Raw genomic sequence first — 60,948 nt, 5'->3', positions numbered from 1 at the left:
GGTGCCCGGCACGACGCCAGCCTGCAGCCCATCAGGGGAAGGTTTCTCCCTGAGCTTCATCCTGAGTGATCCTAGGCTGATAGGGGGTGGACACATGGTGCTGGGGCAGCAGGCAGGCTTTAGGGACCCGAGCATCCGCCCTGCTCCATCAGGGAGCAGGCAACAGTGCAAACACGCTGGTGGGTGGTGGAAACCCCAAGGAGATGGCAAGGAAATGAGGAGGACACAGAGGATCCTTGGATGTCCAGAAAATCTAGGTGTCTCTTCTTCTGGATGTTGTCAAGCTCCTTGTCACTGGAGAGCAATAATTTTCTTTTACTACTTTATCTGAATAGAAGAATGAGCAATACATTAGGTGCATCCTACCCTCTGGAGAGAGTACGTACCATACTGGGTCAGTGGTTTAGACCCTGTGTAACGCCTAATCCTCTGGTCAGTGCCTTCCTAAGGCCCACTCCGAGCTCCAGCTGCAAGAGGATGAGAAGTTTAGCTGGGAGAGAAAGGTGGAGAAATACCTGTGTGTGCATAGGCCAGCTTGCAGGCATCCTGAAACCTGCAGCCTTGGCGAGTCCAGACATAGAAGGCATCTCTGTAAGGTATGGCCTGTATTCTCTTGCTGACGAGGCAGCTCAGTTCATGAACAGCTCTGATATAATAGTCTGAGTTGCTGTGAGAGACCAAGGTTAACGCTGGTGTTGGCAGTTGAGTGGGGTAAACAGGAGTGCTTGTTTTCCCAGAACTTGGAGGTTCGTGCACTGACCTCTGGGTCTGGCAGGCGGTGCTAGAGCTGAAGGCGCACTTCATGATGTTGTCTAGCGTCATCAAGCTGATGTCTTGAAACACCTCCACTGACGTCCTCTGCATGCTGGCCTTTTCCCATTTATCCGAGTGGTGGAGAAAGCACGTGACAGGATGGACTTCTACTGCGGACTCAGCCACAGTACAATCAGGTCATATTTCCCTATCCCTGCCTCTTCCCAGATCCACGCTGCCAAGCTAATTCCTCTATTTTCTCCAACAAAGAGCCTAGTTCAATGCATATTCTGTGAATTTAACCAAGCTGTTCTGTGCATTTATTTTTCCAAGTTTACTATAGCAGTTGATTTTACTGGAAAGCAGATGAAAGATGAAAGTGCAACAGCCAGAGGAAGGTGGAGGGAGAAATTTCAGAACTTCAAAAATCCCCTCAAAATTCAATGAAATTCTAGGAGCAATCTAAGTCCAGTCTCTTTCTTTCCCTCATTCCCACACCTGGCTGTTTTCACTGGTGCACAGTTACAAGCTTAAAGTGTCAGGAATGATGATCCTCACCAGCAGCACGTTGACAGAGTCGGACATCAGGGCCATGTAAGATTTTAGCACGTTGTAATGAAATGTAGGAGCGAGCAGCTTCCGATGCTGAGACCACTTGGTCCCATTCAGGGTCAAGATCCCATGCCCTGGAGACACCAAAAGTAGCAGTCAGCTTCTCCAAACTTTGATCGTGGCTCTGACAGCCTTTTGGTTGAGCAGCAGGTTAACGTGCAGGGTCTGGAAGGAGAAGGATTTGGTGGTGGAGCCTTTTCTCCAGCCTCCCTGAGGCTACCACAGTCATGCTCTTTGGATGGAGGAGAAGCATGTCAGCGTGTCCTGCACTGCCAGCCATGCACACCCAATTTGCTCTGAAACTGGCTCTCCACCAAATCTGTGGTAGTAAAGGCACGGGGCTTGCTCTTGGGTTTTCTGCCCTAAATTTTGCAGCACACACTGCCTTGAGCAGGCTTTCTTTTAGCTTTTAGTCTAAATTAGTCCACAGCCAATTGAAGGCAGTGTTTTTACTGCAAAAACCTCCTGTTTATCTGGTGTTCATTGTCCAGATGTGTCCTTTTTTATAGTGGCAGAGACCTGGAGATCATTGGCTGAAATGAATCTGCACAGCCCCAGTGAAAACATTTAAACTTTTTAGACACAAAGTTTATATGGAAATACCTTACCAGACCCATGAATTACCTGACTCCATGACAGTGACTGAAGGTTAGTGAACTGAGAAACTTTTCCCTCAGCTGGCCTGTGGCATATTTGTTAATTAATGATTGCAAAGACAGAACCCTGGGTACAGGCTTTAATATTACAGTCCTGGGCAGATTTGAAGTGTCCGGCAGCTGTGAACCCACGCGAGGGCTGGTGGGTACGTTGCTGGGCTGTTGCACATGAAAGCAGGCTGAAGTTCACCATGTGCTGGTTTGGGTGTAGGATGGGAAAGTGCCCAGCCATGAAAGTTGGACTCATTCTGCGTGATGACCCTTTTTTTTTTTTTTTTTTTTTCTTTTCATGGATGGGTAAACTACTGCACAGAGCAGGAAGACTCAGCCTGACTCCTTGCTGGTCTTTGCAGAAAAAGTGATTGTGTGAGTTCCTCAGCTGGGATAGGATGACCAAGCCAATATTGCAGCTCTCCACATGGCACTGAGCTTTTGTTAGCATGACAGGAAGATGTGCTGCAAAGAGACAATGATAACAGCTGATAATCTTTTATATCTCCCCAGACTTGGGTGTTTCTGCTGCTTGAGCCCCGTCCTACCACCTTGCTTCAGCTTCCCGCTGTGACCACCCCCCTGAACTGGACCCCCATAACCCTTACTAAGATGGTACCTATGGCTGTTCAGGCTAGGAGGAAGATGGGGATATATCCCCTGCTGGCTTTTGTCACCCTGACTTCTTCCCCACACCATTGCTAACGTGCTGCATCGTTTGGCCCAGAGCCTGGTAAATCATTAGAACCACATCAGCCAACAATTTTGAAATTTAAAGAAGACACAGGGACTCCTTGTAAGGCAAAGCTGTGGATTAAGCTATTGTCTTGGAGAACTCCCCTGGCAGGCACAGAGCAGAGTTAATTTTTCACACACTTGGCCAGCTTCCTGATGCTGAGTGCATCTTGTTATGCCAAGCTGGCTGAATCCATGCAAAAGTTCAGAGGAGAATGAAAAGTAGTTCAGGAGGCATGAGATTGGAGTACATCAGACCAAGCATTAGGGAAGGATTCCTTAGGGAAGGATTTGTCTGCAGCCCAAGCAAGAGAGACCCAGTTTGCCTTGACAACTTCACACCCCTGAGTACGAGTTCCTAACTCCAGGGACCTCATGGCTATGGAAGATGTAGGAGACACATCTCCTTCCCTTTTCTGCACAGCACCCCTAGCTCTTCCTACAATCATCCTCCACTGTCTGCAGCATTGTGATTAACAGGCAATTAGGAGAGGAGGCAGCATGGGCTGGCTGTCCAGCTGACTGGGAGGAGGGAGGGTTGCAGTTCATCAGGGCTCCTGCTGATGCTTCTTGACTACTCGAGGAGGTGGAGAAGGGCAGTGGCTTCTGTGGGTCATTTGTGCTGAAGACCTCAACACACTCATAGATCGCTCATAAAAGTTGAGTGCCTTACCAGGGCCACGTAAAGGACAGAGGGAGAGATGGGGATGAGCCTTTGGCTAGCACCAGTGGAGCTGTTTTTGGGGTGCCTTACCCTATTACCAGACTGAGAGATCTGAACCTACCTGGCCGCTTTCAGCAATCACCCACAAAATGGAGCAGAAATCCCTTGAGACCCACAGGTGGAGGAGCCTGGCTGGAGAGTCTCCAGACCTGTATAACTACACAGACATTCTCATAGCTGACAAAGTCCCCGGACAATAGGTTTCATTATTGCCAGGCAGGGTGGATTTTTACCCATCTGGCTCCCCGGTAGTTATTTAATAACCAGTATCAACTTCTGGGCATAGAGTCAAGGATATATGGGTTGGTCAAGGGAGATGTAGTGCCTTGAGCTTACGGGGAAAGAAGAAAGGGCCTGGGAGAAGAGTGGCTGGAGCCTCATTTTTGGGGATTAGGAAGAAGAATCTGATCCTGGGCGACAGCAAACCCAGGTTCCTATGAAGGGGTCTGGCCTAATCCAGCCTCCATCCTCTGCATTTTCTGTTTCACCGGTGGGGGGGGTGTAAAACACTTTTATCACAGACATCGGAGGTTTGGGGCCTGCTTTGAATGTTTGGTCTGATACTCTTCAGCACAGCCTGGGGAAGATAGCACAGGGAGTTTCTGCAGGGAAAGAAATTGTGGAAGTTCAAAAGGGAAAGTGAAGCAGCCAAGGAGCCACAGGCAGAGACACAGGGGACAGTGCAGGCCTGGTCATTACAAGGGACTGAGGCAAGGCCTACAGCCCTGCTGCTCCCACACATCCCAGCTGAAGTGAGGGGCCTCAGAAGGAAAATCTCAGCTGGAAAAGCAGCTGCAGGAGCCTCCTGATAGCCCGAGAGATCCGTGTGGGTTGGCACAGTGAACAGGGGCTTGGCTTCACCTTCTGGGCATCTGAAGCTAACAGAGCTACAGGTGGCAGCTAAAGGATGCTTGGGAGGTTGTCAAGCATTTGCAAAGAACCTGTCTGCTTTTCACTTGTGTATGCCTGCTTAATGGCAGTGTATACCAAGACACATCATGCCATAAATTAAAAAAAAAAAAAAAAGTTACACTAAGGATCTACCATCCTGTACCACAGCCTTCCACACATCAGAAAGTTGTTTTCAGGGTCTTGGGAGTCTCCACACTTAATTTAGACACCTAAAGAGAAGAAAGGAAGGTTCTTTCTCAATGGCTGGACACATACTGTTAGCAGTTTGCCAAGCAGATGAAATTTAGGTGGCAAATTGGTACTTTGCCCCAGAGCTCGACCTTGCAGCAGCTGCTTTCCTGGGTGTGCCTGTGTTTATTTGGATAGGAAGAAGAGCCCAAACCATCTGTCCCTGTGTGTTCCTGCAGCGCTTAGTGCTGAGAGATGAAATGTGGTTGTAATGCCAAGAAAAATAATGTTCCAGGCTTCCTAACACATGATATATGAGGAAATCATGGCAAGAGCCCAGCAAGTGTCGCAGAGTAATGTGAGCTGCCTGGATCCCATCTGACCACACACATCTCCAGAGTGAATTTATATCTGGAAGCATTCAATGCAGCTGTCTTACCAGTATGTTGCAATACTTATTTAATTTACAGGTTGCTCCCACTGCAATATCCCAGTGGGGTTTAGATGAGGACTGCTGGTAGCACCTGATAATGGGTTTGCCCAGAGAGCAGCACGTGTCCTGCGCAGGGATTGTGTTCCCCAGGGATGGGAGCAAGCCACTGTCACTGCTGGATCTGCCAGCCCTGGTGTGCTTGGCAGGGAGCGAGAAGGTGACAGCACCAGGCTGATGTGAGTTATTGAAAGGCCAGGGCTGCTGCTGTTTAGCTGTAGCAATGAAAGAAATCCAAGATCTTTTTAACCAAAATGAATCCTTACCCTGCTGCACCCAGCAGAGCCCCTTAATGAACTCTTGATAAATTAGTTATCTGAAGGTCTGAATCAGGCAGCGCAAGGTCAGCTTATCATCTTTGCAATTACCCTTTTGGCAGGAAGTAGAGAAGGATTAAAAAATGAAGTAACCTCTCTGCATCTAGTATCTAACTGTCTTTATCGGTCTGGGTTGCACATCCCATGTGACCAGATCTTTTCTTTACTCTCAAGTGTCTTAATATCTAGCAGAGGAAAGGTAACTGGCAGGAGAGACACCCTCAGAAATGGCATTTGGGAACGATCTGGCACCAGGACTGAGTTGTCCCAGCAGCCTCAGCCTGAGTGTCCAGTTCCAAAGCAGAGCAGCCACTGAAGATGTGGGATGCAGGTTATGGGATGAGGGATGTGGGATGTAGGATGGTGTGGGAAGCTGTAAAGGCCTTGGATCTGTGCAAGCACTGCTCTGCTAAAACATGATTGTTTTATCAGCATTATTCTCATCCTAAATCCAACACACAGCGCCATAGCAGCTACTAGGAGGAAAATTAACTCTAGCCCAGCTGAAACCAGGACACCATGCCAAGAAGCAATGGGCACAAGGCAGGGAGAAGGGTAGCAATGCTGCAGAATAACTTTCCTATTGCTCTTCAGATATGGAGAAGCAGATTTTTAGTGAGTCCTAAAAGTCCCGAGTGACTGAACAGGGCGAAGGCAGGAGCAGCCCAGCCACGAACATGTATGTCAGCTGGGAATGCAGCAGAGCAGCCTTTCCTCTACCCCCAGCCCATGCCCAAAAGACAGGCAGACCAGAGCTGTCCTGCTGCGGCCCTACATCACAGCACATCCATTGCTCTCTTTGGCCATCTGGGTTCTGCTGCAAAAATGGTGACCTGCTCTTAAAAGCTCTGAAAATGGGGATTTCCAAGCAACCTACATCAGTGCTCAAGAAACTTCACAGATTGCTTTGTGATATGTAATCTGTGTGTACACAAGTGCAGTTTAGCAGAGGACATTTATTTATGTGAGGACCATTGTGACAAGGTCCTGTGATCTGATCCCCATTTACCTACTCCCATTCAGCGGGTGCACTCTGAGTTCAGCCTCGTGCTCTTGCTAATCTGATGTTCTTGCTTTCATTTTTCACTTTTGCATGCCAAGGTTCACCCACATGATGGTATTTTTTTTAAATCTTATCATGAAATAAAACTGAATCCAATAAAGAGATGTATGTTGTTTGCTTCTGGTGACCAGCTATTTTGATTAAAAAAATCTCATATTACACGTGAGAATATGAAGGCAAGGTATATCTTGGAGTAAATGTAGTTGCCTTCATGCTTGAATATGGTTGAAGGGCAATGTCTTTTTTCATCTAGTAAACGGAGATGGAAGGGAAAATTTTAGAGAAATATTATATAAGTATCCAAGTTTGGTGTCTGTGTTGATTACAACAGCTGGATATTATTGATTCATGTTACCTTTATAGTCCTCCATGTCTTCAAAATACCTTTTTGGAGAGGCTGCAGCCCCATCAGTCGTTTCCCTTCATAATTTTGTGCAGTACCTATGCCCGCTCTTCTGCTTTGTGTGTCCTTACAGAGCCACATCCTGATCATTTGATCAGTTTTTCCAACTTATCAAGGTGATTCTGAATCCTAATACCACATCTGTTTTCTGAACTACTGGGAGAAATCTTGTTTTAGTCACTTTGGCAGTTTTTGCAATGGAGGTGGTTTATTCTGTGGGGCCCATGGGAGGAGACTGTGGGGCGGCTGGTGTGACCGAGCTGGTGAGCATCAGCAATACAAACCAAAGCAGTGGCTGGTAGAGGAATTACTGGTTTATTAATGCAAAAATTACAGCATATTCTGCAGTTTGAGCAGAACTTTGTGGCCCAAACTATAGTCAGTGCATTGAGTGTAATCAGGCATTGAGCAGGAAAAGAGAGGCGAGGTCTGCCCCAAGCTGACCTGCAGGCACTGGGGAGGTGCGGGCACCGAGGTGACCATGGGGACACATTCAGCTGCTGGCAGCAGCGCAGGAACGAGGAATCCTCATCCCCAAAGCCTGCTGTGCACCTTTTGTCCCAAGGAAGCATTGTTTCCTTCTCCACTCGGTCCCTCCTGCTGCCTCTCGGGCCATTTCCCAGCATCAGTGGATTTTCTTTAAGTGCAGGTGAATGCCGTTCTTGGAGCGAAGGATGATCTGAGGTATCTTCAAGGGGGGATTGGTTGGGTCGGGGGACAGCTCGAAGCGGAGCAGGGTCAGGGCCAGGGCCACTTTCAACTCGTTCATGGCAAACTGCTGTCCGATGCAGTTCCTGGGATAAAGCAGCTCAGCTCAGCCTCCAGGCACAGCAAGCACCCAGGGGATGTGAGCAGGGGGGACCAGGGAGAGGGTCCCCTGGCACAGGCTCCATTGGGCTGAGCCGTCCCCAGGGATACACGTTTCCTCTCCCCACTTCTCTTCCAAAGTCCAGTACTTTACCTGATTCCAGCAGCAAAAGGCAGAAAGGCATGAGAGTGCCTGCCAGACGTGTTCTCTGGAGAAAACCGCAAAGGGTCGAACACCTGGATATGGAGTTGAGACAGCAAGAAAAGAAGCGGTTATTTAAGGAGGAAAGGTACTGACTGGTATCCTCAGAAATGCTACACCCCATAATTTCTGAACAACCCCTTTGGAGAGGGGATGCATTTCAAGGTGGACTGACACTCATCCACCAGACCCCGCTGGCTTCCATGGAGCCGTGTAATGGTGTTGCCAAGACAAATCAAACACAGCAACGATTACAGCCGAATTCACCACCTAGAAGCTGAGCAAAACCATCTTTTTGTCTGTTAATGCGAGAAGCTTTGTCTTGCTGGTGGTGCAACACCCTGTGAAGAGGTGCTAACGCTGCTGTGGGATGACCACCAGAGCCTGAAACACCCGAAACACCACCGGAAACACGGCAGCTGCTTCTCAGCATCCCAAAGATGCTGAGAAAAGATGTGCTGCAGCAAGAGGGCCCTGCTGTCCTAACACACAGAGCAGGAGTTCAAAGAGGTGCAGCATAGGGTGGAAAAGTTATTAGAAAGGCACTCCAAGACTTACCAAAGGATCTTTCCATACCATGGGGTTTCGGTGAATGGCATAAATGCTAATCGCGACAACGCAGCCTGTAAAGCAGTCCAGGAGAAGAAAAAGGGCTCAGAGGAAAAAACCAAATGATTTTGCTGCTGTGATGTCAAGCGGACAAGGGACACACAAACCTTCTGGCAGGGTGCGTCCGTCGTGGAAGGTGATGGGTTTGTTGAGCTGCCGGGACACACCGGGGACTGGCGGGTAAAGGCGAAGGCTCTCCTTGATGCACATGGTGCTGTAAGTCATCTTCCCCAGGTCCTCCCTGCAGAGACAGGGAAATTAGAGCCACTCACTCCCTCCCACTGCCCCCTTGAAATGGACGGGGTGCACAGAGGGAGCCACAGCATCCAGCCATGGGCTGCTGCAAGCTGGGGACTCCATCACCTCTGAACAACTTTATCCTTTCAGCAAGGTTAAGCACAACGTGACAGTAGGACACAAAAAGCCACGACTACAACGTCAGCAACATGAAAAATTGGTCCCTTAGCATTCCAGCTTTCAGGACGTGAAGACAATGCTTGCTTAGGAATGACCATAATGGGGAAAAAGTCACCAGAGGGGGAAATGGTCAGCCTTACCACTGAAGTGTCTCCCGGTCGCCCAGGATGCCCTGGATCTCCTCCCTGCAGCGCGCCTGGTGCTCGGGGTGCAGTGCCAGGCAGTACAAGAGCCAGGAGATCCCGCTGGCCGTCGTGTCGTGCCCCTCGAACATGAACGTGTCCACCTCAGCACGCAGGTCCTCATCAGACAGGCTAGCTCCATTCTCGTCCTAGCAGCCCAGAGAGAGCTTCAGTGGCCCCAGCTAACCCAGGAGGGGACACTGCAATCTTTATCAGGGCCCTTATCAGACTGTATCAGGGCCCCTTTTCATTTGTAAATCCCTTTGTCCCCTTTATATTAAGACTGTGAAATCCCTCTCGGGGTTGAGCTCCCCAGCAGGCCCTACCAACATCTCAGTGGCTGAGCGCTGGGTCACCTCAGTCCCTCCTCAGCTGGGCAGGACCAGGTATGATGTTTTTGACTGATCTAATGGCTCATGTGGCCCTGAGTACCTCTGGGGGTTTGTGGCACCCCCACAGGGGCTGGATTTTGCACTTCATGGCCTTGCCTGCTGCTGAGTGTCCTCCTTGGCCAAGATGAGCCATGCACCCATCAGCACCCACCTTGGCACAGAGCAGAATGTCCAGGAAGTCCAAATGCCTCTTCTTCTGGATCTTCTCAAATTCCTGTTCATCTTTAAGGGACTCCTTCCGCTCGTGGATCACCTTGTCTGGGTAAGGAAGAGTGGAAGGTTCAGCAGGGGCAGGAGATGCTGAGCCTGGAAATCACCTTCTGAATGTAAAGCTCGCTTGAGGGGATGTCTCCTACCAGTTCATGATGCATTTGGCACATGTATTTCTGCATCCCTGACAGTTTTGGTTTTTTTAGGAGCATGACAACAAATGACATACGCATTGCCATCAACCACAGTAGCAGATCATTTTCTGCACAATTTGTTGCCCATGACAGACCCCCTGGTCTGTCCTACCCACCCCTCCCACACTGAAATCATGCCTGGCCTGGAGAAGAAAATCATTCCTGCCAGCAGTGTTGCCCGCAGTGCTCATCTCGCCAGTCATATAACAGGAGTGTTCCCAGAGGAGAACCCCTCTGAGCCCTCTGTTAGCCCAGTTTAATAACCCAGGAGCTGTCAGACCCCTTGCTTCATGCCCAACATGAGCCATTGCTGCAAGCTGCTGCTCTCTGTGGATGCTCGCAGGATTGGTACATGGGCAAGGAGGTAACTCACCCAGGCTCTCATAGGAGTACCTAATTCTCAGCTCTGGATGGGTTTCTTTGGGCCAGAGGCTGCAGCAGTGCCAGATGATGTGACAGATGCAGAGCCTGGACCATGCCTGCTCCCTGGAAAGCTCTTCCAGCCACCACGAAAGCTTTGGGAGCTGATAAAGACAGGGCATACCTGTGTGGTCGTGAGCGAGCTGGCAGACCTTCCTGAACCGGAACCCGTGGGGGCTGAGCCAGTAAATGAAGTCGTTGTGGTAGGGGAAGATGCGGAGCCGCTGGTGCACCATCTGGCACAGGTCGTAGACAGCCTGGATGTAGGTGTTTTTCCTGGGGAGAGGGGAAGAGAATTACAGCACTGCATGAGCTGGGACAGGCAATAATACCAGCCTGAAGCCCTTGCCAACCACAGCCTCCCTGGGGTTCCTGAGCAGTGACTAACCAAGTATTTAAGGCATAATGGCACGAGAAAGACTTCTTTAAACCCTTTAGAAGGCTGCTGCACTTCTACTTAGCAAGTGCTTGCCCAAGTGACTTGAGTCTGAGTGGTCAAAGTGGATCTGGGAGCATCACAACAAGCAATTTGCCTGCTTCCATTCTGAGCTGCTTTCCACCAGGCCTTGTGGCAGCCAGCACTGACCTGTTGGTCTGGCAGTTGCTGTTATAGCTGAAGGCACATTTCATGATGCTGTCAAGAGTCATCAAGCTGACATGCTCAAAGAGCTCCACTGGTTTCCCATCAGTGGCCAGCTTTTCCCATTTATCCTAGGGGGTGAAGGAGACAAGAATGAGAAGACAAGGGGCAGTCCTGCAAGGTCTGCACTCAGCCTCCCATTAGGCGAGTGCTTGGTCTTGGGTATGTCCCAGAGGAACGGAAAAGAGAAAAACTGCTGTCAGAATCCCAGCAAGGGAAAGCCAGCACCTGGCCTGATTTGTCTCAAGCCACTACCCACGAAACTGGTGGACCCAAAAGCTGAGAAAAGGAGGAGAGAGGAGCACCCGAGCATTCAGCATGAAACCAGGCTGGGAAATAGGGCTTGCATATACAGCTTTATGTCTTTGGTAAAGATTGCCACCTTGTGGCATGGCCTGACACGGCACTTTGCACCGTCTGGAAGTGCGAAAACTGCACAAACTGCACCAATGTGCATTGCAAAAGCCTTCGTGGCTCTGCAGCCCCTGAGCCCTGGCTGCTCCCTGGGCTGGCAGGAGGGAGGACAGCAGGGAGCTGCACAGAGCTGCTGGGGGAGAGCTGGGCAAAGCCCTTGAGCTGCTCTAGGGAGACTGGGTAGAGGGGGATGAGAAGGAGCACCCAGAGCTGCACCAGATCCTGCCCGTCCAGGGGCAGCTGTGCACAAAGCTTCCAAGCCCTCACCTCTAACCCACCCTGGTTTCCATCATGCCCAGCACTGAGGGGTGAAAGGACACTGCATCTCCGTGCATTGGGCAAGCCAGGGGCTGCAGTCCGGCCGAGGGTAGGATGACAAATGACAGCCTTTAACCTCAGGTCACGGTGTAGCTATGCCCCAACCATTATATTTTAGGGATTTGTTGTGAAATTTTATTTACTTTGGTTTTTCATTTACAAAAGTGCCTTCGGCATCATCCCTACCAGCATCACGTTGGTAGACTCTGCCATCAGGGCTACGTAAGGCTTCAGCACGTCGTAATGAAACCCCGGCGTCAGGAGCTTTCGATGTTGGTGCCATTTTGGCCCGTGTAAGATCAGCAACCCTTTCCCTGGGGAAACACAGGCAGCGCATGTTTCCATAGGCACAAGCAGAACGATTTCACCTGTCTATGAACACAGCCCAGCTAAAGGTGCTAGAAAATAATAATTTCAGAAAGCTTTTTGCCATAACTGCATCAAGGAACAAGTGCAATGCTGCTTATTTATAATGTGTTCTTGGCTAACTTTAGGGTCATTCCTGGAAGGCAAAGTCCTGGGAATACTTACCAATCCACGGGGTGAGGTGTTTATAGCTGATGTTATCCTTGGGATCTGTGAAAAAAAAAAAAGAAAAAAAAGAGAGAGAAAAAAGAAAGAAAGAGAAAAGAAAATGGTAAACATTTCACCAGCATCAATCTACCAGTTCACACCTGAAGGCTGGCCCTGCAGTATTACTTCGGGTTTGGTGTGAGACAGAAGTGGTGGCAGCCTTGCAGCACTGGTCGCTATTCCATGCCAAAATAACACTGTTGGGCCCAGTTGTGAAAAAATGTATAAAAGCAGATGCTCGGAGTGGAATAAACAAGAATATTGGTCGTCCAAAGTCGAATGGATATGCTGTAGGATAAATGATTAACCCTCCCAGACAGCGCTGTCTAGCACCTCTCTGGATGCACCAAACCAACAGCTCCGCACGGTGACTGTGGGTCTGAGCCAACATCAAAGCTCCAAGTTGTCTTCTTGCTGTGATCAGGCACCAAGAAGATGACTTTTCAAGGAGCACTTGAGGAAGTTAGATATGTTGGCATGTTTCAGGTAGTTTTGAGGGCCCCTGGTCCCTTGCAGCCCTCGGTGGGCCATGCGGCTCTGTGCCTGGAGCATGCAGGACAGGGCACACAGGAGCCAAATATCTCCATGCCTTTGGATGATTTCTGCAAGGCAAGTTATTTGTGAAACCCTGCCTTGCTGTGAATTGTCATCCTGGCAGGGGACAGCTGCAGTCCGTGACTGCTCCCCACAGGGGGATGCATGGTCTCTTACCTCCTCTGGCAAACAGGGCCTTGGCATAGTCGGGGTCGGTGACAACCAGGAATGCCGAGAAGCTCCCAAACCAGAGAGGGTGAGCATACAGGTACTTCTGTGACCACACCTCTACTTTGTCCAGCGCCTCTTCCTCTTTGAGAAACTGCAGTTGTGGAAAAGTGAAAAGAGAAAGAATGCTCAGATTCAGTTAAAAAAAATAAAATCTCCTAAGCCACTGTCTTAAAAAGCTCATGGTTTTCCTGCACCACAAAACCATCACCAGCAAGGGGTGGTTCTCCCTCCAGGCTTCCCTAGCATGAGAAGCAGTCATGCTTGTTACTTTTGAACATCATATAAAGTAATTCTTCCTTATCAATTAATTCTAGGCAGGTGTGTGCTGCCTATCTGCACATGCGTGTTCGGTGCTCTTTTTTCACAGCCACTCCAAAGAACTCACATTTACCCCAGAAAAGACTCTGAGGAGCAACACGTGAACACCATCACCAATAGCAGTGACACTGGATGGTTCATTCTTTCAAAGTGATCATTATTTTATTGCTTTTACAGCCGACCATGTTGTATATTAAACAGGCAATAACCAATGAACTGGTTAGATGGCTTGGTGGAAATATGCGGAGTCGCAGGCAGGGAAGAAAAGGTCACAGAAGCAAAAACATGCACAAGTTTCTTTAACAAAAGCTGCTCTGACAATCTTGCCACTCCACCCACACACCTAGTCCAGCTGTGACACTGCACAGAGGGAAGGGATTTGGTGAGCTAGGGCTGAACCAGCAGCTGCTGCATTGACCAAGCTGAAAGTTTAATTACACTTGCCGTGCAATGAATTTGATATGGTGTAGCAATTAGCCACAATGTCACGTTATTTACTGAGTCGAGGGAATGTTTGCTCGATTACTTTAGTGCTGACTTATCGTGGCTTTTCGTGCGTCGAGCGTTTCTCAGGCCGTGGTGGTTGGTGCTCGGTTAGCCACCCACCCGGCCTCGCCCTGGGGAGACACAGCGGGTGTCTGCTCCATGGGGCCAGCCCCAGCTCAGGATTTAGGACTTACTAAAGAGAATCACACATTTCTCCAAGTTCAGGGGGCCAGTTTTCCTCCTAAAGGCAGCAGTCCTCCCCAGCACCCACCTGCCAGCCTATACCTTAGGAAACGTCAGCAGAAAGGGGACTTGGCACGGTGCCTTCAGACACCTGAGCAAGTGACAGTCCCTCGGACACAGCTGCTTGGGTTTCCTCCTGTCGTGCAATCAGAGAAAGCATAAACATGCTGGCAGTAACTGGGACAGCAGTTAGCCTCGCTGTGCTCAGCTTTCCAGGGGTGGCAGAAGTCCTAACGCCACAAGTCTTTGCACCTAGCCTTTTGTCTGGAGCATCAGCACCCAGTTTGATCCATGCTACTGAGACAAATCCTTGCGCTGGCAGAGAGCAGAGCGAGTTCTGTGAAAGGAGAGATTGCCCCCAAGGTGAACCACCTCTGCCTGTCGTGCAGAGGGGGTTAAAGTCCTGCATGTTGCAGAGGAACATCAACCATCAGCTCCTGCTTCCTAACCAGGGCTCCAGATATGAGGAATGCATTTAGTGTGTGTTTTTTTTTGTTTGTTTTAAAAAAAACAAACACACAACAACACTTCTATTTCTTCCTCCCTTGGGTGCTTTAAAAGACAAGTATAACCCCTGCTTGGTTCTGAGGAAGAAAGGTAATAGCCCGATCTCACGCCGAAATGCAAGACTTGGAATGGATCCAACCTTAAAAGCATCTGGGAAGAGGCGCCTAAAGGCATTTTTAATGATCACACACTGATAGCGAATGGAGCACAGGAAACGCAGGAGCTGAAATCTGACCACTGCGCTGCACTAACACAGCTTAGTCAAAAATAGGCTTGCTCTCCTCCATCGGGTGCTAAAACAGGCGAGATGCACACAGAAAGCTGCCGAGGGACTGACATTCTTCCTGGACCGTGGTCAGCTCCCCCGAGGTTCCCAAAAATTGTGACTGGAAGTGCAGCCAGGGCCTGGCACTCTGGGTTTTCACCAGGTCATGCCACTTCAGCGAGACAGAAGGGCTCTGTGCCACCTCTCCTGACACTAATTTCCACCGAGTGACTTGGATAAGCAGAGGCTAACACCTGAGAACGCTTTAAAACAAAGAGTGATGCATTCCCAGGAGAACTATCTGAGGCACCACAAATATATCTGAGATACTGACCTGAACCAAAGCTGGCACTTCATTACTTTAAATCGATGGAATAGGAAGTCTCGGTGTTCTCCCTGAATGCAGCTGCCAGACATCCCGTTAGCTCCTCCTCTAGGTGCACATGGATTTTGTACTCAGCATATGCCTAGGGCATTTACAGCTTCCTCGCTGGCTCAGCGAACTGTTGTTTTTTCGTGAATTTAGCAGCACTTAACCAGTAAAACTACCAGTAATTCTTCCTCAACAAAGCAGAAGCTTGTCAAAGGTAAGAGGTTACTTTAGTCAAAGGTAAAGTTGACCTGTGAACAACCTAGCAATGACGGGAGAGAGTGATCGGCACCAGGGAGTCAAGTCCCATCTCCGTATAAATTGACACAGCCGAGAAACTGGTGAACACACTTCATTAACTGCAGTTTTAAAGTCTAATTGGCAGCACAACAAAACCCCGAACTGGCCTGTCCTCACATTCACGTTGCCAAAAGCCGAACTGTCCTGTCCAGCACAGCAAAACTGGGGCTCTGCGGCGCGGACGTCGTCTCTTGGAGGTCCTGCCTCCAGCAGAACTTCTCCACCCCTATTTTTGGGGTGTCGGTTATTTTTGGGGTGCCATAGGTTTGGTCAGGGTGGGGAATCAGCAGAGGCCAGGAGAGGTCAGGGTGATTTTCAAAATGCAGAATCGCAGAACAGGCTGGGGTGGAGGGGACCTTAAAGACCACCAGCTTCCAGCCCCCTGCCACGGGCAGGGATGCCACCCACCAGATCCATTTCCCCAAATCCCCATCCAGCCTGGCCCTGAAGACTTCCAGCGGGCATTAAAAAGCTCTTCCACCTCCTCGTGAATTAAAAACCTTTCCACACGGGGCAGCCCCCCTGCACCGCACAGAGCTGCCGGGGAGCCCAACACGCTCGCACGCTGATCCGTGCCAGCAAGCACGCATTTTGGGATTAGTCACGCAAGCCACAGGCGCTTATAACGGGACTTTTTGTGCCCACGGGCGTGTTCAGCCGTGGCTTTAATTCTTCCTTAGGAAGACACATCGCATTAATGCCTCCTTCCCCCCCAGCCAGCCGCCTCCTGCATCCCCCCGCGTTTTGCAGGCATCGCAGCGTGCGGCTCTCCCCAGCACCTCTCCCCACGCGTGTCCCCTCGTCCCCACGCGGGGTCACCTCCCTGCTGCCCCCCTTCCTCCCCTGTCACCCCTAATCCCCCCGGGGGACCGTCTCCCACCCGCATTTTCCCCCCCCACACACACACACCTCGTGGACGTGGCCGAGCAGCCAGTGCGTGGGGTGCCCGGGGAAGGCGGCCAGAGCCCGGAGCAGCTCCCTCCGCCGGTGGTAGAGCTGGATGGCCTTCAGCAGCACGCAGCTCAAGCAGAAAACCCCGGCCAAGTGCAGCAGCCGGGCCACATCCACGCCCAGCCAGGTCGCCTTCATCACCCTCCGCCCCGAAAGCCGAGCTAAGCCGCGGCTCCGGGCGGCTACCGGCGTCCTTGTCCCCACCGGCAGCCAATGCAGGGCGGGGAGGCAGGGCCGGGAGACCGAGTGGAGGCCAAATCACGGCACAGCTTGTTGGAAACGGAGCTGCCAGCCCCGGGAGATGCCGCCCGCCCTGAGTCTTTCCCCCCCACCCCCCCCCGGTACCGGCGGCGAGCCCCGCGCTGGGCTAGGGGGCAGCGGGGCTGCGGGGGGCCCGCGGGTGCGGGGGGGCTGCGGAGGCATAAAATAAAGGGATGCGGGGCTAAATGTCCAAGAGTAATCGGTTTTGTGCCAGGGGAATGCAGGGTGTGTGTCTGGGAAAAATTGGGGTTGGGGGGATTCAGGGTTTCGCTCCGCAGAGATGCTCTTAAGTGCTGTGTGAGCAGAGCACTTCGCACTGTGAAGGTACAGCTTAAAGCTGGCTGGGACAAAATCTGAAGATGTGGCCACCACGGTGAGCTAGGAGTCTGGCCACGGGACTGGTACTGGGCATAAAACAGCCCCCAAAAGCCCCAAGCTGAGGGATGTGTGAGGCTGGGTGGCCGGGTATTACCCACAACAAGGGGCTCGGGGACTGGTGTAGCCAGGTTGTGGGGACAGAAAGTGTGTCCCTTCATGGGGACAACCCCATGGCACTGGGTGCTGGCTGGAGGATGCACAGGAGGTGTTTGGGGAGCCCCAGGCTCTCCTGTGCCATACACCACACAGTGTTGGGCATGGTGAAGACCACGGAGCTGCTCCTGAGGGCTTGTAGGGGCAGGCTCGAGGAAGCCAGCACACACTGAGGGGACATGAGGTCTTTCCTTGCCCCAGGGCCCTCAGACATCTCCCTGCCTCCCTGCTGTGCGTGGATGAGGCTTAGGTTGGAAATGAGGAGACATTTCTCCTCACAAAGAGCAGTCAGGCACTGGGACGGGTTGCCCATAGAAATGGTGGAGTCACCATCCCTGGGGGTGTTCAAGGCAAGGTTGGACGTGGTGCTTGGGGACATGGTTAGTGGGTGACACTGGTGGTAGGGGATGGCTGGGCCAGGTGATCTTGGAGGGCTTTTCCAACCCTAATGGTTCTGTGGCAGGTGTCACTGTCGGACTGGGGCTGCAGATGGGTTTAGTGCTTTGAAACTGGGCCTGAGGCCAGGTGCGAGCTGCAGAAGGAGCCATGGCGATGCCACATGGTTTGTGCCCTTCGATTAAACCTTTTTTAATCACCTCCTCAACCGTGCCCGTGTCCTAAACCACTTTTATCCATCTCAGTTGCTTCTCAGACCCGCTCCTGCAGAGGGCAGAGGTTTTGCTTTCAACAGGCTGAACACTTCAGAGGGACCACAAGCCTCACTTACAGGGGAGATTACAGACGTAGGGGAGGCTACACATACAGAGGAATCCCTCACTTATAGGAACACCCCACTTATAGGGTAAAGAAGAGACCCCCCCCTATCTCAGCACCGCCATCCCGTCAGAGGCGGGTCTCGAACCCGCGTCCCCGCGTCCCTCAGCGGACTCCCCTGCGAGCGGCGGGCGGGGCGGCGCAGCGCCGCCCAATGGGAGCGCGTCTTGCTGGGGGGTGGGGGGCGCGGCGGGGCGGCAGAGCGAGCAGCCATGGCGCGGGCGGGGCGGGCGGCGGCGGCGCGGCGGGGCAGCCCCGGCGCCACCAGTACCACCAGTATCACCAGTAACATCGCCACCAGCCGCCCCCAGCAGCTCCTGTAGCCGTCGGCGGAGCTGGCGAGCCGGGGCTCGGCGGCGGCAGGCGGCGGCGGCGGCGGGGGGGCTCAGCAGGCGGTGTCCGCCCCGCCGCCCAAGAGGATGAAGAAGCGCAAGGAGCTGAACGCGCTGCTGGGGCTGGCCGCCGACGGGCGCCGCAAGAAGGCCGCCAAGAAGGGCTCCGGGCACCGGCTGCTGCGCACAGAGCCCCCCGCCTCCGACTCGGAGTCGAGCTCCCCCGAGGAGGAGGAGGAGGAGCTGGGGGGGGCGCGGGGCCGCTTCGCCAAGTGAGGGTTTGGGGTGTTGGGGGGTGTGGGGGCTCCCCCCGAGTGGGGTCGGGGTGTGTGGTGTGAGGGGTGGCAGCGGGGAGGGCGTTTTGGTTAGGGAAAGTGTCTGAAGTTGAATGTGAAGTTGGGGGTGCTGCCTGTCTGCCGCTGCACCCTCACTTAGAAAACCTTCCCCTGAACTCCCGTCAAGCAAAGCCTGCATGCTCTTCCCTTCCTCTAACAGAGCATTTAAAGTAAAACTTTTCCATGTACTTTTGAATGCTCACCGTCTGCTTCCTTTCTCTTACCCAGGGGAGACTATCTGCGATGCTGCAAGCTCTGTTACCCGTTATGTGCTTTTGTCATTCTTGCTGCCTGCGTGGTGGCTTGTGTTGGCTTGGTCTGGATGCAGGTAGCTCTCAAGGAGGATCTGGATGTGATAAAGGAGAAATTTCGAACTAGTAAGTATACCTTCCTATGCTATTTCATATTTGCTTTGGGCACTGGGAAGAGCTTTAGTCACCTACCTGCTTATTCAGAGTGGGAAGGCACTAGGACAAACCCTCTGTGACTTTGAAGAGTCCTCTGAACCAAAAATAACGAGGCTGAGCGAATCTAAGGCAGGCATTATGTATTCCTGCCTGTTCGCTACCTCCTGAGGAGCAGGAATGCTGGATTCAGTGGGACTTTGCTTGTACGTACGCTTACGAAATTCCTGACTTTGGGTTTTGGAGAGCTCCCTTCCAAAGCCACTGTTGAAAAAGAAATACAAAGTTCTGAAAAGCCCTGTGAAAGTAGTCTGGGGTATTTTGATACTTCTCTCCAAATAAAATTAATGGAAAGTGATGTTCTTGTCCTGAGCTTGTTTAAAAGCCTCTAATATTGGCGGTTGTGCTACTGCAATTGAAATGTTTTTTAGGTGTTATGTTTTTTCTTGTGTATCTTTGGAATGTTTATCCAGCTTTCATTTGCTGAGTTTTGTTCAACTTTTTTGTCTTGCTGCCTGTGGTGTGGGGTTGTATCTTGTTGAATGCTTTGAAATACAGAGTTAACGTGAAGCATTTTGCTGGGGGGTCTCAGGTTTCCTCTGTCCACGTAAGACTTTAGTCCTAAAACTGCTTCTGTAGTGCAGAGATACAACAAATGATAGGACTCATGTGTAACATGCACTTGGGTCTCTATACCTTACCTCTGGATACAAGGTACATCTTGGTGCCTTATTTTAGTGGAGTTTAATATACTATATATTGAAAAAGGCAAGGATAAGCTGAGGAGCTGTGTGATGATAGTGAAGCCTGAACTTCCCTGTGGTCTGTGGATGCTTCAGGAGGGTTAAGTAGGTACGGTTTGCCTGAAGAGCATCATTATTGACTGCAGATTTTGTCCTGAGGCTTAATTTTGTATGTGTGTGTGTGTATATATATATATATTTTTTTTTTTTTGCTTAGGACATGAAAAAGACATTAAAAACAAGGCCAGAGAGTTCTTGAAATTGACTTGAAAAGTAGGAGGGTTCTAGGGCAGGAGATAAGCAGAGGGCTTGATCAGCTAATGGAGGAAGGAGATGCCGAGGACGTGTTTGCTGTTCTTTGAGGAGCTCTCTGCTGTTGGTGTCCTGGGCTTCCTGTTAGGGTGTGTAAGGTTGCTGCCAGGTGGGGAGTAGCTGCTAACCAGCTGTCTGCCAAGGTGAAATCTTCTGGCAGGCTAAAAGAAAGGCACTGCTTGTCAGGTGAACTTTTTATATTAACTGACACCGAACCCCTAAAACTAGGCTGAACTGGAGGACCCAGTTACAGGCACTGCAGTGCCTGTTTTTGTCATGTTCAGGGCAAGCCAACGGCTGTTCTTCATGGACTGATCTAATTTAAGCAATAGAATCTGCTGGCACTGAAAAGCTGTGTGTGATGACACTTGTTGGCTTTGGTGCAGTTAAGTTTCATCATTCCTGTCCTGCAGACTTCTTTGTTAAGAGGTGTTTGCTTTGAGCGCGCTGTCTGACGACCACAGATGTATCTGTTGTCTCCTTACTAGCTGTGAGAGAAAACCAGTGCGTCTGGTCCTCTGCACGGTGATAAAATAGCCCCTTACTTCCTTGTTACTGCAATAGCAGGCCTAGGAGCTGGATGAGAGTCACGTTATGAGACACAGCTTTAAAAACAGTATCGACAACAACCAAAAATAGACAGCAAGAGTAACCTGGTCCCAAAAGGTAAATTCCGCTTTGGTGAAACAGGTGGGTGAACGGAGGAACAAATGTACACGAATCAGTCCTTTGGCTGCTCTGGAAAAAGTCTTCCTCCTCTGAAGGTTCATTGTTTGTCTTTTTTTCCCTGTAAGAGCAGATTCCCATGGCAGCAATTGTTCTGCCGTCCTTTGATCGCACCAAGTATTGTATGAGAGCATTTTCAAAATAAGACTTGTTTGCATCTCTAGTGCATTTGGGGTGGGGAGAAGTCATTGTAGTGTTGTTAGTAAAGGTGCTAAGAATGCATACAGTATTTAACCCTCTAGCACTGTAGAAAACTCTTAAGTGGAGTCTTGCTGCACACTGTGAGAGTGGCAAAACAGGGAGTAATCTGGCTGCAAGAGCCTCTGAAACCTGAGGAGGAGACAGCAGGTTGAGTGCAAGCATGAAGGTATGCAAATGCATGATCAGCTCTGAGCCTGTTTTGGCTGAGATGTGCCTTTTAGGATCTTATTCAACCAGAAGTGTTACTTGGGTCATGAGTGATCGGTACAGATTACGGCATACCTATAAGTGACTTTCAAACTTGTTTTAAGTGAAGTGGCTTTTAGAAAACACGTGGGTTTCCAGTTCTGTCTGTTTAGTCAACTCCTGCATGGGCCAAAAGCACTTCTGAAGGGCAGCTCCTCTGGCCCTGTATGACCCACAGGGGAATTTATTGTCGGAGCTGCCAGATGCACACCGTGTAGGTAGTGCTGCTCTCAGTAGTTATTCTGGGGTCTTGAGAGATGGCAGCTTGTTGGGGAGCGCTGTGTTGCAGAGTGGAGGTGCAGGCTTTGGAGAGCCCTGTCATCTCCATCTCAAAACCTTTGCTCACTTGTTTCTCATACCTAGGGATTTAGGATTGCTTAATAGTACTTGCAGCTAAACAGCTTAGTCACTGCAGACCTGGAAGAGCTGCATTTCTCAGGCTCACAAGAACTGGTGAGAGCCACGTTTTCCCCCTTCTGTAGTACCAAGTGCAGTAGGAACTAATATTATTTCCAAGGCACTTGTTTATTGAGTTGTTTACCAACAGATGTTAGCATGCAAGCTTACACATTTTTTTAAGTTGTCTTTCTGTCATATGGAAGAGCTGTAATTGTGTTAATCTCTTTGGAATTCACTTCGTCGTCAGCAGCCCCTTTGTAGGCTTGAAAAGGGCATCGAAGTTTGTTTCACATGCCTGCTCTGCCCCAGTACTTCTGGCAGTTCTTATTTACGTTTCTGTTACTATCTCGTGTCCCCCCTGTGAAAGTAACGCAAAGTAACTGCACTAAAAAAAAGACCTGCTGAGGCATGCTAGAGTGACACTGCTGTTGCAAAGTGTTAAATTTAGTGCAGTCTTTCTGGATTCTGTCTGCAGACGTTTGCACTCCTAAAACAAAAATGAGCTGTTCCAACCAAATGCTTAAATCCGAAGTGGCAGTAAGCTCCTGCAGAAACTGTTACTGCTGCCTTTGACTGTTGCAGACGTTGCTTGCAATTTGTTTCTAGCTTATTCAACGTTGTTTACCTGGACTTCTGTTGATTAAATTTATTTTTTCTTTGTTTAGTGGAATCTAATCAAAAGACGTCATTCCAAGAAATTCCTAAACTCAATGAAGATTTGGTGCAGAAGCAAAAGCAACTAGAACAAATTGAGACTGGAGAGCTGGGGCTAAGTAAAATTTGGATAAATATCACGGAGATCAATAAACAGGTGAGAAGAATCACTTTATCTCTAAACCTGCTAGCAGAAAAAAAGCTTGGGTGTTTATGTAACTAAGAGCAGTGGTGAGCTGTTCTCCAAGGACTTCTGTGACCAGATGCCAAACTTTTATTTTTCAAGTTGAAATAACGTATTCTTCTTAAACAAAAGAAGGTAGAACATCCAGTTGGACTGGAGACTTGTTGCAAAAAGGAAGAATTATGCAACTGGTGGGAAGGCTTGAGGAGGAATTTCAGGAAACCTAAAAACTGTGCAGTTCTTATTTTCTTGCCAAATAACCGTGATGTTTACGAAGAGAGATTTGACACTTCAAATTTAAGGAGAGTATCTGCAAACATTTCATGTGCGTAGAGTGAAGTTAGCCTGAATCAGTGCAAGTTCCGTGCTGCTACAAAGGAAGTACTGATGTCTCGTGAATGTAAAATCTGCTAATACATACTTGGAACCTGAGCTGGTGTAAATCTTAGCCCTGTTTACTGTGATAGAACTAAGCCACTTAACGGAAAGCTGTTTCCTCAGCTGATGTATTAGCTCATGCTTCAAACAAAGCATCCAGCAAGGCTCTTACTGAAATTGTTGCCTTGGAGGGTAAAAGTTTGTAGCTGCTCGCAGTTAGTGGTATCCAGAGGTGCGTGTGGGGTGGCCCTCTCTGACGCTGGGGCTTTGGGTTAAGTTTTAAAGACACTTGAGGTGCCTGCTTGGATTCGTTTATTTGCAGTCCCATGCAGTGATCGAGTGCTTATGGGGGGCATTTAAATACATTTGAAAACTTGACTCGCTTTCTTTAGCATCTGACAATATATGTTATCCACAGATGTTTGGGTGCCTCGTTGGACTTTTGAAAGGCAATTATTATCTGCACCTGGATGTTAAAGCCACTTGAGACATGGTTCCTGCTGGCCCTCAAGTTTCTTCAGGGTCTGGTTCCAGTCTCAGCCAGAACTCAGTTATTGTTTTTTCCGTGAATTGTTGGGATACACTGTTGGGAATTATTTCAGCCAACATTCACAGCTGTGGAGCTAGAGACTCTCTAGGCCAGCTGGTCAAGGTTGGCCTATTATAAAACTAGGGTCTTGCCCCTTTTCTCATCTTGCAAGACAACTTTAATTTTTAACTAGAAGAAAGTGTGTTTTATTTGTTCTTTCTCACTGTCAAGTATGAGAAAAATGATTCTTTATTTGTTTCAACTACTTTTGGCTACAAACTGATGTTGAAGTGCTATTTGTAACTAATGACCAGCTTGTAGGTGTTTGTAATTTGACAGCATTTTGTGTGGGATGAAAAATTAACTTGAAGACTTGTAAAATCAGTTGTAATCTGGGCAAGAGAATTGACAGAAACTACTTCTGCAGCAGAAGGTTTGAGTGATACGTGCAAATTCTTTGCACAGCGCTCATTTAGAGAAGTTGCATGGCTTTACTGGGTTTTGCTGGGCAGGGTTGTGATTGCTAAATGCAGAAGTAGGTGTCTGCTTCCTCTACGTGAAGGTTTCTTGTGCAAGATAAAAAAAACTTTCTTGGGCAACAACCTGTCCCTAAAGGGTTGAGTATAAAATGGGCAGGCGGTACCGTATGTTTTTCATTCAGTTCAAAAAATTTTGCTTCTGTTGCAAGAGGCAGGAGACTTTCCATACAGCCTAAGCAGGACCTCTATCCTAGAGACCAGGGTGTTCTGTTATGTGTATGCGTACGTATCTTTTTCTTATGTCTTATGTTTTGGTGTTAATAAATTAAGCCATTAGTATTGGGAAAGGTCAGAATCAGGATTATGTTGGCTGATTGCAAATATTCCTCTTTGTTTTTAGATTTCCCTATTGACCTCAACAGTAAATCATCTCAAAACCAACATAAAGTCCGCTTCTGATCTGATTTATCTTCCAGTCACGGTAGAGAAACTTCAGAAGGCAAGTACTGTACATGTGGCTATCGCTGAATGCGTTGTGTACTGCTGTGCTGCAGCAGGGCTGCTGGGGACAGCAGTAACAATGGGAGCTACATGAATTGCTTGTGTGAAATAGTGGCTTCTCTGTTGTTTTTAAGTTGTAGTTCATATAGTTGATAGACTATGGTCCTAAGGTGATGTATAGCAGATTTTTTTTTATTTTTTAAATAAGGATTTGGCTCTCCCTTTTTGGAGATGTGTGTTTCTGGCTGTATTATGTGCTCACTTCTTTACCTTGGAGGTTGCTTTCCTTCAGGTTGCTAATCTTCCTAATCTTGTTTAAGATGCTTGCAAAAAGTCTGTCTGCATCTTTATGATGGTGGTTGCAAATAGGAAGTGAGTTTGACTTTTTTTTTTTTTTAATAAGAAATAGAAATTCATTGCTTTCTAGAAACAATCCTGATAATGAGCAATACAGTGCTACATCTGTCTCTGGGTTTGGTCTTGAGGCAGGCAGAAGGGAGCAGTGTGCCTGGAACAGTGGCGTGGGAGCTTTCTTGGTGTTCAGCAGTTCAGTACTTGCACAGTAAAACATACATTGTAGTGAGATTTTTTTTTTTTGACAATTCCTTGAAAGACGTGCCCAAATGGGTGACACAGGCTTACTTATGAAGTGACCTCTGTTAAAACAATGTTTTACTGTGTGCCTTAGCTGAGCCCTCTTTTCCAAAGAACTGGCTTGTTCGTTTTGGTAAAAAGAAAGGTTTGTTGAAACTTTCCCAAGTCTTCTGTGGCAGTTCTGTTATTTAGAAATAAATATTTATATCGGGCTAACAGCTAATGTCAGTCCAGTTCTCGTTGTAGCTTTTATGGGTTTCCGCTTCTCCTTATGTCCTATCCCTACAAAGTTCATGCATAATCAGCAAGCTGGTCATATGCAAAATAATTAGTGTGGTTTGGCTGCTCAGTTCTGCTAGGAGTTCTTTTTCCGGGGGAATATAAAGCTGTTTCTAATCTGCTGGTAGGAGCACGCTGGATTTTCACGGCGTTATGTCAGAAGTCGTAAAGAAGTGCTTAGAGTGTAGAACCCACACCTAATTATGTAATAACCTTGGTGTGATCTTGCTGCCTTCACTGCAGTACTGTCAGGACAAACTGTTAGGGCCAGCAGGTCTCGGCTTGCAGCGAGCTGCTGAACAGCAGAGCTTCTTGTTGAAATAAGCCCGTGTTTGGTCACACTCCGTGGAAAATCAAAGACCTTGCATACAGTGCTGGGAACTGTCAGGGTTCATTTCAGTCTCTGCTGCTGAGTTGAAGTAAGGTGCTAGATGTGGCATCTGTTTTCTCTTCTCTCTTGGTGCCATCTTGCTTGCGTGTACATTTCAGAAGGTTAATGTTATAAAAACCAAGCTGGAATCCTTCTAGAAAGTATGTTTTGAGCAAAGAAAACTATTCTGCAGTTTAAATACAACAGTTTTAATGTTTTTTCCAGTGTCATGTTAATGAAGAGCAATAGTTTTCAAAATTCAGGCTTCTTTTAGACCTCTGTCTGTGTGCATGCTGTAGCACCTTCTGTCAGATAGGAGAACTTCAGTGGGTGTAGGTGGGTGGTCTGGCTTTTGATAGGTCTAGAGAAAATGTCTTGCTCAACTGCCTGTTGCAATCCACTGTATTTGGAATCACCTGCCTTTTTTTCTTTTTTGAAGAAAGGGCTGCTATTGGAATTAAATTTATTTTTTTAAGCCCTCTTTCATCAAATCATCCTGCAAACAGGGAGCTGCCTGCTGATATTAGTCCTGAAGGGTTGCTGAGGGAGTTGCTCTTGTGCAGGGGCTTGTGTTCAGACTGATGAAAGGTGCTAAGAGTATTCTGAGGTCCTCCAGGGCAGGGAGATTGTTCAGACTTGAAAAAGAAAGAGGTGGAGGGAGGTTTGTGTGGGTACCATTTGGATACACTCTGGGTAGCCACAGGGTCACACATGTGCCATAAGAACTTGTGAATGAAATGGGCTCAAAGGGAGAGGGGATTTTAGATGGGTTTTATTTGTTTTGATCATTGAAGAAAGTATTCAAAATGGAACGAGAAGCACATGGGAGAGCTCTGTCCTATTAAATCTGTGTTTGTGTCTTACCTGACACTTTGATTCCTGTAGCAGCTATGCCACCAGCTAGTAAAACACCAGTGCAGCTTTCCAGAATAGTTTCTGAAGTAAGAGCTGGATGCAGGGGGAGTACAAATAGGTGACAGAAGGAATGAAAGTGCAGTAGTCAGAAGCAGAGGTGGCTGTCACAGCGCTCTGGCTGTACCTGTTGAATTCATGGGGGCTTTCCTGATGCTTCAGAGCTGTTCTTTCATTTTAAAAAAGCAATATTTGGAAATGTAGTTAACAGCTTTTGGCAGACCAGTTTTGCAGCGCATGACATGTCTGACAGGTATGCCTGAAAGTCAATTAAGGCAGGGTAAATAGATGATGTCAACATCCTTGTGTTTAATACAAATACTCCATGCAGAGAGGAAGACAGATTTCTTCATCTCAGGACTTTTTAAATGCCAGAACCTCTGCATTGCTCTGGGAGTAATAAGCCTGTAATTTTGGCCATCTAGCTTAAGCTGTCGTGGTATAGGGTGTGTGTGCATCTTACCTGCCCTGAGATGCCCTGGGTATGGTTTGCTGTTTTGCCTGCAAAGGAAGTTCTGCATCCTCCAAACTCAACTGCCTGTTTTTGTGGCAGCCTGCCTGCTGTTTCATTAACAAATATTGTGTTTAGCAAATGGAAACGCTGGAACAATGCAGCTGAGGAAGGCTGAGATTTTTGTCTGCTCCTTTCTTCCAGACTGTGGCCAACATAGGTAGCACTCTTACCAGCGTTTCTCATGATGTTGAAAACATACAGACAGCTATTGAAGAGTACAAGAAATCCATAGAAATACTCCAGAATGATGTGGTAAGAAAATGCACTGATTTAACTCTGCGTAAAGATTACCTGCTTAATACAAAACACGCCTAAGAATTCCAAGTTCTTATTCTACATCTTTGAAACGCTTTCTAGGTCTTGGTAGGTGCAGGTTGATACGTTCATATACTGATCTTATTATCCTGCGTAGCATCTCCTATATGGTCCCAAGTGTGTATTTTTCTAGAGCCAGAATAGTTGCTTCCTACCTGTATTTTCTGTCCTGCAGATTTTTACTTGCTGCTACACACATGTGGAGCCTTGGGAATCTTTCCTGCTGTGTGATACAGAGTACTGCTCATGGTGTAACTCTCTGCACCATGTCTTAAGAATGGTATGGTGAAAGTGTTGAGACAGTTTGCTGGTTGACTTAAGGATGTGTGTGGGAATGAAATTACTGACCATCTTCACCAGAAACTGTTTGCTGTATTTATACTGACCTCTCTTGCTTGGGGTTAATCTAGTGGAAAGAGTCAACAAATATTTTTCCAGTTAGAATACAATACAGCATTGCTTTGAATAAAGTTTTTTCCTCTGAATATTCTCATTAGACACCTTTTGAAACTTAATCTAACTAGTGGGTACTACAGAAACTTTATAGGTGTAGCCTGTGTAGAAGTGGTGAAACATATATCATAACACTATGTTAAAGGAGAATACGTAATTTGTTTAATAACAAACAAAAACAACCCCAAACCCATACTTGGATCCTCAGTATTTAAAAGAGAAAACTGTATTAGTCTGGTTAAGATACTGCTTGCACGAGTGACAATAATTATAAAAAAAAAAATCATTACCTACATTCTGCCAGTTATTAAAAGCTTTGTGTTTTCTGTGAGCTTGTGGTAACATAATTTTCTGCTTCTTTCCTTAGAAGGAATTGAAACAGATAACTTCATTTCCTTCCACTGCTCTGCCAAGGACTGAGAGAAATCAGACAGAAAATTGCAAACAGGTATTTTTCTCCCTTGTGTTTTGAATATTGGTACAGGTGGTACTTTTTTGTGTGTTTTACAATATTTTAGTGAAAGAAAGTATGGTTTTATGAAGGCAAAATACAGATGGCATAATTCAAAATCAAGTATAAGATAACTTTACTGTAGTTTGTTCTGTGCATGTGCAAACAGGAAAAGTGTTCTAGCCTGAGAGTACCTTTTTTCTTTTGGTGTGTTTTAACTGGGTGAGGAGTAGAATGTCTGAAACGGAATATCAAACAAGTTACCGTGTACTTTGCTCATGTAAATTTAAATGATTTAAAGGCTTTTTATTGAAAGGATTTTATGGCAGGTACTTGCCAATCTGAGCAAATCTGGGAGTGGCGTGTGTTGAGTCACCCTCAATGTAATGGAGTGTGGAAAGTGGGGATTAAAAAAAGAAAAAGGTGATTAGCTAAAATGGCCTGTAATGGAATTACTGCGTTTATTTGTATTTAATATAATTATTATATTCCTCAAAACTGAATCTTATGTATAAATACCTGCTTCCTAGAGTGACCCTCTGGCTACCCAGAGTATATCGAAAAATAATTGGTGTAGTTACCAGGCTTGCTCTGGAAAACTGGATGAATAGGCTTTGTGTGTTTGCTGGCACAGCTGAATTGATTACATTAGCAACAAAGAGGTTAGCCCTGAGGAAAATCTCAGCTTCAAACTTTGAAAGCTGGAACAACTTTCTGGAAGCTTCCAGTTGAATGTTTTCAGCCTTTCTGTGGAGAGCCAGCCTGAAGTCTTCCTGGTTAAACTGGGTCATTCATCGTGTTGTTAATAGCAGGAGTGCTGCAGAAGCGAAGTAAACTGACATGTTCTGGCTTTTTTATATTGCAGGAAAGCCAATCACTCCATGCAGCTTTGGAGGAGCTAAATAATTCTGTAGTGGCGTACCAGAAGTTGAATGACATCAAGCTTCTAAATGTGGATTCAGCCATTGGTAACCTCAGCCAGAGGGTTACGCTGTTGGAAAACTCTCCCTTTGCTGTGAACAAACTGGACAAAAGAGACAACTTGTCTACCAGTGCGGTAAGTGCAACCATGGGTGTCTGTTAATTTCAGTTCTTTCTACACATTTACACAGTGCATTTATAGCTTTTTAAGGCATAACTGAAGAAGTGAGAGTTAAACTTGAGAGGCTTAGGATTTCATTAAAAAAAAGATGAAATTTGATTATTTGATCAGACATACGTAACTTAATGACCACTTCAAAGAAAATCCTATCTTCTTCCCTTCAGAATCTGCAGGAGAATGTCCTAAACATTCTGATGTTTAAGACTTAGTTACTTAATGGGATGGGATTCTCAAACCTCTTTAACTATGTTAGGGCAAGCCTCTCCAATGCATAGAGCATCTGTCAAGACCACTGGGTAGTTAGGTGGGCTTCTGGATTATTCAGCAGTACTTAAATGTGCTCAAAAAAGCATTTAAATATGTTCACAAATCTTTCCAGTCCTTTCTGAAGGCTGTTCCGAATCCAGACTCTAAGAAAATGTTTTGTATGCTTAACAGCAAGAAACATGCTGACGTTGCTGTGGTAAATTATATAATTCACTGTCTCGATATTTATTCTAGCTTGTACTTGTCCTGTTTTCATCCTGCTTTGTGCCTGGCATATTTGAAGGAAAGAAACTTTATTATAGAAAATTAATATAAATTAAAAAGAAGTACGTGCATATACTCAGCTCTCCTTCATTTTCACTCTAGGGGAATGATACAACTACCTCTCTAAAAGTGGAAAATGAAGATCAGCTAGATAATGAAACACATTCAAATAAAGAACTGAAGGTAAAGTAAGGAAACGCAAACTATACTGGGTTAGTAGACCCTGTCATTGTTTTAAAATCATGTTTTAAATGAGACTTGAGAAAAGATCTGCAAGTAGGCTTATCTGATCCAGTTTCCTTTAAAAGTACAGCGTGGAAGGACAGTTTACACACCCCATTTTGGGGACAGGAAGTGAATTAGGATGGAACAAAAGTTGTGATAGTTTAAAGTTTTGTTGTTCTGAGTATGGGATAACACAGCAGAACTGCTGTAATATCCTTTCATGCAGCTGAAGTCTCTGGAAGTTCAGACCATGGTCCTGTGCAGTGAGGGACTTTGGCAGCTGGCTCAGTTTGAGTTCCCATGGTCATGCCCTCAGGAAAGTTGTCCCAGCTATTCTGGGTTCACACTCTAAATGGTGTTATGACATTTTTCCATGTGTAAAAACTTTCTTGGGCTATGTTTATCCTCAATAAACATAGTGCATCGTAGGGGAAATCATGAAAAGGTGAGAGGAGGGAATTCGAGAAGATAGTGCAGAGCTGCGCAGGCCTGCACAGTCCCTGTTTGTCTTCTAATTTCAGAGCTGCAATCTCAGGAGCTAACAGGCAGAATTTGACTTAGAGGAACTTTGTACTAGTGAAGTTCACATATTGATGAAAGTCTTCTCTCAATAATGATCAAATAACTAACTGTGAGCAAGTTTTAACAGACTTAACTGAATGGCCAAGTTGTGGGTTAGGGATGATGGGTAGTGTTAAAGTTACTTTCCACGTTCTGGCAAGAAGGCAGATGAGTGAACTGACTACGCTGTCACATCAGGCTTGGATTGCTGTGAACTCAACCTGTAATCAGGAATTTCATCATAAGAGATCCAGACTAAAAAACGTGATGGATGACAGTGATATAGTAATTCCTACCTGAAAGTAGTCAATGCTGCAAACAAACATGTGAAACAATGATGTAATTCAATTAATGTATAAATATTCATTCCAAGTACGTTTGTTGACTTCCCATATTATCATTTGTGAGTATCTTACTCATTTGTATAAGAAATATAAAAATGTCACGTTCTTTCGAAATTGGCAAGTATTCTGCAGACATCTATGTTTTGGGTTGAGGTCCTGATTCTATTTCTTTTTATAGAACATGTGAATTTACTCCTTAAATCTTTCCATAGCTTTTTTTTGAAAACGATAGTGCTTTCCAGGCTGATCAAGTTTTTAAATGATTAAGTCATTCAAAAGTACTTGGATATTTTAAGTGAATTCTTGTTCTGATCTCCTGTCTATTGAAGGGGGTGCTTTTTAAGAAAATTATTTTCAACACGTGCAGGAACCAGGAACCAGAGATTCTCAGGTATTAAAACTAAGAGAGAAGCTTCAGATGATCAATGCTCTCACAAGCAAACCAGAAAATGACCGTCCCAATGAGGCATCAAAAAATGGTAAGAATGTTGTACAAGAGTAATCCATAAAGATTAAGGTTCCCTGTGTAATTAAAATAATAAGTAATGAAGGTGAATAAGTTACACAGCTTTCTAAAGATTTTTGGTGAAGATGAGTTCAATCGGGCAGAAAATAGCTCTAAGACGTAGAAAATGACACATGAATAGAAAAGTTTCCTTAGCAACTTTCCAACAATTGCTATTAGGGAAGTAGACAATGATACATCCCCAGAGAGGGGAGGAGATAGTAAAAGCAGCTCAGGTGGGCTGGTGCAGATTGAATTACTGAAGTTTCTTCATCACTTTCAGAATAGGAAGTAGAAAGCATTTGCCAACCAGTCATTCTGTGTTTGAGGTTTACAAATACATATCCACAAGTACAGCGTGAAAGGTTAAGGCTGTATAACTGTTTAAAAATAAGCCTTCATTCCTTCTGTTCTTCTACTTTTGGTAAAAGTGGATAACGCTACTATATCCTGAAATAATTTTGCACTATTCTTAGCCCATATTCTTAGCATCTGTGATGTAAAAAAATCTTTGAATTGGTTCTGCTGGATTTTTCCTGTTTTGTTTCTGCTGACTAAATCTGTGGAATTAGTAAGACTAACAGAAATTGTTTTGGAACAGTTGAAAGTAGTTTGAGTACTACGGCAAAGCCCACAGACCTTTCAAGGCTGGCTTCAAGGTCAGCTGATGACAACACAGAGAAGAACGGACAGCTGAGACATCTGTCCTTGCCAGGAATTTCCAGCATGGAAGGTGTGTCCTCTCTAGGCTGACCTTTTCTTTTTGTAAATATTTCATGTGAATGTTCAGGAGACGTTAGGTGTAGCTGGAATTATGTTAGTGTCTGGACAATCTGTGAGAAATTTGGTCAAGTTGAAAAGCTTGAAAACCACAAAGAGAAGAGAATAGCATATAAAAAAAAAAAAAAAAACGGGGATTTAAGCAGGAGTGTGCATTAAGGTCAGTGATGTGTTCTGAGTGCCAAAGTACTGTGCCAAGTGCCCAACAGATTGGGAGAGCAGTCAAGGGCAGAGCTAGGGTGCTGAAGGAAAACGAAGTAGGTGTGAATGTGTATGTTGTTTTCTTTTCTTTTTCCTCTTCGATTCTTTTTTTTTTTTTTCCCCTTTAAGAGAATGCTGCCTGGTGGAATGAATGGCTTCTGGATCTCGCTGTTCAATCTCTTCAGCTACTGAAAGGGCATTGCTTTGCTTCAGGAAATGAATAGACACTTTTCCCTTTATATGATCTGTGCTGTTGGTATAGCAACAGTCATTCAGAGCTTGCTTTTGTGGAAGATAACTGCATCTCTGTGCAGTGGGTAATGGTAGAATGGGCTATTAGCTGAGGCTAGAAATAGGGATTTTTTAAAAAAAGACTTAATGTAATTTAATTCAGAAATGTTGATGTTCATGCTTTTTACTTCTGTATTGTCATAAGCTGTCAGTAACAGTTCAGAAGGCAAGCTGTGTATTTGGGGATGCTTTACTTAATTACTAGGTAGTAACACATAATGCAGTAAAACTGGAAGAGTAACTTACACAGTATTTCCGTGTACTTCAAAGAATTACTTCTAAATCATTGTTCTCTTTGCAGATCTTCAGAAATTGTTTGAAAAAGCACCTGAAGATGCTGACGGGAAACTGTCATTTGAAGATCTTCAAAAGCTGCTTGGCTCTACAGACCAAGAGTCAGAGATCTTTAAGAAATTTGACACAGATGGAGATGAGAAATACTCATTACAAGAACTGAGATTAGCTTTAGGTATATAGGAGAGAGATATATATATATTTAGAAATGTGATATTGAAGGACGCTACTGTAGCTAAAGGAAACTACGGGATATGAAAAAAACTGTCTGCACTTTCCCAGTGTTTTACTGATCTTTGGAGCGAAATTACTGTACACATTGCCACCTTTTTTTTTTTTTTTGCTTTCATTGAAAACAAATTACAAGTTTAGATGTTGACAGGACATAATATTGGGACTGTTAAAATCCAGAAAATTCCCACACTTGTTTAGAAGCATTTGTTGGTCATTCTTTCCGAGGGAGTTCTTGATTTTTAATTTAAAATACAAAAATAAAACTATGGTTTTATATTTCACTGAAATTTGCCTTAAATTAGAGAGTTGCACTTTATGTAAAGCAGAAAGAAATCTGTCTTGTAAAGATGGGCTTTCTCTGCTTGTAAATATTTGGAATAGAGTAAATTATGCATATTTAAGGGGAGGTTTGTGTCAGGGGCTGCGTTGGTAGTAAACTTTATAATGAGAGATTTGACTAAAAGCGGTGGTTGAGAACTTCAACTAAAATTCTAGTTTTTACTAAGTGTATCCATGAATGAGTTTGGACTCACGCAGAGGAAGGAAGGAGTGGTAAACTATGCCCATCTATAGCAGGACTTATTTTTAGAGGGAAGAGTTGAATGTGTTTTTATATCATGAGCCTACAGGAGCAATTGCGTACCAAGTGCTTGGGTTTTCACTTCAGCATTCTTTTAGCTTTGCTGTATTGCGTCCAGATTACACTTTGTGAGATGAGCCTATCTTTTTGTTTTGTTTTGTTTTTTTAAAAAAGCTACTGAATAACAGATACCTAAGAGGTAAAATCTACAATGCAGCCTGCTGAGTAGCACCTGAACAGTTCATACTCCTGCACCCTGTGCAGGGTGCAGTCACAGGAGTGTCAAGTCTCGATGAGTGGTCACCAGAGATCTTGTGGATGAGGTTGCCTGTGCTGTGGCTTCTTCCACCTGCTGTTGGTGGGGTCACTGATGAAGAGCCCTGAGTAAGGCTCCTTGTCAGTAGGATTGTGAGTAGGTGGGAGTGGCCTGGAGTAGAACTTGTGGGTTGTTTTCTCTCTAACGTGCATGTGATTGCTTCTTGGTACCTAACTTTTGTCTCTGTCAAAAAAGGATGTATGAGGCAGGAAAGGATTGTGTAATCACATCAATGCTCTCTACTGATGAGTGCTTTTTAAATGAGGTTTCACTAGATTAGAGGAATTTAAGGGTGTGTTTATACTAGTGGATCTAAACACTAAGTGTGTTTAAAACCTTCCTGAATGTAAAAAAAAAAAAAAAAATAATAAAATAAATGCAGAAGGGATTCTTTTGCAGGCCAGGTCAGGGCCAAATCAGGTGATTTTGCTGACAGTATCACTGATCTTGTTGGGAGTGTTTTTGCATGATTAGTGAATTGAAATTACCCACCTCACAGAAACATCAGTTTACGTGGAAGTCAGTTGATAACTGTTGAATTTTGTGCAACTTTGGATTGGATGTTTATAGTTTTATTAATAATTGTATTCTGGAAGTATGTATCAGTGAAGGAATGCGCAAAATGAAACCCTTTCATTCATTGCTTCGGCTTCTTTCACTGTTGCTCTTCTGTCCTATTTGGGTAATGCAGATGTGACCCGCTAAGGAGATGCTTTTGATGTGACATTTTAAAACACAGTATTTAAAAACAGATTAAAACCAACCAACCTTGGCTTTAAGAGGACAAGAAGCTACTATCTGCTTCTTGCAGCTTCCCATACTCTTTTATACACTTACATATAATTCCTTAACCAAATAATAAAAGGAGCAATAAAATGTAACCATTCTGGTATTTTATTTGTACATAGTGTATCATAGCCATATGCCAGAGTTTGCAAAATATTTTTGGAAGTTTGATTTGTATGAAAATTACCTTAAAATATAAGGGATTATTGCACTGCCATGTGGATCTACCAGTGTTTTGTTTTGATACAGTCTGCTTTACTTTTGGAAGGCTTTTCAGCAGCAATAGTGAAATTTGTCAGCTGAGCTTGCCTTGAGAATAGCGTGTGCTGCTCCAGACACTGGTGTCTTGTGTCCGTGGCCAGGGAACTGAGTCGCAATTGATGAGCAATTGGTGTTCAGGCACAGCTGTTCAGTGATGCTGCTTAACTTGCATGTCAACAGCATGGTCAGTTGCTAATTGCTGTAGTCACTGCAGTGTGGGATGGACTTGTGCTTTGAGTTTAATGAACCATCATCATCTGGGAGTGCAGCAGTGGCTTTTGCTCAACCTAGCCTAGTCGGCAGCTCTTCGTTACAGCCTCAGAGTGTGGTGCTGTGATCCCTTCAGGTTTTCTGCCATGCCTCCGGTCTCCATCCCGCATGCTTCTCGCTGCAGGGTTCTCTGCTCTCGTGTGTTTGTGCTGCAGAGGGCACAGAAGTCAGGGACAAAGAATATACCTGCCTGGATCTGTGCTGGCAGCGAGGAGCTGGTGGGATGTTTGTGGCTTTGTGTTGTGGTCCTGGGAGCCCCAAAATTTTTGCCCTGCCCTTGGGCAGAAAGTGCTGGAGGGACAAGGGGTGAAATCATGAGGTGATGTGATGGCAGTGGGCACAGTAGGGATAATTTAGGACTCGGGGGGGTGAGCAGGAGATGTGACCCTGTGTTGGATGGTCCGATGGGCTTGGGGTGCTGTGACAAGCGTGTCCCCATCCTGGCACAGGGCATGGTGTGGGATGAGGCTGGCGGTGCTGGGGGGCAGGCTGCTCCCAGGTGAGACGCTCTGTGACACTCGTTCTCATTTCCAGCTTGTATTCCTTCTATATTTTCGGCGACTCCTGTGTCGGGACCACTTTGTACCTTCCCTTTGCCCAGTTTCCCTGCTGTCCTGTACCCCTGTCGGAACCACGTAGCGGCTTCACCGCTCCGCGCGCGAGCTGACTGGAACCCCACACCCGTGCCCGTGTGCCGCGGCTTTCTGATTTACCTCAATAAAAGCTCATCTTTTTTGTTTGTATTTTTTTGTTTTAACCTGCGTATCTCCTCTCCCGGCTTCGGCGGCGCTGCCCCTCAGCGGAACGCAGCGGCGCGGCATGGCGGGGCGGGCGGAGCCGTGTGGCGGGCGGGCACGGGCGGCCATGGCGGGGCCGCTGCTGCAGGCCTGGGGGCTGGGAATGGGGCTGGGCAGGGGGGCGACCCTGAGAAGCCGAGCTGCCCTCCGGCCCCTCGGGCTGCTGGCTCCCCCGAGCCGGGCTGTGGTGGGGACGGGGCCCCGGGATGGCCCCGGGGAGGCGGCGTTGGAGGAGAACCCCTTCTACGGGAAGTATCGCCACAAGATCCAGGAGCTGCGCAGGTGGCTGGGTTGGGGGAGAAATGGGGGAAAAACGGGGGCTTGGAGGGTTTGGGGAAGGTGGGGGGGGGTCTGGTGGCTGTGGTCTGTGAGGGGGGAGACACGAGGGAGGTCGAAGGGTGCAGGGGGACCCTGTCCTGAAGGGGCTCGACGCCCTAAAAGCCGGGTGAAGTTAGAGCCTGCCATCCCCTTGCCATCTGTTTTGTGGGGCCGCACCATCCCTACATGTCTGGAGGCTGCTGTCTGTCTGCCTTGGGGCACATTCGTGCCCGTAGGGCTAGGCTGAAAGTCCTTTAGTTTACCCTTGTGCCCCTCTAACCAAACAAAACGTCAGGCCAAACGCTGCCTTGAGATTCCCTTGCGTCGTTGCCTCCAAATAAATGAGAGGGTCCTACCCCAACGTGATCAATTTGCTGTAAGATAATTTCACTAACACAGCAGCAGAAGAAACTAAAACAGGTTAAGTGTATGGTCAGCACCACAGGAAACGCTTTAACGCCATTTGGCCTTTTAATCACTTGGCACCGTTAATAGTCTCTTCTGTGATTCAGAGCCAGCCCAGATGTGTTTGAATCCCGTATGGAAAAAAGAAATGAAGTGAAAAAGCAGCCAGTGGGACACTCCAAACAAGCCGAGTTTGTCAGATGTATGGAAGAAAAGGCAAGGCCAATTTTTCTTTGTAATTTGCATGCAGTGAAGCTGTAATTCTGTCATTTACGTAATATCAGCATAGAGCTACAACCGTACAGCATTCTTGCTGCTAAGGAGCCCCAGAATTTTACTCTCTAGTGGCTAAGAACATAATTCTGTATTCCAACATGTTATTTAGCTATTTTCCTAGGCAGTAGGCTCTGAGCTTGAGGGCTTAGTTAAATACTTAATTCATTCCAGATTAGCTTGGCCAGATGGAGTGACATCAGCTTGCATTTATCATTCTGTAGTGAATTTAAAAAACAAAAGTTCAACAATACCAGATCCTAATTAAATAATATTTTCCTTTAACTAATCCTTTCTGACTTTGTAATTCATAATTTGCATGAAGTTACTGCTTACCTTTCTTTATCAATAACTTACTACAGTGCATTTTATTATAGTAATGTTTAAGTATCTTAAATTTGAGCTTATACTTGGAAGATTTTGTCAGCAGGCATGATATGCATGCCAGGAAAGGCAAATAAATGTTACTAAAGCGTCAGCAATGAAAATTAAAGAAGGATGTTTTCTTCTAGGCAGAAGGCTTGGGCACGAAGATGTCAAAGGGAGGATTCACACGGGATAAGGTGAGGGAAATGAACCAAAGCGTTAGAGGATGTGCCAGCAAATAAAGGATGGATGTTAATTTGTAGTGTTACCATCAGTACTTTGCCCAAGAGCTTTTTGAGGTACAAGTAATGTTTCTTATTCTGCACTTCATAATAAGATTTTCATTTACTGTTGGGATTATGTTCAAGTCTTAAACCTCTTTGCTCTCTGGGTTTTTATTATCAAGTCCTTTCTCTCAGATATCCTGGAAGTTCCTGCTAGTTAGAGAATCTGAAAGCTTGCAGTAATACATCAAAACGGTTAAGCTGTCTCTGCAATGTTTAAATATATTTCCAGCATTCAGCCAGTAGAGGGACAAGAGGATGGTTTTATTCTCTTCAATGTATCTGTATTTTAGCTATCTTTGTAAAGCTGCCAACAGAACGTGTGTCTGGAGCAAAGTGTGTTCTGTGTCCTGACAGCATCTTTTATATTCTGCTTCAATGTATGAATCCACTTTTCATTGTGTCACTAATTAACTATTTACTAGTTTCTATGGCAATTAAGAGAACTAAGATGCATTGTAAATTGAATTAAGTTCCTCTAGCTTGATTTTGTTCTATGTAGTTGCATCCATCCATTCATTCTGGATTCTCACTTGAATCAGAGAACTGTTAACCACGCCAGATTCCTTATGCTCTCTCTTACAGACACTTGATTCGATTCTTAACGTGGAGATGGTGAAAGACAAATCAGCAGAGGAAATAAAACAGGTGATGGATTTAAATAGACTGAACTTTGTTCTACATTTGTGCTTAATAGTAATTTACGTGGGAGAATGGGAATTTTACTTGAAAATAAGACTGAAAAGTAAAACGTGGCTGTACGTTTATATAAAAAAAAAAGTACATTCACATGTATATCAATAGTAAAAGGTATTTTTCTATGTATAGGGAAGTCCACCTAGAATGTACCCCCATGATAATAGTTTACATTTGGACTTGATCACTCAAAAGCTCTCTGCTGTATCTTACAACTGCCATTTAATGTGTAGCTGTTTAATTGGCATCAGCAAGATCCTGTCAGGTTTGAAGACAGGTAGAGGGAAATCCTGGCAGTAGCTCATATGGGTTTTGCTGTGACTATTTTGCAGGAATTAAAGCTTTTGCCATCTTCTATCTTCGTTTGTATTATCTGTCGTTCAGGAGCCTTTGTACCCATACTAAAGATGGTTAGGGTTAGAAGGAGACGGATGTGTTTGTTTCAAGGACAATGTGAATCAAGTTATTCTACCTAATATCTTCTTGTTTTGCACTGCATTCCCTTTTATCTGGTTATAAGTAATTTCTGTTCCGGATTTATGATGTTGCTTGAGTGGGGTCTGGTAGGTTTTTCCTAATCAAATTGTATGCCAAGAAACTTTATGTAGGCATGCTCGTTTACGGGCAGTAACACATTCAAAGGAGCCTTCTGGCAGGACTTAAAGCAGACACCTTGATGCTTTCCTGATAGCTTGAAAACATTATCGAAGCGATTGTGTTCTGCAGGGAATGACGTGGGACCAGTTGTAGCTGGGAGTGGATTCAGTAACATTTCTTTTGAGTTTCCCCGTTTCATTGCGTAAACGTTTTACTGATAATTCTCATTTGTCATGTAGGACTAGTCGATTTATTAAGGACTTCATATGAGCTTTTATGCAGGTATTGCCATCAAGCTGTGTTTGAAAGATTGTCTGCTGTTGAAAATGCTTTCCTTGATCTTTATTCAAAACAAAACCAAAAATCCTCCAGACATTGTTGGCGTGACTGTTGTAAAGAATATAAGAAACAATTCTTGTAGCTAGTAAATCTTGAGCTGCCTCTTGAGTGCGCTGCTTTTTTCTGTTATCTAATGGAAATCTGTCATTTGGTACAAGTACTCTGCAGTGTTAGAAGTGTATTGCATTAGCAGGAGAGTCAGTTGGGCTTAACTGAAAAACGATCCCTCGAAGTACGTACAAAGATTGTTTGCAAATGGAATTCTTTTTAAAGCATTTAATGTTCCTGGTAGATGCTTGATTTTTAATGGTAGATTTCCTTTGTTTCCTGCAGATTTGGAATCAGTACTTCTCTGCAAAAGATACAGTTTATGCTGTTATTCCTGTAAGTAGTTCCTCTGTAGTTACACTCTCTGAACATCAGCATGCAAAGCTTTCTTTTCTGTTGTGGTTTAACCCATCAGGCAGCTCAGCACCACACAGCCATTTGCTCACACCCCCTCCCAGTGGGATGGGGGAAAGAATCAGGAAAAAAAAAAAAAGTAAAAGCTTATGGGTTGAAATAAAGGCTGTTTAATAGGACAGAAAAAGAAGCAAAACCATAATGATATGTGCAAAGCAAGTGATGCACAATGCAATTGCTTACCACGCGATGCCCAGCCAGTCCCCAAGCAGCAGTTGTCCCCTCCCCAGCCAACCCTCCCCATTTTTATTGTTCTGCATGACACGCACGCTATGGGACATCCCTCTGGCCAGCCTGTCCTGGCTGTGTCCCCTCCCAGCTCCTTGGGCACCCCCAGTTCCTCACTGGCAGGGCAGTGTGAGAAGCTGGGAAGGCCTTGGCTCTGTGCAAGCACTGCTCTGTAATGACTGAAACATCAGTGTGGTATCAGCACTGTTCTCATCCTAAATCCGACACACAGCACCATAGCAGCTACTGGGAGGAAAACTAACTCTAGCCCAGACAAAACCAGGACAATTTCTAGTTGTGATTGTGGTAACAATCATTGAATGAAGTAATCGTTGAAGGAAAATGAGAGTTCAAGAAAAAACTGTCTTTCCAGGATGAGTGATCTTAGTGCCTGGAATAAAGGCTTTTGTTTCCAAAAGCATTTAACCTTTTCTCTGCGATCAGTTGGTCTCAAAGCTAGTGTTTCTTTCTGTGCACCTGTTCTGAATTTCCAGACATATTTTATTTAAAGTATCCAAGCTGAAGTTGGTGGGAGGCTGTTCTGAACATTCAAAGTGCTGTATGGTCTGTAAATCACGTTCTGGGGTTTGAAATCAAGCGGCTTTGTGTTTCAGTGTGCCCATGCAAAGCAGCATTCAGCACTCACACATGGATGTTCTGAAAACAATTTCAATCTTAACCTTTACTGTAGTGGAGGGCCAAAGCAGGGACTTGAGTTAAGGTGGTGTAGGCCTTTCATTAGTGGGGCTGGCAGTGTTCTTTGGTGAGCTGTTTTAGGAAAGCTTTGGAAGCTTTTTAAAGCTTTAATGCAGTCCAGATTCTAGGCACACTGGGAGGTAGTTTGTGGTGTTACCGAGGGGGAAAAAAGCTGGCTTCTGCCAGAAGTTTTCTCTTGGCTGCCAGGAAGGGTTTGCATAATTCTCAAACGCTCGAAAGCATACATGAAGGAATTTTGTGTTGGTAAATGACGTATGCTTTATTTCCTGAACACCACAGAGTAGGTATTAATATATGGTGCTGGCGAGAAAAGACCAGGCAAAAGATTTAGGGGAACACAGAGAGGACATGTGAATGAGATTGCCAGGTTCCATCAGGGATGACTAAATATGTTTGTGGTTTTCGTGTAAAACTGTTCAATAAGCGTGTTATTTATATATCCCATTGCATTTTAATACGGAAGAACAGATGACTGTGATGTAAAATCCATAATTTGGGGCCAAGGATGTGTCATCTCGTTCAGCTGTTGATGCCAAATGATGCAGTAGAACTATTACTAAAAGAGGTTTTAATGTAAGCCTAAAGTGTGGGACTCTGACATCCAACAAGTAAAGCTTTGGATCCAAGGAGATTCCTTCTGCCTCTTGGAGAAAGCATTGTTAAAATAGGATACCCATGACATTTAGGTAGCTGAGAACTAATGTAATCTTCTGTGCCTTCGTTGTTACCTGTTCCCTCGGTGAGACCTTCTGTAAGTAGAAGTTGTGCCCTGTAAAGGTTAATGAGACAGTTCTGAACAACTGTGCATCCACATTCGTGTTGTGAAGCTTGAATTTCTTTCTCCTTCCCCAAAGGCAGAGAAGTTTGATTTGATGTGGAAGAGAGCCCAGAAATGTCCGTCGGTACGTATGGCAGAGGATCGCGGTGCCTTGATGTATAGCTGCAATACATTTCTCCTGTCTGAAGCCTAATTCATAAACTTTTGACCCTCCTGTGTTCAGATGCATTGTATCAGCTCAGTTAGTAAAATCCAGGTGTTGGAATATTTGTCTTAGTGTTCAGATAAAAGCAATGGCTATTGGGGTATATCAAACAGATTGATCTAGAGATCAGGTATCTAGATGTAAGAGGTGTGGGGTTCGGAAAGGTGAGCACAGAATCTCCTAGGGAATGATTTAGCTATGTGCTTTCCATTAATTGATGTCTTGTGGTTAAATCTCTAACATGCAGCGTTGTGAAGAGCCAGACCTTTTAGGCCAGCTTCACTAATGTTCCTGTATATTTTTCATTGTTGCTTAAAGCATCCTTGTTTTAACCTGGAGGAACTGTTGTGACCTATAAGCGATGTGTCACTGTTGTATTATGTGGAGAAAGTGAGTTCTCATCTTACAGTCGAAGTGCATAAAAATACTGAGGATCCCTAAGGCTGAGGTTCACAGTTTCTCATGGGGCTTGGGTGGATTTGTGGTAAACTTCAATTGGAAAATTGAATTTCAATTAGAAAACGTGTGAATGAGCATGCTGTTGCTTTAAAGAAGTTAAACTGCAAAAGACAAGAACAGCTAACAAGATAAAGAATACGTTTCTGCTGGTTTGTTCCACATGCTGCTGGATTAGTATTGTTTTCTGTTGAAAGTAGTGTGCTTTTAGAGTAATTTGTGCACTGAAGCATGGACAGTGGAAATTGCACGTTGCTAAGTCAAATGAAATCCTTCACTGCTTTATAAAATCGGAAGGTACCTAGACTTCACAGAGTTGAGGAGTGCTTTCCTTACATCTAAATGGGAAACTTCACCAGATTGACTTGATCCTGGGTATTCCATTTGCCACGCTCAAATATGTCTGGCTTCCTCAGCTACTTGGAGCTTGGGAAGTTGTTTGTAGTTTTAAGTGCATTTCTGTAAAGCCCACTGGCTTTACAGTCAGGTATTCTGCTTGTTTTTCTGCCCCTGTATTGTCCTCCTTCCTGGTGTGGGAAGATGGTATGTGAGCAAGTCCTGTACAGGACTGCAAACTCTGAATGTTCCTCATCTTACATTTGACCATTTCTGTTGTTAATTTATTTTAGAAGTGAGCTACCAGGTCAGAGTCTGAATATTCTCTACAGTCCTTTCATTTTTTTCATAAAATACTGATTAAAAAAAAAAAAGTCCCAACATGGAGGATTTCCTAATGAAATAGTACTGATAAGGTAATGCTGTTTTATTGCCTGCACTGAAAATTAATGACCTCTGCTCATCCACAAAGCAGCAGTGCAGGCTTTTCTGTATTGGTCTGAGGTTAAATTTGAGCCTTGGGGCAGTGGTTATCAGACTGGAGTCACTCTCCTGGGTCATGAAGTCTGGTTCCTGCTGTCCTGTCATTCTTAGTAAAGCAGAGAGACCTTTTTTTCTATTGTGCTCCTCACTAAGGAGTTTATGCTGGAGGCCAGTATGACATGGGTGTTCTTGTTCATTTTATTTTATGAAAAGGAGAATTATTTATCACTTCTCTGCAGTTCCTGTACGCTTTGCCAAGAAAAGAAGGCTATGAGTTCTTTGTGGGGCAGTGGTCAGGAACAGAATTGCACTTTACTTCTCTAATAAATGTCCAGGTAAGTAATTATCATAAAAAGTTTAAAAATGGATTAGGATTCAAAAATGCAGAGTGTCAGAATATTACAATATACAATTGATAAATAATTTAATGAATAGTTTTTCTAGCTTAACTTGAAAATAATTCTCAGTGAAAAACTGCCCTAAGTTATCGGAATTCAGTAAGTTTATGAGTACTAAATGTCTCTTTAAAGAATAAGGTAGAAGTCAAGCAGTCTCAAAATACAATAGGCAAAAGTTTTAGAGCTGTTTGCACAAACTACTTAGAGTACCAGTTGATGATATGAAATGAAATCTCTTTCTAGAAGTTGTAGGTTATTTTAATTGTAAAATGGATTCTAGTTAAGAACTCCAACTTGAGCTTGCAAATCACTTGTTTTCTGTAAATACCAGGAATAATGAACTATTAATTAGAACCGACTCTTAAGCACTGAAAAATAATTGTCTCCACAGCAGCTAATACTCAGAAGTTTTATAATTAAGCCTCAAAATCTGCAATAAAGCTGAAGTTCTTTATGGGATATGAACAGATTTGTTTACTTCCTTCAGACCCAAGGTGAATCTGCTCCGAGCCAGCTGGTCCTGTACCATTATCCTGAGCTGCAGAAGGAAAAAGGAATAGTACTAATGACAGCAGAAATGGACTCCAAGTTCTTGGTAAGAGAAATCTAATCATTGGCTCCCTTCATTTTATGCTGCCATTCCTCCTATAATTTTGAATTAAAAACTAAGTCTTGAAAAGACAATTTCCCAAAAGTGGTCGTGCTGGATTTCTTTAACTTACCTATTTAGTAAACTAGGGAAAGTTTGGAGGAAATCTGCATTTTGACTGTCTAGTGTTTGCAGCTTGTACATACTTTTTTTTTTTCTTTTTCTTTGTATTTATAGTTTATTGTTGTAAAACATAAGCAAAATTTAGAAATGCTTCCGGTCTTCTTGCTAGTGGAAGCAATTTTGAAAGTGGTTGCTACCTGCTAACAAGTTGAAACAGTGTTTTGAAACTTAATACTGGTGGACAAAGCAAGAGACACCCAGAGCTTTGTGTTGAGTTTCTGTGTCTTTGCTCTTTTCCCTGCGTGTGGGCGTACTGTTATTTGCATATCTGCAATAATGCAGTGCTAGGACTAATGGCACCAGGGATTATACCGGTGGAACAAGATGATAACTAAAGCATCCCACCTCTAATTGACCCGCTTACACCACTTCCCAAACTGTGTGGTAATGTATTTCCCTGTTATATTTCAGAGTAGACAATCAGGATTTGCAATGTGGGTCAACCGTAGGAGGAGAAAGATGTGACTTTGGTAACTCTCCAGTGCCTTAGAGGGGTTAGGGATCATGACAGATAGGGTGCATCTTTGACCTCTGAGGTGTATGCGCAGCAGGAGACTAGTTTGTAGGCACGGTGCTCAGGTGCCTGAGTAGGTCAGGAACAAGAGGGAGATGGTTTTGTGAAGAGATCTGCAAAATGAGGATAACTTCAGATCAAGTCTTTTGATGAGCATAACTTTGAGTCCCTGAAGAGTCCTTTTCCGTGGGAAAGAACAAAACCCAATGTTAACAAATTCTCTGTTTAAACTTGCAGGTGGTCCACGAAGCCCAGTGCTTGGCGAATCAGGTGCAGCTTTTCTATGCAACGGATCGCTCTGAGACCTATGAATTAGTGGAGACCTTCAACCACAGATCTAACGAATTTAAATACATGTCAGTTATAGCAGAGCTTGAGCAAAGCGGACTTGGGAAAGCACTGAGACCTAGTCAGGTTTCTGACAAGTCATAGAGACTGACCTGCGTGTGAAGCAAACCAGCAGCAGTCAAAGGGTTTCTTAGCTGGTTCCTGTCTCTTCCATTCTGTGGAGTTGGACTGGCTACAGGAGGGATCTGGAGACATCCTGGGAGTGTGATTGTCCAGCCTGCCTGGCACTGATACAAGCTGAGGACATGGATCATTTGAGCAGTGGTAACGAATTGCCCAACTGGAGCACTGCTCTGCAGGGTAACGTTGTCAGAAGGAGCTGTTTTCCCTTCCTGTAACTTAACTGCTGCACGCTGTACTTCTGAGATCTGAAATAAAATGTCAGAGCAGGAGCTGTATCGTGGAGTATACTGACATCACCACAGAGATAACAATCGGTGTTTCTTCTCAATAAAGGCATTTTAAATGCCCTCTGCCATTATAATTGCATGGTCCAGTGCTTTTTAATTTGTGTGGAATTAATATAGCCTCGTCTGTCAAGAAAAGAGAATGGGTCTGATGGTCTAAAACAGATTCCTCTTTGTTACCTTGTGTGTGAGGTTCCTCATACAGATGTATAATGCGGCCTGCATGGTTTTTCAGGACTAAAGAACAGAATGACTTAGATTTGTTCTGGGAATGTTGTGCTTAATTGATATATCCATTTCATCCTGTTGCTGGGTTTCTATCTCAGAGTTGTTTTTCTTGAGGAATAGGGTATTATAAACATGGTTTTATTTTTGTATATTTTTGAGTAGCGTAGAGGAATTATTGTGTGCTTTATAGCATGTTTTTTCTCAGACTGGCATCTACTCAGCCAGCTCTACAAACAGTATTTAAAGGGACAAAAATAGCTCCTGTTTCTGTATCAGGAACAGCACTACCTATAATAAAAGCAAGATGAAATGGTATAATAACAGAGCTAGAGCCACCGACCAGTTCTTCAATTGCTAAATGACAACCCATGAAAAAAATGCATTAGCGTGGATATGCACAGCCACTTTGGCATGCTTGTAGCAGTGTTTGCAGGAACCTGGTTTTACAGACTGCCATGGGGTGGTTGTTGTTTTTTTTTTTTTTTAACCTGCTTTCAGCAGAAGAATGCCAAAGAATTTGTGCTGCGAGCTCCTCCTTTTCCTTCCCAGCAGAGGCAGACAGGCCTCTATCTATGGGCTGTGCAGGGATCATCCATGTGCCATCACTGCACGTGTTGGTAAGTAAACAGAAGACAACCAGGAGCAGCACTAAAATACGTCCCCTGTCCACATCACATCACTGACACAAACTTGGCATTAGCGCTAGTTATCCATCATGTCCAGCACACGTTACACCTTCCCATCAGCCTGCTGAAGCTGGTAAGCATTTCCTCCTTTGCCAAAGAAACAGGGAGGAGGAGAAGCAACTTCTCTGTCAGAAAAAGACCAATCCTGGGGGCAGGCCTGGTAACAGATTTTTTTTTTTTAATGCTACCCTTAACCGTGACCTGATACAGGTTTGCTTAGTTATAAAGTGCCCTTACACAGTCTGTTAGCTAGCATGATTGCAGGACCCTGTTGCTGTAATACTGTCACAGCACACTTTGAGCCCCTTCCTTGGACATGAGCAGTTTTCAGCTAAGCACTAAAGGCAGATAGTAAGGTTCTACTGATGAGATCTGGTTAACAGTGATTTTTGTGTGTTAGGCATGAACTCTTGTCCATTAAAATATATTTCTAGGAGAGGTCCATCTCCTGGGGCTGTGCTGCAAGGAGATGGTTTTGTTCTCTAGTATTGCCATTGTTTCTGGTTGGGTTGGGTCTGAGAAAGTGTGCACAGCAGGGGAGTAATCAGGGAAGGTGTGGATAGGGCTGTTATAATCTGAACAGCCCATCACCTTTATTAAAGAGCCTTTTTCCTTCTGTTTTTCAGCATTCGTGCTCCATTTATCATTTTCCCATAGCTGAAATAAGAGCAGTTTTGATTCATTACTCACTCCCTGCTTTGAAGAAGTCAAAGTTGCTGTATTCATTTTTAATACAGCTATAATACAACATCCCTGGATGAGTAATTGCTAACAGGAGTGAAATTCAAGGCCTCCAGATCCACACCTGAGCCTCTTTCTAAGCTTAAAAGACCAAAGTCTCCAGTATAAGGCTGTGAGCAGTCACTACCTGTAATTTGAGTGGGTTTCTTTCAAGCCATGGGGTGATTAGTCACAAGCTAAGAACTTCAGGGATTTAAGACAGAAAACAATGGTACAATATAAAGGAGGAAACTTTTCTTGTGTTGCACACCCTGGATGTATTTTTGAGTAAGGCCCTACCTGAAAAAGCAAAGCTGATCATGCCACTCGCACCCATTGCCCTAAGAGAAGGGGGTGACTGCCTTTTCTGGCCCTAGAAGAGGTGGGATCAACCGATGGAGAGAGCAAGTGCTTTTTTCTTCTGGTATTTTGATGTGCCTTAACATGTTTCCTCCTTGGGTCAGGGTGAGACCACTGGGCACAGAAATTCCTGACTGTGCTGATGACCTGGGGTTGCCTTGTGTTTATACAAACTAGAAGAGCCAAGAGCTTGCTAGGTTTGTGTGCACAGTGGTAGGAAGACTTGCTGAAGGCTTACAGAGCTGAAAGTTGCATGACCTGGGAGCTATTCCCACCTCCTCCATTGATGCAGCCTTGGCATAGGCTGGCCACAGGCCCCCTGCCCCTCTGCAGCTCGGTGCACATCAGCAGCTACTCCAGGTCTAAGCTACTAAAAACTCACATAGGGTTTGTCAGACACTTGTACTTGGGGTGTGTGACGAGCCTAAGAGCGGCTGAAATAAACCTTTTGGTCATAGCTTGGGTAACCGTGAGGCGCTGTGCTGTGTGACCGCTAGAGGGAAGATGTCCCTTCGCTCTGAGCTCCCAGCACACAGGTTACACAGCCTGTCTGCTCAACTTTATTAACTCAGTGGGTTTTGTGCTAGGAAAGCATATAGCCACCCAGGCTGACCTGTGTGGGCAAGCAGCAACAGAAGGCAGTGGGGTGTAATGAGCCAAAGGGTCCCGCTCCCTCTGGGAAGGATGCAGGGCCCCAGGAACTCCAGCAGCAGTTTTCCAAGTAGTTTTTGCTGATTTCCAGCCACTTGTGGGCCAGGGTCTTCCTGAGCTGGGTGCGTCTCTCTTTAGTAGCCCTCAAGGGGGCATGTTCATGGAGGAGAAACCCAAACCTCCTCAGGGCCCTGTGTAGACCTCAGCCCCTGCAGCAGGGAGCTTGTGGCTGAGGCGGGTGCCACACGAACTGTGACCTCGGTGCCACCTGCATTCGGGATGTGACAGCAGCTCCTCTTAGGAGCAGAGAAGCCAGTTTTACAGCCAGAAGCTCTTGGTTATCAGCACCTCGAAACCAGGGCTTGCCCCCACGCCTGTCGCCTCAGGGAGATGTGCCTCACGTCACCAGGAAAGCCGGAGGCCGTCTCGCTCCCCGGGGACGCACCCTGCCCTGTCAAAGGCGACAGTCGAGGAAGTGCAGACTGAACAATGCTCGTGCCCTTGTTTAAAACGCTGAGCCCGGTGCTTTTTCATCTGTGTCTGTTTCTTCCTGTGCTTGGCGATCGAAGATTAGAGGCCTGGAGAACAGCGAGGCTGCGGTCCCTGTGCAGGAAGTCCCCGCGCGCTATCTCTGAGTGTCTGAAGGACTCCGGCGGGGCTGCTTGCTCTTCCTGGCGCTGCACGGCCCACGCAAACTTCTCTGGAGGAGTCCTCTGCCTCTGGGAAGAAACAGAGCAACCCCTGATCCTTTTTGTGTTCACTGGGGTGTGCTGTGCCTTGAAACATGTGAAGTCCTGTGGTGGTGTTGGGCCTCTTCCCGTGAGCGCCTGCGAGGTCTGGGAGCCATCCAGTGCTCCGGGCCTGCTTCCTTCCCCGCTTCCTTCCCTCCCTGATAAATTCAGCCGTGCACCTGCCTTCACGAGCAGGACCAGAACACCCTCTTCCTTCCTCCGGGATGGACAAATGCCCTTCTCACAGCGACACAGCCCCCTCCTGCCCCAAACCCGCAGCTGGGACCCCACGTGGCTCCACTGCCTCCCTGCTCTGGGGGGCTTCCAAAACCCGCGGCCTCACACGGGGTGGCTGCTTTCACCTGGCCACAAATTCCCTCCGGGATCTTTGCTGCCCATCCAAGCCCCCCAGCTTTGGATTTGAGCATACTCGCTAGTGTTTTATTTGAAAGGTTCCTCCCGGCTGGGCACCAGCTGCTGGGGAGCTGCCTCAGCCTCTGTGTTATGAGGTCCCAGGACGTTTTGGGGTTTCCTGCATAATTTGGGGACAAGCATGGACTCGGTGCCTGTTGGGTTGCTGGGGAAGAAGAGAGCAGCATGGCACAAACCCTGCTGCAGCAGGAGACAGAGAGCATGCGGTGCCGGGGATGTGTCCCCAAGTGCTGGTGGCTCTGTGGGGCAGGAGGGTTTGTCCCTGCTGGCTCATCCAACCCCACTGGGGGAAACTGCTCCCCGTGGTGCTCAGCAAAAGGAAAAACTAAAAGATTTTGCCATTGCATGAACTCACTGAAGCAAGAGGCAGGGCTGGTTCGCCAGCTCCCAGGAGGAGCCTGCCCAGCTGATTTTGATGGTGTCGCTTTAACCCGAAACCACTGGCCCTGACCACAAGAGCACTGGCCCTGCCTCCATAAAGCATCCCGGGGCACTGGAGAGGGCACAAACGTGGAGCTGTCATATTGGATGAGCTGATGATCACAAGCAAGCTGGACAGACAGATCTGACAGCTCTCTTGTTTTAGGTTTAATTATTCATGGTTATATTTTCCCCTTTGCAAGGCTGCGGTGCCCTGTGGTTCCCTCCAACCCCAGCTCTGAGCGTGCAGGCTGTTTCACCTCTTGATTTTATCTTTTCTGCAGAAACGTGCTGCAGCTGCAACACCTCAGCTGCCTCACATTGCGATGGGTGCCAGCTCCGTGGTCCTGCCTGGGGCCAGATCCCAAGCACAGGTGAGTCCTGCATGTCCTTGGTGTGTCCCCACCCCATCACCCGGCCACAATGTGCCCTTCAGCCATGTCCCTGCTGGCTGATCGGGGACATTTGTCATCACCCTGTAGGTGGCTTTATTTTTAAGGACTGTCTCTGAACCTCGTGGCTCCAGGGCAAACCCTGGCATCACCTACAGCTGTGAAGCCTCTGAATGGGAAAAAAAAAAGAAGAAAAAAAAAAAAGCTAAATCCTCAGGAGCAGCAGGCAAAGCCCCCATCCTACACCCTCCCCCTTCATGCAAACATCCACAGCACCAGGATCCTCCCATCTTATGGCAGCAGCAGCAGGAGCATCCCAGAGTGGGAAAAAACCCTATTAGTGCCACTTCCCCCCCCCAAAATAAAATAAAATAAAATAAAATAAAAAAGAACAGCAAACAAACAAACAAACCAATTGCTGTAGTATGTTGAAAATGTAATTAAAAATATAATTTGGAAGCACCTGCATCTCAGCAGGGCCCCAGCGCAGCTCCCTGGGGAGGAGGAGGGGAGCGGGGACGGGGATCTGGGACATCAGCACCGCTCAGCTGCCTCCTGTCCCCCTCAAACACCTGCCAGCTTCACGCCGGACCTGTGCTGGGTGTTTTATATCCCCATTCAGGCAGCCGGAGCTGAAGCCAGCCGTGCTCCTCCCGCAGCCCTGGTCGTGCCAAACCGTCCCACGCCGCTCCTGCCGTGCCCACCGTGCTGGCTCGAGCGGCACTGAAACATCTCAACACACTTCATAACTCTCCCCGCCTCTCAGACCAACAAAAGTAAGTCCTGTCTGAAGCCGAAGGCTTTCTTGCCTTTTGTTTCTGCTGCTTCTTTCTTCTCTCTCTTTTTTTTTTTTTTTTTTTTTTTTTTCTTGGGAGGCGCCCAGCTCGTCCCGGCGCTTTCCCCATTTGGCGGATTTTTGGGGTGCAAAGCAGGGAGGGATGCGCCTGCATTTGCACAGGCGTGCGTGTGGCTGTGTGTGTGCATGAGTGGGAGCTGCTGGTGGAGCCGGGGGGGCCGCGGGGCCCGGGGACAGCTGCGGCTCGGCAGGGTCAGGATGTGACATCAGCGGCGGCACAAAAACCCTCGGCCCCGCTTTCTGCGACGAGAGCCCGGCCAACATCGGCGTGCGGCCGCTCCTCCCGCCGTGGGGCATCCCGGCGGGCGCTGGGCTTTTGTTTTGAATCGGGTTATTTAATTATTTTTTATTATTTTTTTTTATTTTCCCTAGTAAGAGAGCAGCAAGCACGGCGGGATCGTGTGCTGGCGGCTGGGCGTGCCGGGGATGAGGTGAGTGCTGGGCTGGGGAGAGGAGCAGCACCAACGTCCCGGTGCTGTGTCCCCCACATCCCCGAGGATGCTCCTGGGGTGCTTCCAAGGCAGGGAGGGCAAACCCAGGGGAGAAACGAGCCCCCCCTGCCCAGCTGGGACACGGGAGCCTGCGGAGACTCTTCCCAATGCTGCCGGTGTCTCAGCTGGGCTGTGTGTGTGAAAACCGAGGGGTCCTGAGCCTGGGGTGCAGGAGGGTGCTGGGCTGGGGAGCCTGGGGGTGTTTGGGGCACGGGGGGAGCCCACAGTGGGGGTGGTCACCCCACAGCCCGGTGGGGACGGTCCTGGAGGTGGCTTTGTCTGTGTCCAGGGGAGGGCAGGGGGAGCTGGGGCAGGGCGAGCGGTGAGGATGTGCTTCTAGCCGCTGGCGTGTGTCCCACCGGAGTTCCTGGCATTTGGGATTCTGGCTGTGATGGTGGGGACTGACCTCCTTGGGTGCCGCAGGGAGCCTGTCTGCAGGGCTCTGAGCAAGTCACTGGTGCCCACAGCAAGATCCCAGCCCCAGGAGTGAGGTACCCCCAAACAGCATCACCCCAAAGCAAGCTGGATGTGCCACCTGCAGCACAGAGAGATGGGGCTTAGTTTTTTGGGGTCAGGGACACAGAGGGGACAGCGAGGCTGGTCTGGGGGTGAGCAGAGATGTGAGTGGTTCTGTTCCTGGAAACCACGTTGGTTTTCACCAAGTGGGGATTTCCGAGTGTCAGCAGAGCTGAGGGAAGTACCGGCACAGAGAGCAGAGCCCCGCTGCCTTTGGGAGCTGGGCCCTTCAAAAATAGTTGCTGGGGACTGCCCTAAATGATGCTCGTGCCTCTCACAGGGCTTGGCAGCACCAGGAGCTGTGCCTGGCGTTTGGGGCTGGTGGGACCCTGCCTCCAGCCCCCCGCTCTCCACAGCCCTGCTGTCTGGCGTGCTGGCCCTCGATCCCCTTCCCGGCATCTTGTCTTGGCTCGTCTCCTGGAATTTTACAGCGTTTGGGTTATATTTGGGATCGGCAGCCAATAACCCCGTTTCTCACGGATGGCCCAGCTGGGGCTTGGCTCCAGCAGGAAGCCCGGGGAGAGGGAGCGGGGCCAGAGGCCTGAGGCCGTGCCCCCAGCACCTTCCTCCTGCACTGCCCCTCCTTTAAAACCAGACGTGGCCATGGGGAGAGCTGCAAAACCTCCTTGGGGAGCACTGCCTGCCCCCAGCCCCTGGTGGGACGGGGTCTGAGCTGCTGACAGGGATGCTTGGGGGAGGCAGCTCAGCCTTTGGGGCCTTTCTGGTGCACCTCAAGCTCCCCACAAAGAAACCCCAGCTGCAGGTGCTCCAGGACAGGTTGAGGTTTGCAACAGGGCTTCTCTGGTGCTCTTGGGGAGCTGTGGGGTCGGGATGCAGACCGTAACACAGCCCTGAGCAGCAAAAAATACATCCGAGCCCCTTTACCAGCAGGCAGCTGGTCAGGCCGGCCGTCTGGAGGCCATCTGGGGGCTCAGGCTGGTGTCTGGGCTAATGCCGGCCCCGCCGTGCAGGGCAGTGGCAGGAGGGGAATTTTTGCCCTGACGGAGAGGCCTAAGGCCAAAATCCACCAGGGGAAGCAGAGGGGGGACACGTGGAGCCAGCAGGTTTCACTGGGGACCAAATGCATGGGGCTCGGTGTGCTCGGGGCCTCATGGAGGCTGCTGCCGGGCGGTTTCAGATGCCTGTGTGCGTGTGTCAGCGTCTGGGGCCGCGTCCAGGGCTGGCGCAGGCACCAGGCCCGCTGCCAGCTGGAGGTGCTGCTGCCGGCACCTTCCTCCCCCTTGTTATTCCCGATCCTGGTCAGAAATAAGCACTGCTACATCCCGGGGGCACTCGCAAAGAGCTTTCCCTCTCCCTGAAGCCAAGCTGTTGAATTTACAGCCCTAAATATGAAGGGAGGGGAGGGAGATGAGTTTTGAAAGTGGGGAAACTGAGGCAGGGAGCGCGGCACCATCCCCACCAGAGCCCAGTCCTCGTCTGTCAGCCCCTGCTGGTTTGGGGATTCGAGCTGGTTTGGGGTCAGGGATGCCGGCCTGTACTGGTGGCCTTGCTGGGAGCACGGGATTGTTTGCGGTGGGCAGAGGAAGCTCCCCTCCCTTCTGTTTTGCCTTTTTTCCCCCCTTTGTTTTGCCAGTTTCTAAACAGCCTGTTCGGTGTTGTTCTTAATTTAAAACAAAGCCTTTGTCTGGCAGTGCTCTTCTGTGGTTTTCAAGTGATTTAAGGAAAAAAAAAAGGAAAAGTATCCTTCCCAAATCCGAACCAAGGGCTGATCCTGACCCTGAACTTGTTTCCCCCCATCCAGTTCATTTCCTTTCTCCCCTGGCCCTGCCAGCCCTCTAGGAAACCAGGATTTTGCACGTCCCAGCCTGCTGTAGCCCCACAGCCCCACCACACCCCTGCAGCTTCACCCTGCACCCACTTGGCTTCCACTAAACCCTACAAGTTTCTCTCCTGATCTGGTAAAATCGGGGGCACAGCTGAAACCAGCAGCGTTCGGAGCAGCGGAAGGGTTTTGCTGGGTGTTAAACCTGCCCCTGCAAAACACGAGGCCATTTCGGGCAGGCAGATGGGGCAGGCACCGAGGATTTGGGCACGCAGCGGTGAGGATATGGGGGGCATGGGACCACCACCGAAACCCCGAACATCTCGCTCTGGAGGATTTGCAGGTGATTCAGGACGGGACATGCGGGGTGCCTGCCGGCACCGCCCTGCTGTGGGAATCGCAGGGCAGCCGTGCCTGGAGAGCCCGGGGGCAAGCTTTGATTTCGCACGTGGGAATTGGGGGCTGCCCGGCACCACGCCAGGCCCCCTGGGCACCGACGGCAGCGGTACCTGCACCGTCATGTTGCTGCCTCAGCCTGCTGGGGCATGGCTTTAGGATCTCCCCAAACGGGCATCCCGTTAGCGCTGCCTCGCGCTCCGCTGCTCCAGGTTGAGGGCAGGGAGTGGGAAAAGCTGGTCCTGCAAGCAGCTTGAGGCCGAGGCCGCTTCCAACAGGGTGCTCTTTTGCCCAGTGTCCCCAATGAAGGGCTGCACCGGGTGTTTAAAGCCCCAGCCCTGGCCTCCCCGCTGCTCCCTCCCTGTGCCTCTCGTGTCTTTTCCTGCCCGCCGAGCAGGGGAAGCCTTGGAGCGAGGTTGGGAAAGAAGCCGGCTCTTGGCCCGGTGCCTCTCCCAGCTCCTTTCAGTTGTAAATCCCAGGATGTGCTGTTGGCTTTGTGTTAAATCGGATTTCTGGAGAAGAAGTTTTCTCCCCAATTCCGGTAAGGATTCACGAGGCCTTTGAATGACTCGGTAATTCAGTAGCGATGCTGGCAGGGACCCCCAGAGCAAACCCGCCCGCGTTACCCAGCTGTGCCCGGCTGCCTGCGAGCTCGGGAGGGGGCTGCTCCCAGCGCTTGGGCAGCGGCCGTGGTGCTCCCTCATTGCTGCCCATCCCCAAAAGATGCAAAAAAAACCCCAGCAGGTGCTGAGCAGGGTTCTTGCCCTGTTTTTTTTTTTTTTTTTTTTTTTTTTAATTGGGCATGGGGCCTGTGTGGGGGAAAATCACCTGCAGACACCAGAGTAATAATCCATTGCATGATGGCATGGGGCAAAAATCACCTAAAAACACAAGATTCGGGACTGGGTACAGCAGGGTATGGCGGCGCGTGGTGCCAGCGTGCCACAAGCTCTGTGATGGTGACAAAGCATTGCTGCATGTGTGGGAAAGGCTGCGGCTCGTCCCCACCAGCCTCCGCAGCACTGGAAGCTCCCACAGCAGGGCTTTCCCCTCGCAGCCGTGTGGCTGCGGTGTAGAAACCCCCTCAGGGCAGATCCTGCACCCAGGGATGCCCCTGGGGTGGGCTCTGGGGGAGCACAGAGTTGCCCTTGCAAGACAGATGGCTGATCTCTGCTGGGTTAAATAGGATTTGCCTGTGGCTCGGGACTGAGTTGACAAAACATTGAGTTTACATAGCAAGCTTTTGGCTAAAAGATGTCTTTTTAACGCTGAATGTGCACCCAAGCCTTGCTTGGCCACCATCCCCTCCTGCTCGTGACTCTGGGTAAGTCACTTCCCCTTTCCGTGAACTGATTGATATTTTTAACTCTTTCTCCACCTCCTCCTCTCTGGGGGAGGCCGTCTGGGGATTTTTTTTCCTCCCCAAGCCTAAGCAAAGCATTTGGCACGCTGGGGCCTCCTGTTAACAACCCCGATGAGGCGCACAGGGAACTCCAGGCAGACCCACGAGTGCTTCTCAGCCCGTCCAGGACACTCTGGAGCGGGCGGGATTTCCAGCGGAGCTTCAGGAAGGAAAAAAGGGAAACGCTGCAGACCTGCTCCGTGCTGGCCACCCCAGGCCGGCAGGAAGGGATGAGCTCAGAGTGGTGACTTCCAGACCTCGTCCCCTGTCCCCGGGGTGCTGCGAGGCTGGAGAAGCGTGGGGAGCTGTGGGAGCCCCAGCTCCCGTGCGCATTGTGCGCCGGCACGGCCGCATCCTGGCACCGGCGCGCTCGGCTGCTGTTTGTTTCCCTTCTTCGGATGCGGGTTTTGTTCTTCTGAACAAACACACGGGGCTGAACAACAACAAAAATCCCCCCTCTTCCCGTTGAGCCGGGCGCTGGGGCTGTGTGAACCAGCGGCCAGCTGCGGTCGCAGCGTTGTCCGCAGGGCTGGCTCGCAGCTATTTTTGGGAGCTGCGAAATCCCTGGGAAAGAGGCACCTCTCCTTTGCCAGGAGGGGATAAAAGACGCCAGGTTGGGGCTGCTGGGGTTGGTGAACACCACTGATATCACATTTTTTGTTTGATGGCAATATTTACAGATAAAGGCCTGAAGATAAGAGGCTGGCTGGCTCCTCACTGCTGCCGTTGTGGGGCCAGCAGCATCCCGGCGCTAGCTCGTCCCTGCGAGGTGCACGCACACGGCTCTGTGCATAACCAAAATCCGTGTCCTTCTCCTCCCAGAAACCTCCATACCTGAAGATCTGTGGCTTTGACTCCGCTGCCCTCACCCTGGCCGGCCCAGCCCATGATGGCACTGTGTCTCAAGCAAGTCTTCAACAAAGACAAAACGTTTCGGCCCCGCAAGAAGTTTGAGCCCGGCACCCAGCGCTTCGAGCTCTACAAGAAAGCCCAGGCCTCCCTCAAATCCGGGCTGGACCTGAGGACGGTGGTGCAGCTGCCTCCCGGCGAGAGCATCAACGACTGGATCGCCGTGCACGTGGTGGACTTCTTCAACCGCATCAACCTCATCTACGGCACCATGTCCGAGTACTGCACCGAGAGGAGCTGCCCCATCATGTCGGGAGGGCTCAAGTACGAGTACCGCTGGCAGGACGATAGCAAATACAAGAAGCCGACCAAGCTGTCGGCCCCGCAGTACATGTGCATGCTGATGGACTGGATCGAGATGCTCATCAACAACGAGGACATCTTCCCCACCAGGATAGGTGAGTGGGACCGTGGTTCCTCACAGAAGGGCTCTGCTTGTAACCAGTGTGGGTTCCCAAACCAGCACTGCAAACCTCCGGGTGGTGCTGAATTTAGCAATCCCAAGAGATTGGGATTCCTCGTTCTGTTTGCAGGAAAAAATATTCTCTTCTTCTGTGCTTTCGTTTTTTCCATCTATGCTGTGATTCTGAGAAGTGAGGGCTGGTAGGCTGTCTGCTCGCCCATCCTCGAGGAGCTGAGCTGCAACGCTGCTTGGAGGCGGTCAGCCCACCCCCGCACCATCTTGTCCATTTTGTCTTGATGGACCAGCTCCAGTTCTTTCTGCTTTTCTAAGCAGGTTCATGCTCCCAAGGTCTGGCCTTTGTCCTGCCTTGCTGCGTCACTTCTCAGCTCCTTTCCACCCCTGCTAATTCATCCCAGCCCTGACGATACATCTCATCGTGCTGTTTAGCTAAGGCGTCTCCAGAGCAGAGGCCTGACCGGGGATCCGGCCTTTCCAGCTGCTCACCCCCTGCATATGATGCAACCTTGCAAAAAGTTTGGCCTTAAGAGCTTGCAGCAGCTGCCAAAGGCAAAAGCAGCATGTGAAATAACCCCTCTGCTGCTGACCTGATGTGTTTGGCAGCTGATATTGGCTCTGCTGCTGAGCTGCTTTCTCATTTGGGGAGATGTGCAGGTGCTGGTGTGCTGGGTGCTGGTAAAAGACATCTACCACCTCTCCTCTTTGCTGAGGGGCTGCTCTGGTTGTTTCTGCCATCTTCATGGAGCAGAAAAGGTCTATAAATAAGCTCTCGCCCTGTCAGTGTTCAAGAGGCACTTGGATAATGTCTTTAATAACATGCTTCAGCTTTTGGTTAGCTCTGAAGTGGTCAGGCAGTTGGACGCGATGGTCTTTGTAGGTCCCTTCCCACTGAACTTTTCTGTTCTGCTCTGTCCCACGGGATCTCTTCTTTCCCTGGGTCATTTGCACCAGATCTGGCTGCCAGAGTCTCAGTTGCTGCCCGGGAGAGGTTGCTTTCCAGAAAAAAATCCAAAGCCACTTGAATGGAAAGGAAGCTTTAGGGATCTTAAGGCGAAATGCAGGGCTTTGCAAGTCTGTTTCCCCAAGCAGCACAGCCGACAGAGCTGGATGAAACCACTGCAGTTGTTCTTAGGATTTTTATTAATATGCTGAAAAAGCCTTGGAAACATCGAAGAAAATGGTCTGTGTGGGATTTCTGGCTGCCACTAATTCTCACAGCCCCGTTTGGCTGTGCTGGAGCATCTAGGCACGTGCTGCTGCTTTTTTGGGGAAAGCCTCTGCCCCTCTGGGCTATGAGGCTTGGAGGGGTGACAGCTCTGTGCAAGCAGGAGAGAGGCAGCACATGGAGGCTTGGCTTGCCAAAATCTTAATTTCAGCCTTGTGGGATGGGGTGCCCGGTCTGACCTGGCTGCACAGGCTCTGCCTGCAGCTAGGGGAGAGGCTCCTCGTGAGTCTGACTGGGGGGCTCCTTCGTCCTGGGCTTGGAGGCTCAGCTGGAAATGAAAGGAGATGGTGAGGGTGGAGGAGATGCTGCATCTTCCCTGTCCACAGGGAAGTCTACTGCAGGGCTCAGTCCCACTGAAAGGCTTTGCTGTATAAATCCTCCCTCTGGAAGGAAACCTGTCTGCCACGATGAGACAGTTTCCTGGCTGGGGTGAGCCTGGCTGCCATAAATCACCTCCAGCTCTCCCAGCCCACCCGGATCAGTTAACATGCGCTTAGCGCTCTGTTTCCGTTCTCCCAACCAACATAGCTGGCCTGAAAAAAAATTATTAAATGCAGAATAAGCATTGTTCCCATGCAGGGATTAGAATAAGTGATTCTACAGGCTTATTTTTACCAGCTGGTAAAGCTATGTCAGTAGATTTCTTCATGAGCGAGTTACCACCGGGAAAATATCGGCTCCTCCTGGTCATCACCCTGCCCCGTGGTGCCTGCTGATAGCTGGGGAAATCGCATTTTGTGTTTCACCAAAAGCTCACCCATGGCGAAAACCCAAACTTTTAGGGTCTGCAGGGCCACCTGTCCCATGCCCACACTGCCCCGTGTGCCAAGACATCTCCGTTTTTAAAGCAGCGTGGATGTGAGGCTTGGACCAAAAGCAGCGGCGGCAGCGCCCGTGCTCTCTGCCAGCTCTGCCCGCGGCTGCCAGGAGCATCGCTCACAGGAGGCTCTGGGGCTGTTCTTGGAAAGCTCTCCCAAGCCCAACCCTGCCATGCAAGCATATTCCCAAAACAATGACAAAAAGCAGAGAAAACTTGATTCATAATTATCCCCTCCTTTCTCCCCGTAACAACAGGAGAAAAATGTTCAGAATTCGGCTAATTGTTGCAGTTTTCTCAGCTAGCTATTTTTTACACAATTTGCCTTTTATTTTCTCCCTTCTTTCTTCCCGAATTAATGCCACAGCAGCTTGCAGCTGCCACCGTGCTGTTAGTTTCAAAGGAGCTTTAAAGACGTATTTTTAGGAAAAGATGAATCACCGAACCATCCAGCGGCCAAAATGGATTTTTAGCAATAATATTAACGACGATAATTCATCACGTCGTTCACTGAATTACTGCTCTTGGAGAGAAAAAAATACGACTGCCAAGAAGCAAAATAGTTTCACATTACTGATTCATCATGAAAAAATGGAATTGGCTGGTGCACAAGGGCTGGGGACGGGAGAGATGGCAGGAAGGGTCCAAGACCCATCCGCCTTCCCTTCCTGTAAGCGCAGGCGCTTCGTTGCCTCTCATCCTCATTTCCTTTTCCTCGCGGTCCCACACGGCTTCCTTATGTTTTGAAGCAATCGGCGCAGAGGGTGGAAAACAGACTCCTCGGCGCATTAAATCACATCGTGGGGTTTCAAGGAAAACATCCAGGAATAACTGAAGCTGCTGATTCGTGTCAGGGCAGTGAGTCACGCTGCTGGCAGCGATGAAATCGTACCTGCTGCTGCGTTTACAGCCCTTGCCCTGCCTTCCAGCACATCTGATGCTCTCCGTTTCCCCGCTCGGCTCCTGCTAGGGCCATTTCTGCTTGGGAGAGCAAGCGGGGAGATACGGGGAGAAGGAGCCAGAACCCGACCCTCAAAATCCCTGGGCCCAAAGGACCGTAGCAGGTGGTGGTGTCATGACGAGGTGACCCGCTGAAGTCCATGGGTGACAGCCAAAAAAACACCACGGCAGCCTGGCGGTGCCCACAGAGGACAGCCTGACACTGACACCTTGTGATGGACACAAGGAAGAGCAGCCCAGGAGCTGATGGTGCTGCTGGGTTCATGGGAAGCCACAGTGGTGGGGTAGCCCAGGAGGGTACCTCGAGCTCTTGGCAGCCCGATGCTCTCTCTGCAGGCATCATTAGGAGTGTGATAGCTCAGCAGCTCCCACAGTGGCTGTCAGCCACAAGCTTTGTGCTAAATCTCTGTTCCCTGATGCAAGAGATGCTTTTGGAGAGCCCAGGTTGGAGCTGGATGTGTCTGCCCCCCCCAAGTCTCTTCAGCCTGTGCACGAAGATGTTGCTGGCAACTGGTTTATAGGACAAAACGGTTCCTGACTAACCTCAGGACAAAGGCAGAGGAAAGCCACCCATCACCACCTGCCAGCTCTGGAGGTGGATCCTCCAACAGCAGTATCAGGACCACAGATGCCATCAGCCCTGGCAGTCTGAGCCCATTCTGTTCAGAACAGCCTGTGTTTCCCATCTGGCTTCTGGGAACCTGCGTTCATCCGAAATGACTTGCTCTGATGGATTTTTCTTTATTAAAAGAAATATTTCTTGACTGATTCCTCAAAGGTGCTCTGCAGGGGCCACCCTAATGGCTTG

At 47.7% G+C, this 60,948-nt stretch overlaps 4 protein-coding genes across 15 annotated transcripts in view; 3 read left to right on the top strand and 1 right to left on the bottom strand.

The window, feature by feature from the left end:
- Nucleotides 1-7,120: 7,120 nt before the first annotated feature.
- Nucleotides 7,121-16,640, bottom strand: CYP4B1 (cytochrome P450 family 4 subfamily B member 1). The gene is made up of 12 exons (XM_013106764.4): nucleotides 16,366-16,640; nucleotides 12,914-13,058; nucleotides 12,161-12,205; nucleotides 11,816-11,943; nucleotides 10,844-10,968; nucleotides 10,382-10,533; nucleotides 9,585-9,691; nucleotides 9,000-9,190; nucleotides 8,550-8,683; nucleotides 8,392-8,456; nucleotides 7,786-7,868; nucleotides 7,121-7,618 (listed from the first exon to the last, which is right to left on the bottom strand). The coding sequence occupies exons 1-12, from the start codon at nucleotides 16,543-16,545 to the stop codon at nucleotides 7,450-7,452; spliced, it is 1,524 nt and encodes a 507-aa protein (XP_012962218.3). The 5' UTR covers nucleotides 16,546-16,640; the 3' UTR covers nucleotides 7,121-7,449.
- Nucleotides 16,641-18,146: 1,506 nt separating this feature from the next.
- Nucleotides 18,147-36,308, top strand: EFCAB14 (EF-hand calcium binding domain 14). 8 transcript variants are annotated; one of them, XM_027463512.3, is made up of 12 exons: nucleotides 18,148-18,577; nucleotides 18,869-19,017; nucleotides 22,337-22,482; nucleotides 24,296-24,394; nucleotides 27,207-27,317; nucleotides 27,556-27,660; nucleotides 28,204-28,281; nucleotides 29,150-29,341; nucleotides 30,020-30,100; nucleotides 31,415-31,526; nucleotides 32,154-32,285; nucleotides 33,126-36,308. In XM_027463512.3, exons 1-12 carry the CDS (start codon nucleotides 18,393-18,395, stop codon nucleotides 33,299-33,301), a joined length of 1,566 nt encoding a protein of 521 aa, XP_027319313.3. In that variant the 5' UTR covers nucleotides 18,148-18,392; the 3' UTR covers nucleotides 33,302-36,308. The 8 variants fall into 8 exon arrangements, with proteins under 8 accessions (XP_027319314.3, XP_027319317.2, XP_027319313.3 ...); XM_027463511.3 differs by having other exon boundaries at nucleotides 28,201-28,281; XM_027463513.3 differs by lacking the exon at nucleotides 24,296-24,394 and having other exon boundaries at nucleotides 18,147-18,577; nucleotides 28,201-28,281.
- A 77-nt stretch (nucleotides 36,309-36,385) lies between these two features.
- On the top strand, nucleotides 36,386-45,821 carry ATPAF1 (ATP synthase mitochondrial F1 complex assembly factor 1). The gene is made up of 9 exons (XM_072042104.1): nucleotides 36,386-36,644; nucleotides 37,193-37,301; nucleotides 37,871-37,921; nucleotides 38,594-38,656; nucleotides 39,974-40,024; nucleotides 41,902-41,949; nucleotides 43,545-43,640; nucleotides 44,191-44,298; nucleotides 45,227-45,821. Exons 1-9 carry the CDS (start codon nucleotides 36,430-36,432, stop codon nucleotides 45,419-45,421), a joined length of 936 nt encoding a protein of 311 aa, XP_071898205.1. The 5' UTR covers nucleotides 36,386-36,429; the 3' UTR covers nucleotides 45,422-45,821.
- Nucleotides 45,822-50,894: 5,073 nt separating this feature from the next.
- MOB3C (MOB kinase activator 3C) overlaps nucleotides 50,895-60,948 on the top strand; it is a 15,639-nt gene continuing 5,585 nt past the window's right edge. The window contains exons 1-3 of one of the 5 annotated variants that reach the window (XM_038183157.2): nucleotides 50,895-51,140; nucleotides 51,593-51,651; nucleotides 56,631-57,115. In XM_038183157.2, the coding sequence (XP_038039085.1) occupies nucleotides 56,695-57,115 (421 nt within the window). In that variant the 5' untranslated portion in view covers nucleotides 50,895-51,140; nucleotides 51,593-51,651; nucleotides 56,631-56,694. Of the gene's footprint in view, nucleotides 51,141-51,231; nucleotides 51,652-56,488; nucleotides 57,116-60,948 lie in introns of those variants that run through there. The other 4 variants (XM_072042106.1, XR_011811200.1, XM_072042107.1 and 1 more) reach the window with 4 other exon arrangements.

This window comes from Anas platyrhynchos, chromosome 8 (genome assembly GCF_047663525.1).
Source record: "Anas platyrhynchos isolate ZD024472 breed Pekin duck chromosome 8, IASCAAS_PekinDuck_T2T, whole genome shotgun sequence".
Taxonomy (NCBI): domain Eukaryota; kingdom Metazoa; phylum Chordata; class Aves; order Anseriformes; family Anatidae; genus Anas; species Anas platyrhynchos.
The sequence above is the reverse complement of the archived record's forward strand: the minus strand, read 5'-3'. Positions and strand labels throughout refer to the sequence as shown.

Excerpts from the sequence above, each read along its gene's own strand:
- ATPAF1 (XM_072042104.1), top strand. The coding sequence starts at position 36,430 with ATGGCGGGGCCGCTGCTGCAGGCCTGGGGGCTGGGAATGGGGCTGGGC. Across the intron at positions 38,657-39,973 it reads CAGCAGAGGAAATAAAACAG|ATTTGGAATCAGTACTTCTC; the intron begins GTGATGGATTTA and ends TGTTTCCTGCAG. Across the intron at positions 43,641-44,190 it reads CTTCTCTAATAAATGTCCAG|ACCCAAGGTGAATCTGCTCC; the intron begins GTAAGTAATTAT and ends TACTTCCTTCAG.
- CYP4B1 (XM_013106764.4), bottom strand. The coding sequence starts at position 16,545 with ATGAAGGCGACCTGGCTGGGCGTGGATGTGGCCCGGCTGCTGCACTTG. Across the intron at positions 11,944-12,160 it reads ACACCTCACCCCGTGGATTG|GGAAAGGGTTGCTGATCTTA; the intron begins GTAAGTATTCCC and ends GTGTTTCCCCAG. Across the intron at positions 9,191-9,584 it reads ACATTCTGCTCTGTGCCAAG|GACGAGAATGGAGCTAGCCT; the intron begins GTGGGTGCTGAT and ends CTGGGCTGCTAG.
- EFCAB14 (XM_027463511.3), top strand. The coding sequence starts at position 18,393 with ATGAAGAAGCGCAAGGAGCTGAACGCGCTGCTGGGGCTGGCCGCCGAC. Across the intron at positions 22,483-24,295 it reads TCACGGAGATCAATAAACAG|ATTTCCCTATTGACCTCAAC; the intron begins GTGAGAAGAATC and ends CTTTGTTTTTAG. Across the intron at positions 24,395-27,206 it reads CGGTAGAGAAACTTCAGAAG|ACTGTGGCCAACATAGGTAG; the intron begins GCAAGTACTGTA and ends CCTTTCTTCCAG.